Genomic DNA, 72,089 nt, shown 5'->3' with positions numbered 1-72,089 from the left:
AAATAAGAAAAAATTATTCTCTATTCCTCTACCTCTTTCTCTAATATTCAATCCTTATTATAGTGGTTTATTTTATTAATTTTACAACAAAAGGAGATTTATTGATAATATTTGAGACCTGTACAAACATTATTTTTAAGGTGTTTATTGCCCCTACTACACTTGGTAGTTTGCTTCTAGGTTAAGGCAATATACCTCTAGAATATAATAGGAATGAAGAACTTTTGATAGCAAAACCAATATGTCTTTTCTAACAAAGGATCCAAATGGCTAAGTTTTTTTTTTGTTTTTTACTAAAAACTTTTCATTTATGTAGAAAAGACAACCCAAAAGGCATCAAAACTAAAGGGTCGCAATTTTCTCACTTCAATGATCATTAAAAGACTGGTTTAGTCTCCTTTAATGGGCAAAAACATGCCAATACCATTTCCTCACTATAATGATCATCAAGAGATTGCAGTTAGTCTCCTTCAATGGACGAAAACATGCCAAAACTGATTCCTCACTATAATGATTATCAAGAGGCTACATTAAGCATTTTTCTTTTGTCCAGTATTTTGAATTTGCCAAACTTTATTTTTATTTCAATTCACAAACTATTCCAACACTTAAGCATTTGCAGAGAATTTCCACTAACCTCAAACCTTTAGATGTGGTCAAATCATGCAACCCAAAAGATGAACCAAAGATTCATCCAGCCTTGGTCCTTTTATTTCGTCGGTTCTTAATCTAACTATGCTATTTATGTAAGAAAGACTGGATTGACCAAATTTGGGCTGGACTAGACATCACATGATCAGTGAGACAATTTATATGTTTGTTGTGCACTCCAACTGTTCGTGAAAATGCCAGAACAGAAAACTAATAGGGAAAATGAGTCTATGCTTGTTATTTGACGTCTACTGTGTGATTAGAGGTGCCGATGGAAATGGTTGGTTCTGCGCTGCCTCTAGCAAAGATCCCTTTTCCGTTTATAAAGATTGTTTTCTTTTATATCTTTTTCTTGGTTTTTGTTAGGCCACTATGCTTGTATTATTTTTTGCGTTTGCTCGCATGTGAGAGAGAAGAGTTCCGACCAGTTGCGGGAATTGGGAATGAGCTAAAATGTAGAGGAAGGAGGAGGAAAACGTTGCAACTCGAGTTTTGTTTCTTAGGCAAAATTGTCAATTTCCATTATGATCCCCAATTTAAAAGAAAATTTATTTCTCTACACTCTCTAATAGAACTTTTTGTCTTTCTTTGTTTTAAAATAGGGATAATGTTAGAAACCTCCCTTGAGGTTTCAAATTTCTCTTAATATCATCCGGCACCCCTAAAGTTTTAAAATATCATTCACCTCCTTTACTTTTGTTATTTATGTAACAAAATTTTTAAAAATCCTAAATTACCCTTCTACTTACTAAATAAAAATGCTCCTAGAAAACTTTGTGAAAACCATCATTTGAAAATCAATCTCTAGTAGTATTACCACATCATAAAACTATAATCCATAAAATATATTTTGAAAAATAAAGAAGATATTTGCAAAGAAATACAATTGACAAATTTAACTCTATATGTTCAAAATCGATTTCTTATAAACTTTATCATTTTTTTTCCAACTTCTTCTCAACTTGTGCCCAAATTTTAAATTGTACTGATCATTATAAAAACGAACTCAAAATAAAAAATAAATTGTATCCCACTCTATCACAATTATAAAAATTAAAAGATAACAAAATTCAATACAAATAGAAAACTGCATAGTCATCTAAAAAATGAGTAAGAGACAACATTGGGAAAAAAAGGAAAGAGAAGAATGCGACTTTTGTTTCTTTTTTTTTAAAATTTGAGCTCCATTTACCAGAGGAGGTGAGTCATATTTTTGAAACCTTAGTGATGCCAAGTAATATAGGAGAAATCTCAAGGGAAGGATCTGATATTATCCCTTTAAAATAAGGTTGGCCTGTAGTTACAAAATTGCCTTTGATTAACTGGTAGTTTTTGTGCTAGAACTATTTTAATTGGCTGTGTCATTGCAAAAAGATCAAATTAGCTACAAAATTATAATTTAAGGACTAAATTAGTCAGAAAAAAATTGGGGGATTAAAATGACTCTAATGAACAATTGAAGGATTGAATTGGGCATTTTCCCCAATTGAGGACCTTAATGGAGTTTAGGGAATTAACTATTACAAAGAGGAAATAATAAGAAATAATAACCAATCTAATTTCTATGAGTTCAATGAAATTGCATGTGAGGAATTTGTAAAGAATAAACGGATGTAATAAGCGTTAGCGATTAAGTTTGGGGAATTAAATAAAGGGGGTTGCAAAATTTTCTCATTATTTTCAAGTAATGTTGAAGGGAGTAGAAATTATTATAAAAGAGGCAAGAATCCTAGGCAAATTGATAGAGTGTGAGAGGTCAGTAAAGAAAGATAGAGACCGAATGCTCCACTGATTTTGTTAGTACGTAAATTAAGTCCAAAACTCCACGGTGAGTACTCCTTAGAAAACATTTTTGAAATTCATGTGCTTTGAAATGAGTTTCATTACTATTATATTTGCCCACTATGTTTGAAAACTGAAACTAGATATTTGGTGAAGTTTTAGATCTTTTAATATGCGATAGAGATTTTGAAATTTTGAACTCACTCGTGGACTATTGTATCCGACTTGAATTTGAATGTGAACCGTATTAGTTTGAATTTTCAAAATTTTAAGAAAATATGTAAGTTTGTGATATTTTGGTTTCATAGCAAAATTAGTAAACTCAAATTATAAATCTAGAAATTATTCATGTAATTATTATGCTATTATTTCTTGCATATGTTTTTGTGAACTCAGAAATAAACTTTTGGGAAGGCTCTGAACTAGACTGCTAGGGAGGTCTTGGACCTTGCCATATGTTAGCTTACGACAGTCGGGAAACATTGGATTGATAATAAGTACTAAATTGGCCATGACCTTTCACTTGGTAAGATCTTCTTAAAGATATTCTGGGATTTCCCTAATGTTTCTGGCTGATGTGCAAACAAATTTTGGTGCAATATTTATCCAGTTCGCATTCTTGAATAGCGACTATGAATTTCCTTGTCAAAAAAAAAAATTTGGTGCAGTATAGTAGTATCAAGTCGCTTGTGCAATTTCTAGAATTGTGCGTATAATATTTGTTTGAATCCGTTGGACCGACCAAGTTTTGGACATCCTTCATACTTATATTGCATTTTACTATATATGTTCTATGGCTCTCGTATTGAAACTATGTTTAATTTTTTTTAAAATATGACTCAACTTTTTTGGTCAATCAAGAAGCTGTTTTGGGGCACCATCTTCTACTTTCGACTTCTTTTACAGCCTATTCTAAGTTGGAAAAAGATGATCACTCATGATACTCAGATTCTTTTGAGAATTATTGTAGCTTTTCCAGATAATGATAGAAAAGACTTGGTTTTTCTATAGTTAACTCATTGAAAAAAGAAGAAAAATACGCAGTAATCAAGAATAGCCAATAAAAGATTGGATACAACTGCTACCTTGTGCACTTTCTGGAATTTGGATCTAAAATGTGTAATTTAGGTTATTTGTGCCACTCACCTAAGACCTTGTTACCCCTTAATTTTCAGAAATCCCTACATTAAGGAAGTTTCTACAGAGTGATTCTTCTTGTATCTTATAAGATTTGGATTGAGATCCTATCCCTTTCTCTTTTTTCTCCATTTATCTATTCATTTTTTTTTATATTTATACAACTAAATTTTTTCACGATGATTTGTTTGTGTTAATAATTTTATTTCCACAAGTAGATCAACATACTAAAAAATAAGCTCATCTATAAATGTTTTATTATTCAATTTGCACACAAATTTTTGATAGTGTAAAATGGTTCAACATTATGGTGAAAGTTGTAAAGTTTGATCCAACAGTAAAATTTAATTTATTTAATTCAATCATTGCATATACTATAAACAACTAGAGAAATATAATGTGGATGGTTTGATTTTCAATAATAATATTATAATTATATTTATTTAGGTGTAATGTAGAGAAAATCTTCTCCAGTTAATGGAGATGAGCCTAATTCATGAGATGTAAGCTGATTCTTATCATTGCTATGGACATTTCTTTCTCTTTTAGAATTCATGCAATTGCTTCTATAGGTAATTTGAAATTAGATTAGATTTTGTGCTACTAATGTAAGGATCGAAAACAACCTAAGAGGGGGGTAAATTAGGTGATTTAAAAAATTGGTCAAGTTATGAGTCACTTTTTAAGAACTTGCCCTATTTTTCTAAAGGACTACATAATGGAGCAATTGATGAGAAAACACAAGTGCTTGGGAGTAGAAGAGATAAACAATTTAGATTACAAGATAGTAAGTAAAAGGATAGAATAGCAAACCAAGTTTCAAACTCCACTTGAGTTTGAAAATCACTTTATATAGCAAGTTTCTTCAAGTTGATCAACTTACAATCAATCTCTTGTGTACAACGGAAGGATCACTTCCTCCTCGCCTCAAGCCGCACTTGGTCAAGCAAAGAAGTTTTACTATCACTTGGATAACTTTTACAATGCTACACTATTGAAGAAATTGAAACACACTTAAAAAACTTATCGAAAATTATACAACTAAGAGTACAAATTTTCTTTAAAGAGTATTCTCACACTTGAATCACTCAAGATCTGATGTAGTCTCAATGTGCAAAAGTTATTTCAAGTGGTTGACTTTGATCTATTTAAAAGAGACCAAAAAATTCTTCAATAAATGCTACCAACAGATAGAAGGCAGTTGAAGAGTCAACTAGCCGTTGGTGGTGTTGGACGTCCGGTAGGCTAGTTTTCTGCGTCCAAACGCAGGCAGTGAGTTCAAGAAATTTTCTTGAAATGTTTAGGACGTCCGGTACCTCCAGAAAATGCGTCCGAAGGTATGATGTAAAACTGGGGAATTCTTCTTCAATTCTTTCGGACGTTAGGTGTCTCCAATGTTTTGCGTTCGAAGTATCGCAACGTCTGTCGGACGTCCGGTACTCAGGTGTTGTACGTCCGATCGAGGTCAGTGAGGTTAGAGGACTTGGCTTATCATCTTCGGACGTCCGAGGGTGGGTTCTTCATGCATCCAAAGTTACTCAATGGTTGTCAGACGGCCGATGCAGTCTTTTTGTGTGTCCGACAGCTATTTCAGCATATATTAGCCTTCGAACTTGTTTTGCTTCAATCCTGAAAAGGTCTCATCAGAAAATATTAGTAACATCCATTTATTTTGTAATCATCAAAAGTTACGAACTGAGATAAACAATCTCCCCCTTTTTGATGATGACAAAACAATGGATGGAGTAAAAAAGTTTTAGGTACAGCTTCCCCTTATTTAATGCATCCAAGGAGTATTCACAATTTCACCTCAGAATAATGTCCACTCATGATTATTCACAAGTACCCTCAGAATAATGTTCACTCCCCCTTAAAATGACTCCCCTTCACATATAGATTACATATCCATTTACATGTCCATATAATGTTCACTCCCCCTTAAAATGACTCCCCCTCACATATAGATTTCATATCCATTTACATATTCATATCTCCCCCTTTTTGTCATCATTGAATCAACCAGTAAAATTATCCACATTACCAGCAATGTGGTTATCATTTTACATCATTGGCTCACCAATATTATCACCAGATATTATCACGAAGATAAAAACACAGCAACACCCATCCAAATCGAATTTAGCAAAATAGTTAAATAAAACACAGTAGAACAGCAATATCATCTATCCAGAACCAGAACCAAAACAACATCAACTAGAAACTAATATTGGCAAATAAACTGAAATAAGTAACATCCATCCAAAACAAGGAAAAATTTCACAGAAGCAACATTCAACATAAAGGATAACTAAACAATTTTACAGACCAGTAGAGGAGTTAAATCCATAAGACAGAACACACCAATTGTCTTTAAGTGCAAAAAATTCAAAAACCTACTATGAACTATTATCCTAATCATGAAGTGCAGTAGCCTAATAGTGCCTATATGGTGATCTTGGATGATCCAGACCTTCTCTTAACCAGACAACATTGTTCAGGATGCACTTGATCTTCCTCATCAGTTTCTTCATCAACTTCTTCAGTTACCTTTTCAGTAATTGGAGCTTTTCTTTTATCTTTGGGTTGAGAACTGAAAGCATGTGCCTCTGGAGTAGTTTCAGTGCCAGGAGTATGCTCAGTTTGCTCGATTCTTGGCTCTTTTTGATGAACATTTTCATTGTCTACAGGAGTGGGAGGCATAAGTAGATTCATTTTCTCAATGAAGGTAGCCTGCTGGTCGGGTGACATGGTCATCATTAGACCATCTTCAATGAGTAGGATATGTTATTTGAGCTCCTCAAGCAAAGAGATGACCTCAGAGTTGGATGAGAGAGATTTGTTGGCTGACTTTTTAGGGTGAATGGTGAAAGGTGAGACATACATGGACTGATCACGAGGGGTCCTAGGAGTAACAGGAGTTTCATGAAAGTTCTTTCTCCTAGACTCTGAAACAGTTTCTTTGTAACACCAATGGCCCTCAAAAAATTTCAAATTTTTCCTTTCAAAATATGCCTTTGAGAAAACTGATGATGCACTATCTTTAGGTGACTTCCCAGTGAAGGAAATTTCAAAGTGAGCAAAGATAGGGGTTAGAAATTTTCTATAAGAAAGCTTCCTACGACTATTAGAACTGATTTTGAGCAAAAATTTGCACATCACAAAATCAAAATCAATTCTGATTTTTTCAACAAAACAGTAAAACAGATACAACTCCATTTTGTTTGCATCAGTTCTGTGACCATTTGTGGGCACCAATAGATTTGAAATAATGGTAAAAATGATCAAGTTTTGAGGACTGAGATCCTCCAATCTCGCCTCAGCAGGAGTGTTAAAATGAGTGTGAAAATAAGTCATCAGTTTAGCAAAGTGAAAGTGATGGTAAGCAGAAGCAAATTCTTCATATGATAAGAAATTTGTAATTTTTCCTTTATAACCATCTTCAATTCTGGTTTTCAAGACAGAATTGACAACATCAGAAGTTAATGTGATATCAACAGAGTTGACTCTAGAGATAAGCTCTGTGTGTGAATTACCCTTCCTAAAATTTGCAAAAAATTGATGAAACATATCAGGGTAAAAGTGTTGGGAATGGTCAGAAGATGAATCCATTTTTGGAATTCAAAAAGCTAAATAACTGGTTCGAGATCAAACTTACGAAATTTGTAAGGAATGATAGACATCTGAGTCATGAATCCTTTTTGTGAGATCAACTCAAACCTATCTCTGGCCTCGGCATCTATGAACTTTGGCAATGGTGTAGGTTCCTTGGCAGGTTGAGCCTCTGGTTCCTTTGAGGTACGTTTCCTCTTTGCACTTCGTTTAGCAGTTGACCCAGTATCCTGAACACTAGACCTTGTCCTTGGTGACTTTCTGGTAGAGGGTTGAGGAGTTTGCTGATCCTCAGCATTTTGTTCTTCAGTTTGATGCTCCTCCATCTGCTTAGAGGATGGATCAACAGTTGGAGCATCCTGTTTCTTCTTTCCAAGTTGCTTCACTTTTCCACCACGAGTTCCAATTCTCTTTTTGGATGCTCTGGTAGAGGGTTCTACAATTTCAACCTCCTCATCTCTAATTCTAAAAGTGCATCCGGCACCCGTAGAACCACCTCTAACTTTCACCATGATGTAATTCAGTTGATTTTTGTGGTAGAGTGTAGTGTAAATGCGTATAAGATTAACTATGAGTGCAATATGAACTACAATGGATGTTTGAATCGACCACAAGGAGTGAATTTTGAGAAATTAGGGTTTCAGGTGTGATTGGGATTTTTGGGGCAGTTGGGAGTTAGGAGACGTTGTGAGGGATAGTAAACTGGCAATAGGAATGTAATGATGTCAATTGGATCAATTTCTTGGAACTTGATTGGAAGAGAGAGTAATTTTGAATTTTGAATTTGAGAGACAAATGAAGAGTTACGTCCGAGACTAAGGATGTAAATGAACTGAATGAAATAGATGACTTCTTTATAAGACACAACATTTGTGTGTCAGATGGCCGAACGAATGAAGATCCAACACAACCGTCCGAACCAAAATTTTTCTGAAAAAATGATGAAGAACAATGTCGGAAGTCCGCTCTTACTCATCGGACGTCCGATAAAGAGTGACAAAAAAAATTTTTAGAATACTTTTTCTGAGACGCCCAGTTTTATTCTCAGATACACAAATTGATCCAGTGGTAGGGCTTTTGTGAGAACATCAGCAATTTGATCTTTAGAACAAACATATTGAACGAAAATTTCACCCTTATTGACAAGATCGCGAATGAAATGATGCTTTATGTCTATGTGCTTAGTCCTAAAATGTTGTATGGGATTTTTTGTCAAATTGATGGCATTAGTGTTATCACAATATATAGGCACACAATCATACACCGATCTAAAATCATTCAATGTGTTTTTCATTCATAATAATTGAACACAACAAGCTCCAGCGGCAACATATTCCGCTTCAGTTGTACATAATGAAATAGCATTTTGTTTCTTGCTAAACCAGGATACTAAGCAATTTTCAAAGAAGTTACATATACCTGTTGTACCTTTTCTATCAATTCTACAACCTCCAAAATCAGTATCAGAGAATCCACACAAAGGAAGTTCATGACACTTAGGATACCATAGGCTAAAATTCAAGGTTCCTTTTAGATATCTAAGAATTTTTTTACTGCATTTAAATGAGATTCCTTTGGACAAGACTGAAAACGAGCACATAAGCACACAACAAACATGATATCAGGTCTACTAGCAGTTAAGTAAAGCAAACTATCAATCATACCTCTATATTTCTTTTCATCAACTTTTGTACCTTCTTCATCCTTGTCAAGTTTGGTAGATGTGCACATAGATGTTCCGACCTGCTTTTAATCCTCCATTTCAAATCTTTTGAGCAGCTTCTTGGTGTATTTTGTTTGATTGATGAACATTCCTTCTCGGGTTTGAACCACTTGGAGTCCAAGAAAGAAATTTAATTCTCCCATTATGCTCATTTCAAACTCTTTTTGCATGATATTGAAAAAATCCTTGTACAAGCTCTCATTAGTAGCACCAAATATAATATCATTCACATATATTTGCACAATTAAAAAATCACGTGAACTTTGCTTAGTGAAAAGAGTAGTATCCACAATGCCTCTTTTAAATCATTTTCAATCAAAAAACTACTCAAACGTTTATATCATGCTCTTGGAGCTTGTTTTAATCCATACAAAGTTTTTGAGAGTTTAAATACGTGATTTGGATAGATTTCATTTTCAAAATCAGGAGGTTAATCAACATATATTTCTTGATCTATAAATCCATTTAAGAAAACACTTTTAACATCCATTTGAAATAATTTAAAGTTCTTGAAACATGCAAAGACAAAAAATATTCTAATTGATTCCAGCCTAACTACGGGTGCAAATGATTCATCAAAATCAATTCCTTCTTCTTGAGTATATCCCTTGACTACAAGTCTGGCCTTATTTCTTACTATCTCACCTTTGTCATTTATTTTGTTTTAAAAATCCATTTTGTGCCAATAATAGGATGATTTTGTAGTCTAGCAACTAATGTCCACACCTTGTTCCTTTCGAATTGATTTAACTCATCTTCCATAGCTAAAATTCAGTTCTCATCTTTCAATGCATCAATAATATTTTTGGGTTTAAAGTATGAAACTAACGCAAAATTATCCATCAGTTGTTTAGAAGAGAAACGAGTTCTAACTTTCTCGGATGGATCACCAATGATGACTCTTTAGGGTGATTTTGAATAAATTTTCAGGCTCTTGGAAGATCGTTAAGTGTACTAGTGTCTCTGTCATTGTTTTTCCTTGCTGGACTGTCTTGAGTTTCATTTTCCTTTGAATCATTTTCTGGTGAAGCAATGCCTTGGTCAGTGATTGTAAGTTTCTTTAGTTCTTCTTGAATACCTGCATTACCATCTTCACCACTACTTATGGAAATGTCACCATTAGATTCATCAAAAGTGATATGTATAGTTTCCTCTATAATCAAAGTCCTTCGATTATAGACTCTAAAGCCTCTCTTATTCTCATAATATCCCAAGAAAATTTTTTCATCAGATTTTTTATCAAACTTTGCGAGATGTTCCTTGATGTTTAAAATGAAGCGTTTGCAACCAAAAATTTTAAAGTAACCAACAACAGGCATTTTATCAAATATCAGCTCATAAGAAGTTTTGTTCAAGATTGGTCTTAAAAGAACTCTATTCATGGTATAGTAAGCTGTATTTATAGTTTCAGCCCAAAAGTATTTTGGTAATTTACACTCACTTAGCATGGTTTTAGTAGTCTCTTGAAGAGTTCTATTTTTTCTTTCAACAATCCCATTTTGTTGGGGAACTCTTGCAATTGAAAATTCATGTGTAATACCATTATTGTTACAAAATTCTGAAAAGCCACAAAAATGAAATTCTGAGCCATTGTCACTTCTGATTTTGATGATTTTCAATCCAATCAGATTCTGAACTTTTGTAAATAGTAAAACAAAGTTTTTGAAAGCATCATTTTTGTGTGCAAGAAATATCACCCAAGTGTATCTAAAATAATTATCAACAACAACAAAATAAAATCTTTTACCACCTAAGCTGGTTGTTTGTGTAGCACCAAATAAATCAAGATGTAAGAGTTCTAGAGGCTTTGTAGTAGAAACACATTTCTTGAGTTTAAAAGACACTTTGACTTGTTTTCCAAATTGGCAAGCATCACAAATTCTGTCCTTTTCAAATTTGATCTTTGGCAGCCCTCTAACAAGTTCCATTTTGAAAATTTCTTTTAGCAGATCCATATTGAAATGACAAAGCCTTCTATGCCACAACCAGGGGTCCTCATTTACTACTTTGAGACAACTAAGGCTAGAAGAATCAATTTTTTTAAGGATAACTACAAAAATGTCATTAACTCTTTTTCCTTTGAAAACAGTATTGAACTTTAAGTCAAGAACAAGGCATTCATGCTTTTTAAATAACACAAACAGATTCTTATCACACAATTGACTAACATTTAAAAAGTTATAGCTCAAATTGTCAACTAAAAGAATATTATGAACAAAGGTGTAACCATTCTTACCAACATCACCAATTCCAACAGTTTTGGCTTTGTTATCATTTCCAAATGTTACATTTCTATTTGCTTTTGGCTTGAGCTTGATGAACTGTGATGGATCACCAGTCATATGTCTTGAGCATCCACTATCTATGAACCACTTTGATTCCTTAACATTGATCACCAGGTTCACCTCTTCATCACCAATAGCCATGAAAGCCATTTGGGCAGATTTCTCTTCTTTTTCGACTTCACCTTTTAAATTGCAATCATTCCAGGTGATCTGAAAATTGTTAAATTTTAGTTTTCGTTCAACCTTGCTTTCATTCTTTTTCTTTATTGGACATTCATTAGCGTAGTGTCCAAGTTGGCCGCATTCAAAGCACTTATCAGTTTGTTTTTTATTGAGCTCTAGCTTCCCTTTGTTTCTCGAATTGTTGAACTGATTTGGGAATGAATTGTTGGGTCCACCTTTTCTAAATCTTCTTTTGTTGAGTATTCTTTTGAAACTTTTTGTGATGAGTGCAACGTCATTGTCATCATCTTCCATGTCATCTCTATCTAATGAGGCTGAATCATCTTCATCTTGTGAAACTTTTAGAGCAATATTCTTTCTCACATTTGTATCTTCTTCCTCCTGCACCTTGGATTTGAGTTTCAGCTCATAAGAAATTAGAGAATTAATAAGAGATTCAATGGGTAAGATATTTAGATCTTTAGCTTCCTCAATGTCAGTCGCTTTACTCTCCCAATCCTTGGATAAAATATTCAGAATTTTTCTGTTCTTCTCACCTAAAGAGTAATCCTTTTAAGTACTTCTAAGTCCTTAATAAGATCATTGAATCTATAATACATCTTATCAATGTTTTCATGAGATTCCATCTTAAAAGATTCATACTTAGTGACCAGAATGGACTTCTTTTGTTCTCTCACATTCTCACTTGCTTTATGAATTTTTTTGAGTTTATCCCAAATTTTTTTTACAGATCTACAACCTTTGACTCTAATAGACTTATTTGAATTTAAAGCACTATACAATACATTCATAGCCTTGGCATTTAAAATAAGATAAGTTCTATCATCATCAGTCAACTCACTCCTTATTTTTTTTTTCGGTCTATGAGTAACTTTATCAATAATAGAGACATCATATGGACCTTCATTGACAATAAATCACAACTCCATATCAATATCTTGTAAGAAAATAATTATCTTCTCCTTCCAACTCACATAATTTGATCAATTGAACATTGGGGGTCTAGTGACGGATTGTTCTTCAAAAAATATGGTATTGTTGGTTGTTATTTTTACTCCAAAGTCAATTGAGCTTAATTTCTACGAGACCAAGGTCTGATACCAATTGTAAGGATCGAAGACAACCTACCGGGGGGGGTGAATTAGGTGATTTAAAAAACTGGTCAAGTTATGAGTCAATTTTTGAGAACTTACCCTCTTTTTCTAAAGGACCACACAATGGAGCAATTGATGAGAAAGTACAAATACTTGGGAGTAGAAGAGATAAACAATTTATATTGCAAGACAGTAAGTAAAAGGATAGAATAGCAAACCAAGTTTCAAACTCCACTTGAGTTTGAAAATCACCTTATATAGCAAGACTCTTCAAGTTGATCAACTTACAATCAATCTCTTGTGTACAAAGGAAGGATCACTTCCTCCTCGCCCCAAGCCGCACTTGGTCAAGCAAAGAAGTTTTACTATCACTCAGATAACCCTCACAAAGCTACACTATTGAAGAAATTGAAACACACTTGAAAAACTTATCGAAAATTACACAACTAACAGTACAAATTTTCTTTAAAGAGTATTTTCATACTTGAATCACTCAAGATCTAATGTAGTCTCAATGTGCAAAAGTTATTTCAAGTGGTTGACTTTGTTCTATTTAAAAGAGACCAACATATTCTTCAATTAATGCTACCAACGGATAGAAAGCAGTTGAAAAGTCAACTAGCCGTTGGTAGTGTCGGACATCCGGTAGGCTAGTTTTTTGCGTCCGAACACAGGCAGTGAGTTCAAGAAGTTTTCTTGAAATATTTAGGACGTTTGGTACCTCCAGAAAATGCATCCGAAAGTATGATGTAAAACTGGGGAATTTTTCTTCAATTCTTTCGGACGTCCGGTGCCTCCAATGTTTTGCGTCCGAAGTATCGCAACGTTTGTCGGATGTCCGGTACTCAGGTGTTGTACGTCCGATCGAGATCAGTGAGCTTAGAAGACTTGGCTTATCATCTCCGGACATCCGAGGGTGGGTTCTTCATGCTTCCGAAGTTACTCAATGGTTGTCGGACGGCAGATGCAGTCTTTTTATGCGTCCGACAGCTATTTCAGCATATGTTAGCCTTTGAACCTGTTTTGCTTCAATCCTGAAAAGGTCTAATCAGAGAATATTAGTAATATCTATTTGTTTTGTAATCATCAAAAGTTACGGGTTGAGATAAACAACTAATAACTTGTCCTTACTAAATTCTTCATTTTTTAAATGAAAAAATTTGGACTCCGTAAGGGCATTAGCTTGTGTAGTAAATGTGCCAAATTCCTCCCTTATCAAGTGCGTACCCCAGAAAAAAAATACAAAAGCTAAGTTTTAACACCCTTAATAACAACCCCAAAAATAAAAGAAACTATAACAACCCTCAAAACACAACTGAATTTTACTTCCTTAACAGAGAAATTCTAGAATTTTAATTCTACTTTCCATATAAACTAATTGTTGCACCCCATTTTTCAAAAAAATAAAATATGATAAAAATGGTTTTCTATTTAAAAAGAAAATAAAGGAAAGAAGGCCTAAAATGGGACTTTGAAAAATGCGATGATTTTGGCTCAAAAAGATATTCTAAAAAGGGCTTTTAGTGAAAAAAGGAGTCGCCACTTGGTATTAAGTATAGGTGTATCAAGTCACTAAAAAAATGATTTTAATAGAAAATAAAAACAAAACGCTTTTTAAACGACTCCAGATTTTTGAAAACAAGAAAAATGGTCAAGAGTCACAGTTGAAGAAAAAGAAGGTAAGGATTTGATCAACTTAAATCTAAAACACCTTTTCAACCTAGTCAAAACTAATTGTAAGATTTAGTTAAAATTTTTCTAATCTAACTTTAAACTTATTGCATTCAAATGCTTCTATATAGATGCAAATCTAAACCAAGAGGATATCGGAAGGGGCAAAATGTCTTTTTAAAAGTTAATTGGTACCAATTGTATTAATTGTGAAGCCCAAAAATGTTTTTTTGAAAATGATACAAGATTGCAAAGGTGAGACTTGAAGAAAAGAAAATTATGATATATAGATATATATATATATATATATATATATATGCATGATCAAAGAGAGAGAAATGCAACATAATATAGAAGAACTAAAATTTGTGACACAAGTTTCCTTTTAATAGAGAGGTAAAAACATGTTAAGACCAAAAAGTCATACTCACCCATTTTTCATATTTGAAGGATGACTCTTCTAACCTAAACAAGCAAATAAACTAACTTATTTTCTAATTTTTTAAACAAAAAACAAGTTTAAGTAATATGAATTATGCATATAAGGATAAGAGAATAATATAAGAGGAAATATCATGCAAATGAGAATAATAACCTAAAATAGGAAAAATGCATAAAGATGCAATTAATGGCACACAAAGAATGAATCTAGCATGTAGATGACCTAAGGATCTAGCATTAAACTAATCGATTTCTACGAGTTCTCACTTACGTTGGACTAGTAAGGGGTCGAATGAAGAAGTTACAACTAGTATTGGACTAGTATGGTGACATCAAATGTCCACAATTTATAATTTAATAAGTAGAGTAAAAAATTAAAATCAAGCACATAGGAACACACAAAGCACATAAAACATGTATCATAAAAACGTGATATGTGAGGGGCCGAATGAAGAAGTTACAACTAGTATTGGACTAGTGACGGGCCCAATGAAGAAGTTACAACAATTATTGGATTAGTATGGTGACATCACATGTCCACAATTTATAATTTAATAAGTAGAGTAAAAAAATTAAAATCAAGCACATAGGAACACACAAAGCACATAAAACATGTATCATATAAATGTGATATGTAGATGTAAAATCCTAAGAAAACTCAAATAAACACATAAATACACAAGACCTAACTATTACATTGGAAACCCTAACTATAATCTAAAAGAGGGAATGTAAGAAAATAAACCTAGCTAATCTACTTATTACATTTGCCTTTCTAATTACATTTCTTGCATAAGAAGATATAACCAATCTATTACATCTTGAGCATTTAAGTACCCTCAAAATAATTATAAGACTTAATTAAATAAATAAACGTAGAAATGAATAAAGACTTAAAGAAAATAAATAAAAGAAAAAATATATAAAACATATAATCACATAGGAGCACATAGAATAATGTAATTGGAATTTAAGGAATAATAGGGATACCTCCTTTTTGAAGTAGTGGTTAAATGAAGGAAGGAAAAGTTATCTATTACTCAAAATCAACAAATGCGACAAGGTACCAATTTAATTAACAATTAATCATTAAATATAAGAAAACTTAATTCATAAAGAAAAAGCAAACTCACTAATGTCACGAACCAAATAACAAACTAACATTAAAAACATGAACAAAGATTCTTAAGGACTAAAGTGAGAAAAATAAAAGTTATTAGGGCAAAAGTATGAATTTTTAAAAGCTAGAGACAAAAATGTAAATTTTGAAGCACGATGCATATTTGAAAGCCTGATTTCTTTCCTAGATAATGAAGAGTAAAAATTCACTACTTTGTCATAATTCTTCTCTAAGAGTGCAAAGAACATAGAATATTCAACATAACAGATCGTTAGTTGACGATTGACTATGATGTCCTATTATGCCTTTTTCACTTGTAGTCCTGAGTAGATGTGATAATTCTGTGGTTAGATCGACATTGTATATGCATTAATAATTAATATCAGCATCCTATTCTTTTTTACTAGTAATAGTTTGAATAATTTTAAGCCATCAAACCAAAAACTATTTACATTAGTTTCTAAAATCATAAAATTAGAAGTCCAAAGTTTAATAAATTCACTTGAATTTTAATTAACTTGGGAAAGCTTGACTTAATGTACCACAATATTGCATGAACATCATAAAGGAAGGCCAAGAATTCAAAAAACAAAATTCTATCTATTTTCACAAATTTTTGGCCTTAGCATAATTATGTAAAGATTAGGTCAAATTGCAAATGTTTAATATTTTTACGAACTCCCATGCAAAATCAACAAAATAATTAGATGAGATACAAATTAACAATCGAGTAGAGGTTTGTAAAGTTGTACAGGATATTTCGGGGCAATTGTGTTAAAATGCTAGGACTCAGGCAATAGAAAAGGAAGTGTTTGCGGAGAATAAATCGATGCAATCAGGTGGTGGAAGTTAGAAGAAAGGTTCTTTGGTTTTTCATGTTGGGATGAAGAATAGACATTGAATTTAATGGTGTGCATTAATTCTCTAACGATTTGTTTTCTGAATGTAAAAGGCAAGTACTCCTCATTTGCTTTAAAAATTTGCATTAGGTAGGAGTGAGGGTATGCCCTGTACCAATGTAAATGCCTATGTTTTTATTAATAAAATAACAATTGTTGGAAAAAAATGTATAACAAGATTACGAGCATATGATAAACTTTTGTAAAACATGAAAAGCTCAAAAAAGAAGAAAAATAAGTTCACAAAATGTTAAATCCATAATCCCCAAAGAAATCGTAATAAATAAAGGATACCTGCAGTCTCTTTCAATTTAAAATAATGTTCTTGAGGACAATAGATTAAGAAGATGAAAAATATGAAAATATTAAATTATGATGTAACTAATACTATTTTGCAAAAATATTATATTTATATAAGAGATATTGTATGTTATAATACTATAATCACTGACCTATTATTAGTATACCAAAAGGGGCATTTAGTGTGGCAAAGTTATGTGGTAACAATAGCTGAATGACTTTTGTTGTCACACATGACACTTCTAAAGCAGCAAGAATTGTCCTAAAAAGATACATCCCGTAACCTGCCCACAAGATACCCAAGTATGTTTCTTGAAAAAGGTAGGTTATAAACAATACGGAGAAGGAAAATTGAAATTCCAATTCAATACTTCCTTAAAAGATTTGCATCCAAGGCACAATCTCGATAGGACCTGTACAATTGTGCTTATAGAGTGCAATCAGAAAATTCATACCATGTAAAAATTTTAGGCCTATATCTTCGAGAGAAGATCCTAAACTAAACTAAAAACATAAACAGACACAACAGATAATAGCATATAGAATTGTACACAGAAAAATTACGAGGTTTACAACTTGCTCAGCCTTCCCAAAAGTCAGAACAACATGGGCTAATGCATTGAATGGAAATTAGAATGTCCTAGATTATCTTCCCTTCTGCCAGCCGTAATGCTCCCACAATCCAATTCCTTCCATGTAAGTTCTTTCCCCTCTTCATCGATCTGAGACGCGGCCGATGGTGCTTTGTAAACTACCCAGCCTCTCTTGCTCTATCCGATTCCACCCTTTTTTGAGTAACTTCTCAGCCAAGCTTCTCTTTGAACTGTATCTTGCAGCACCACTACATGTCTGGCTTAAGATGCATTTAGCAAATTGTTGGAGTCGAGGACATCCATATCCATAATCTAAGCACCAACTATCGGCAACAAATTTTACAGATCAAAATAACTGATTTCGGTCCCAAATACAAATCACAATAGCTAAAGCAGCATGTGATATTACCTAGAGAAGATTGCAGATGAGCAATTCCAAGGCCAAAAGGACCCTTTGCTGCATGATATTCTTCAAGCTGCAAAGTTATTACCCCTTGAAGGCCAGGATCTTCATCCAAGCCCACGATACAGAACAGAAGGCCTCTCAAAACTTCTGAATCGGCATAGAAACCATTAGTATAAAAATATTTTTGGATTCAAAAAATATCCTATGGCATGGAGAGGGCTATGCAAAGATCCATTCCAGATGTCATCAATTGCCTTCCAAAATGGCATGTATAAAGATTCTTTATTGTCGAGTTCCTCCTTGATTGTTTCTTTGGCCTGATCCATTGTCTCATAGATAAAATCCAGTTGTGGCTCACTGCTCTTGGTTATCAATTCTATGACATGCACGAGAGGTGTGGTCGCCTTAACTACCATTTCCACTCCAATCCAAAATGAGCTATCAGCTAACAGCTCAGCCACTCTTTTCCCTTCCACCGAGGAAGCATATCTCGAGGCCTTCCAAGCAATTGAAAGCATGGTTAGCAATATCGGCCGATTCCGATATGAATCAATCGAGTCGTAACCGGAATTGAGGAAACCGGTACGATACCGATTCTCGAATCAAATATCTACGGCGACTTACTCTGACTCAACCGATATTGGCTGATTCGAATTCATGATTCATGGTATTGGCCGATATATCCAAATCAACTCGGAATCGATTCGTATATTTTTTCAGATTATGCTTTTTTTTGTATTTTCTAATTTTAGTAATTTTTTCATATTTTTTGGAAAGTTTTATGCATTATGATGTGTGTATCACTCGATATTTAACTGATATGCCGTGACAGATGTAGAACAATCGAGACCACGATGCAACCGTGACCCGCGACGACGAACCATGGTTGAAAGAAACATCTGCTGCAACTTCTCTTGTTCAAATAGCAAGTTCTCAAGAGCTAAGAAAGGCTTTGTAAACTTGATATTGGATGGCCTAACCAGGTACTTGACCGAAGCGTGATCTCTGAGAAGTTTCAGAACACTAACACGGCTGTGCACAAATCATGTAACTTTCTTTGCTTTATCCAGGGTCGCTTTAACTGCATCCATTTTTTCAATTTTCTTCAACATAAGTTCTAGATAACATGATGCACAAACTGTCCAAAAAAACGTCTTATATTTTTCCATCACCTGCTGGCCAACAGTCACCATCCAAGATGGAGTATGTGATGATCTGTACTACATTTTGAGCATCAACTTCCTTGAGAACATCATCAAGGAACCCTGACATGCAACCAATCTCCTGATCAAAATCGGAGATGTCTGCTGATCGAAGATAAACTGTGCTGCAACTTGTGCTTGACCATGAGCTTTTAATCTCTCTTACATATTGCTCCATCTCTTCCACTGATTCCCGAAGAATCCACCCATTTAAATCCTCACAGCTAGGAATTGGGTAAGCTCTATCTTAGAACCAAAGTGGGCATTCAGCAGCATCCAAAAGCTAGGGCATGTAACGCAATCCAAGTTAATTCCACTTTGTAAAAGAATCTACCAACCTTCTTCTGGAATTCCCTATTACAGGAAAGTAGGATACTCACAGCTGATTGAGAATCAAGCCTGGTCTTGGTAAGTGCAATTGACAGTGTTCCGTGGTTTCCCGAAGATGAACCAATCTTCAGCCTTTTTTCGCTTCGCATGCCAAATGCTCGAGTAAGACCTGGATCATAAGCCTCAGCAGAATCTGTGAGAAGCAATATATCTCTTCTTGAAGGAATATTAGGGGAACAATGTTCCACCACTTCCTGACTAAGATTCCCACTTTTCTTTTCAACTATTTGATTGTAGAATTCTTCCCTAATATGAGGAGGAACTTGCAAACAAGAAGATACATTAAGCTGGAATCCTGCAAAGTGGCATTTAAGGCGACTAAACCCGCTGATTTCATTTCCACAATGATTGCACCTAACTCGGTTCTTCTTTGAAGCCATTATCTTGGTTTATGTACAACAGTGGCACACACAAATTCTTCAACTAGCAAGGATCTCAAAACGAAAGCAGGTTTCAACTTACTACTCCACTTGCCCCCTAAAGTGTTAGTTTTATGAATCATATAATCCACTTGAAGTAGAATTCGAACTGACAAAACCTATCTTAGGAACAATCAAAAGAAGTTGTAAGTCCTAGGCCCAAATCTCTTCCAGCGTGCTGGTTGAATTTCTTAGCATGGTTTGCCTGCATATACAGCCAAGAGCAAGAGAAATATAGTCAAAGAATATCAACATATAAATTAGAAAAATGGCAATTCAAAACACAAAGATATGCTCATCTTGTTCAAGATAAAGTTAGTGGTGGGGTACAATGCAAAACAAAATAATGGTTGAGATGAAGAGGACAGGAGTCCTAAGAAATTATGCACAGATAAAGAAAGTAAAATACAAATAAAATGATTGCATTAATTTGAATCCTTGGTTGATGGACAATTGCACATGAAGTTTTGTCACTGGTAAAAAAATTCGTTCTCAAATTTTTAGTTTTAAAAGGTCCACTAACCATTTCCTGTATGAGAACACACTACAAGAAATTTGGTTATTAGTGACAATATTTTCTAGTGACAAAAAATTGTCATCACCAAATGGGACTCATTACCCACAACATAAAAAGTTGTCACAATTAACTGAAAGGAGCAAAGGCCCGGTGATGATCTCGAATTGTCGTCACAATTGGATTCCCGCCAGAACGCGCGCAAGTACGTCAGTGGCAACTTTTTAAATGTTGTCAGTAATAATTCCCCTTTCTTTGACAATGTGTCCATTGTTGTTAGTGATAATAATGGAAGCTATTAGTGACAATTTATTATTGTCACTAAATAAAATAAAATTTGTACCAGGTCTTGCAAATGAATACTCGTATAATAATTTAAAGCAAAAATAGCCATTAAAATTCATGCTTCTCAATATAAAATAACTAAAAAAAACTACTATACTATTAGGCTAAAAAAATGAAAAGAAACATAAATAAGTCGCAATAATTTAGTTTCACAATTTCGAGACAGTGGTATCAATATTAACACTGGATGAACTATTTGACATCATTAAAAAGTGAACTATTTGAAGTGAAAAAAATGAACATTTATCTTTTTTTTTCTCTTTTTAGAATAAATAAAATTCTAAAACTTTTGAAAATTAATATTAATAATCTTATATGGTTTTTTTTATAAATTTTCAATTTTATTCATAAGAAAAAACCCAAATACAAGAAAGGAAACATAATCTTCTAAGCACATGACAAATTTTGTCCTCTCATGGCCCTCTTCACTCACCTAATAACAGGAACTCCTCATTTGTCGAGTCAAATTTCTCCTCTCACCAACATAGGAGTTGGTTGAAAACTGTCATAGATTCGAAGCGAGTCCTGGATATGCGTGACCCCCACTTTGGCCAAGGCGTCCGCCACTTTGTTCGTCTCTCGAAGACAATATGAGAAACAGTGATCCCCCGCCGCCATTTGCCATATCTCTTCAACCTCCATCCGAACATACCAAGGACAATGAAACCGTCGTTGAAGGATGCCCACTAAAGTCGCAGAATCCGACTGAATAAAGAGTGCGGCCACCCCCCTTGCTTCGCACAACCGGAGGCCTACCAACAACGCTAAAACCTCTGCCTGTAAGCTAGTCTGTTTGCCTAGGAAAGCTAAGAACCCAACCACAAAATCACCGTTGGAGTTTGAAGCACTCCGCCTCCACCACTCAGTCCCGGGTTGCCTTTAGAGCACCCATCTGTGTTCAGCGTCAACCGGCCAGCTGCACTGGGCTTCCATCTCACAATGAGAAATCCATACCTCTAGGGGCCAGCATTGGCAATTGCATCATACATCTCAGGAAATGTGCGCACATCCATCAGCTGTTGAAACTGAATCTCGAATGTTGCTTAGACATCCTTAAAGATCGCTTGGCAGACATCTCAGCCCTGCATCCGAACTCCCTCGAAAACTGCTCTATTTCTTACCTTCTAGATATGCCAACATATCCAGTTGGGCAATCCGGCGAACAGGAACCGCCGCTGTGCTGATGTAGAGGCCAGCTACCACCAACTCAGCAAGCATGCTCTTATATTGGGGGGCTGGGGAGTTATACCACAAGTGCCATTGAAAAGACTCCATACCTCCACTGCTAGTCTTCCAGTGAAGAAGATGTGTTCAATAGTCTTCGCCGCAGCTGCTTCACAACAGAAACACTTGGATGGTAATTGGAACCCCATGTTACATAACACCTCATCCAGGGGTAACCTTCCCCTCAACAAACATAGCATTGAAAGGAAACTCTAAAGGGAAGATTCGGTTGCCATAGTTGAGAGAAAACAAAAGACTTATTTTGGGCTTGTTTCACCTCTTGATATGCTGAGGATAAGGTGAACTTCCCAGTTGATGTCAGCATCTAGACTACCTCTGCGACCCGGTCCCCACTTGGGGCCACCAGCTTCAAGATGGAGGAAGTGATTTCCGGGGTCAACAACTACCCCAACCGCTAGGCATCTTATTTTCCTTGCACTATGAAGTCCTCAAAGGACAAGTTTGGCAGTACAGTAGCTGTTAAATACAACGCCCCATTCCCTAACCAATTATCATACCAAATGTTGCACGGCCCCTTGTGAATCAACCATAGTATGGACAGTTCCATGTGTCTACTAACATTGACCATCCGTTTCCAAACTGCCGACGTAGTTGCCTTAATTTCAGTTTGACATGGTTGGAGCCCCTTGCAATAATTTGCATGCATAAACTTAGCCCAGAGGGACGACCCCGTATGGAAAGCCCACCACAGCTTACATGAAAATGCCATGTAGACGTCCCTAAACTTTCGAAAGCCAACTCCCCCTTCTTCGACTGGATAGCACAACTGAGACTAACTGATCCAATATCATTTGGGTTCCCCGCCACGCGCCCCCCATAAGAAATCTGAGTAGGTCTTCTCGATGACTTTGAAAATTGATTTTGGCATCACAGCGGCAGACAGGAGATGTATAGGGATCGATGCCAGCACGTGCTTGATGAGGACTATCCTCCCCCCAGAGGAGTGGAACTTCGACTTCCAGGAGATTACTCTTCCCAATATGGCTTGACACACTTCCCCGTAAGCATGGACTTGCTTCTACCAAAATACAAAGGAAACTCTAGAGACTTAACCGGGAAGTGTTGTCTCGAAAAGCCAGTCAAACGCTCCACCATCCTTCGGCGAGCTGGTGACGTGGATGGATGCATGAGGTAGCCACACTTCTGGGCATTGATAAGTTGCCCGGAAGCTCTCTGATATCTGTCTAGCATACGCATAATTTGCTTTAAAGCCGCCGAGGATCCATTGGCAAAAATTATCACAGCATCTGTGAACGCGAGGTGAGTAACCTGCTCACACCCCCCCAGTATTGTGTACCTCCGGAATCCAGGCTTCGCAACTAGGCTATTAAGGCCCCGTGACAGAACCTCAACCCCAATTACAAACAGCGCAAGAGAAAGGGGGTCTCCCTGACGCAGACCTCTACAGGATTTAAAGAAGCCATGGGACGAGCCATTGATAAGCATTGAAAACCAAACATTTGACACCAGTCGTCACACCATGTCAATAAACCGTTCCCCAAACCCAAATTTATGCAAGACATTGATCAGAAAAATCCAGCCAACCCGATCATAAGCTTTCAACATATCCAACTTTAGCACAACATTGCTCCCTCTAGCCTTTTTTTCCCATACTCGTGATAATCTCTTGAGCAAGCAGAAAATTCTCCGTGATACTCCTACCCTTGATAAAGCCTGTCTGTTGAGGGGACACTATTTTGGGCAAAAGATGTGCTACCCTATCCGTCAGGATGTGTGACAGCAGCGTATTAAAAAAATTGGATAAACTAATTGGGCAGAATTGAGAGAAATCTTGAGGGTGCGAAACCTTCGGGATGAGCACAATAGATGTAGAGGTCAAAAAATGAAGTGACTCAGCCCCACAGAAAAAGCTCAGTATCACATTATACACATCCTGAGCCAGAATATCCCACATAAAAGTAAAGAACTTACTAGCAAACTCATCCGTGCCCGCCGCGCTGTCCCTATCCATCCCGAAAACCTCCCATTTGACCTCCTCAATCGAAGGATACTCCTCCAAGGCCTTATTATCCTCCCTTTTAATGAGACTCAGAATCAGATGTAGCATCCCCAAATCCGCGTTATCTGACCCTGAAAACAAATTTGAGAAATAGCTGATGGCTGTGTTTGCAATTTCCTCGTCATCCTCTACCCAGTCCCCATTCAAGTCCCGCACGCGATGAATCACCCCTTGCATCCTCCGCTGCTGAACCGTTGCATGAAAGTACTTTGAGTTGCCGTCCCCATGCCATAACCACTTCACCCGAGCCTTTTGGCTCCAAAACTGCTCCTCAAGTAAGAGAGCATGCCGCAGCTCTGCTTGAGCTTTGTTCAACCCGATCTGGGCCTCCTCTGATTCATCATTCTCAACTCCTATCTCCGCACGAAGTACTTCCTTCTCCGCCGTGCGTACAGCCCCAAAAACATTCCCAAAGAAGTTCTTGTTCGATTCTCGTATCACTCTTCTGGTAGCCAATAGCTTGGAGCATAAGATTTGCAACAGGGATCCAGCAACATCCTGCTTCCACACGTCTCGAATCACCTCCAATAGGAACTGCTAGGAGGTCCACATATTTAAAAATCGAAATGGTCGTGGCTTGTCATCTAGACGAGACACAAAGGAAATCTTTAAGGGAGCATGATCCGAGAGATGCCTTGCCAGATGAGTTACTACAACAAACGATGTCAACGTTGAACATTCGCTATTAATCAATAGTCTATCCAATCTGTTCCAAATCCTTGCTCGTTCCTGTCGATTGTTACACTGTGTGAAGTTTGATCCCGTGAATCCCGCATCAAAAATCGCAGCCTCCTTCAAAAAAGACAATAGCTCACGACCCTCATTGTTGCAAAAAAACCGTCCTTCCCTCTTCTCCTGAGGCTCCATGATCACATTGAAGTCCTCGCATACGCACCAAGGTAGCGAAGTGGATTTATCATTCAACAGTGCCTGCCACAGTGTCTGTCTGTCCTCCGTTGAGTAGCTCGCATGAGCAAAAGAAACAACTAAAGGTTCGGGCAGCCAAGGATGTTGGACTTGAAGGGAGAGATGTTGGGAAGACCGTCCTATCACGGAGCACACAAAAGATGAACCATGGAAAACCCATATATCGCCCGATGCATTAGCCTTGACTGTGTCAAACGACAATCGTAGCTTAATGGACTCAATTTGGGAAATCCCTGCCTTGGGTTCACATATTGCAACAAGTTTGATATCATGCATTCGTAATAGTTTCTTTAACCTCCTGAAATTGAGGGGGTCTTGTAATCCTCCTAATGTTCCAAAAAAAGACTACTAATCATGGGATAACGGTTGATAAGAATTTTCAGAACATGTTGAAGATGACCAGAGTTGTCTATCTGATGGGAAATTCGCCCTTATTCCTTTCGCTGTCCCTTGCTTGAGTTCAAATCCATTACCCCTGGACTGATCAAGGTTTAAAGCTTCCAAAGAAGATTCAGTCTGGCCTGTTTGAAGGCTCCTTGCCCTCGAGGATAGATTCCCAGCAGTAGAAACTAGCTCAGTCGCATCTCTTTCAAAGCCGGCAGCATCCCTCTCTTCATCCATTCGCAAGCAATCTGCTATTGGGTACGTGGCCAACTCCTTCCCCAGACTTCCCACCAAGTTCTTACACCTCTGGCCTTGAGATACCTCCCCAGCCCGTGTCTCCTCGCCCCTATTTGGAATCTCCACCCTGAGCTCCGTTATTTCCTCCTCTCGCGGAAGCACCACTAGTGGCTCGCTAACCTCTCCCATCGCGACAAAGTGTCTGGCCACCTCAACTGCAGTCGAAACTGCCTCAGGCTGCCTCTGCTGGTCACTCATAGAGTCGAGTTGGATGAGTGCAGCACACGGCTTGGCGCCACGCTGGTCACTTGAACCCTGTTGCGGCAATTCCGACGTTCTAAAAGCTGCGCTCTTCGTTGTGCGGTCCTCCTCCAAACAGCCCAGCTTTGGTTCGTGACGATCATGGTCTATAGTAGGGGCTGGCGGTCGCACGATAAACTGAGAGGGGTGCCCCTGGGTTTGCGTCTTAGTTGTGCCATTGTCGGTGGCATTCTTCCTACACTCCTCCTTTGAGTGACCCAAACTCCAGTAATTCGAACAGTATTTCGGTACATCCTCCATCACCACCTTCTCCCTCCACTGCCACCTACACCCTTGAACAGATTGCCTTCAACAAGTCTATTTCTACACACGCCTTGGCCACACTTGGCCTCGTTCTCGCCGCAGTTGCTGCATCCACAAAGAGAGGCTTCCCAATGGGAGATAGGATTGAGAACAAAAAGTTCTTGTCATGAAAGTGTATCAGTAAAGCTGGCAAAGAGACCCACACCAGGACCAAGGAGAACTCCTTGTGAACATGAAAATCTCTGGTCCATCGAAACACACACATGGGGTACTTGCCGATCTGCCACACGCCCCTTGTCCAGATACGATTGAAATCAGCCTCTGCTGAGCATCTCAGTAAAACATGCCTGTAGTCCAGCAATCCGACAGAGAGTTGGTCACGTGGATTCAGAGTGGCGAAGAATTTCCTAATCTCCTCCAATGGCGGCCGACCATGAGAGAACTTCCCGACGAGGGCTAGGCGAAAGGGGGCCACTAATCTGTCTGCATCCTCATTTGAAAAAACCACAGCTGCCTCTCCTTTGTATGTAGATGTTGGCCGAACCTAAATCTGAGGATTTGTTGGCTGCGTGCAAAGTTGAGCGAATGATTTCTTGCCAGTCGGAGAACCAGCAAGCCCCTCAACCAACGGCTGAAGGGCTGCCATTGTAGCCATGACAAGTTGGAAAACCCTAGCGAGCGCCTCTGCTTTCTTAAAGTGGAAACCCTACCGTGAAGAGAAAAGTACCAGCGCAGTTGCTTATATGGTTAAATTTAAGGGTATATTGTATTTACTATTTTAAAGATTATTGCAACATGTATCGCTGGTAATAATGCAACAAATTTTCTCACCCTTTATGAATAGTTTCACAAAAACATAAAACAAATAGCAATTAATAATGTATTACTAAAATTATACTTCAACTAAAAAATAAAACTGAAAGCTTTGTTTGAAATTTTGCAACCAAACAAGAAAAGGGGGGAAGTTAAGGAATTGAAATTTCATTAAAAGCGACTAAACAAAGAAAAGGTGCAGTTCCTAGTACTCTTTCACTATACACTAAACTACCAACATTTAGAACCAAAATAGAACTTCTCCTTCTTCATCTCTTCTTCTCTACCAAACGAAATAGAAGAACTTCTCCTCCTCATTTCAGTCGATCGATCTGCAGAGCTGAACCGAAGACTTCCTCCATCACCAACCCTCTACAATAGAAGGTACGCCCTATTTTTTTTCCTCATGAAATTTTCCCCAAATTTTTTTCCCTAATTAATTTTTTGCTAAAAATTCCTCTCCAATTTTTTTTTGGGTTTCTTTTGATTTATGGATGGAGTCATCTCTTGATAGTGGAATTTGTTTAGTTGTGGGTTTCTACCCTAATTATTTTTTGCCAACTTTTTCTTGTACAAGACAAGGGGATTTAGAGGGATTCGATTATGGGTACAAGGTTTGGTGAAAATTTTGTTGCTATCAAAGATATCTTTTGTTTTGTTGAATTTGGTTAACTGTAATGGGAATTTCACGAATGAACCATTTACGTAGTTGGAGTGTGCTTTGTCCTTCATATTACCAGAGTGTGTATGGCCCTGTTTCGTGTTTGTTTTGTTTGGAGTGGTAATTTTTTCCTATTTCCCAAAAAGGGATCTCATTAAGAAAAAAAGAAAAAAAAATAGATTTTCTAAGATGGATTTGATGTTGGGCTTTGTGATTCTACCTTCAACCATTACCAAACCAATCCTTTGTGTTCCTACTACTGTTCTGAGAATAATTACGTATGATGCCTGACCTCTGCATAATCAGTTAATCCACCAGCTTCTTGTATAGATTGGATCACTGAGTTAAGTAATTCTTTGCAATTAACTTATCCATTTTCTGCTGCAACTTTACCTTCAGTCAGTGAACGACCTATGGACAAGGCCTGCAAAATACCATGAAGAGCAAAGAGTATGGATACAAGGACATGCCATGATTTTGGTAGATTAAACTAAGTACAAATAAGAAGTACTAGACAAAAGCCACTTTAGGAAACATTCCTAATAAAAAAACAGGTTCAAGAACACAAGCAACTGAAACTGAAAGTAGAAAGAGCCATAACCACAAACATATAGTTAATATAGTTCAATACTATCTATTTTAAAATGCATCAAATTATTAACAAAACAATATCACTGTAAGCTCTAGAGGCAAATGTATGCACTTGATAATATTTGGTAACTTTTTGCTCTTAAATTCTAAAAAATGTTGTGCAATCTATCCAGCAACTTGTTTGGTCTATTTTGTCTCATTTAATCCTCTTAATGTTCTGTTTTTGCTTGTTAAAATGACATCTCTGGTGCATAGATTACTTTTGAATAGCTGAAACAATCTCTAAAGCATTGTTATCCCTAGTTGTTAAAAATCATTTATGACTGGTTAGGTGAATATAGATTATGCTTGACTATATTTGATTGTAATGACTATGCTTGACTATCAGGTTAGATCTAACCAATATGATAAATAGTCTTATTTAAATCACGTTTCATTCCCTATTACTGATTGTGTCTTGTATAAATTGCTAGAATGTATAGGCTCCTAAGGCATCTATTGTTCAACACAATGCTACAAGATCATCAAGAGAAGAAGAGGCATCTTTTTATTCTGCTGAGACTCTGACTTCAGCACGGGTTGGATCTAACTAGTCCATTGGTGGAAGTAACACATCTAAAGAGAGCGAGCAGCAGACTGAGAATGGAACTGGTGTGTGAGATTTTTGCTTCTAATTGCATTACTACTTAATATATATCATGTCATGTTTTATTATTTATATTAATAAAGTTCTTAATGTGTTTGCATTAGATCATGTGAACTTAAATAAGAAAAGAGGGCATACTCGTAACATTGCATTGTCTAAGGAAAAAAGGCTGGAAAGAAAGTAAAAGTCAACGTCACAGAATTGAGTGGAAGAATAATTGGAGAAGGTGCTCAAAAATTTATCTCAGGAGCAAGTTGTGTCATTCGAAAATATGAGAAATGGACAACACCTAAATAGTCTAAGCTTGAAGAAATTGACAGAGAAGGAATGCTGAAACTTGCCAATGTAAGTTAACTTCATTTGAGAGGCACATTTTTCCACTTAACTTGTCAAGTTGTATCATTTTTACTGATTGTAATAGGGTTGAACTTGAGATTTCAAAATAGTTTCACTCATGATGAATATCCACACGTTAAGTCAAATTTGCTTAAGCAACAAAATTCACAATACTGAAGTTGACGTTATACATTTCACAAGATCTTCAAGAAATTTAGGACAGTGGAGGAAGCACTAGCACATCACCCCAAATATGTGTCAGAGTCTGATTGGAGTTACCTTTGTAACTACTTTTGTGGTCCAGAATTTAAGGTATCTAGGCTGACTATTGTTCAATTACTTTTTTGTAGCATTACACATGCTATATTTTATGGACGTTGATCAATCCTACAACTTCTTTAATGTAGGTGGTGAGCGAGAGGAAAAAGAGTAATAGAGCAAAGCAACAAACTGCTCATACAGCTGGAACAAAATCATTTCTGTGACATAAATATGAACGGGTAATTAACCATTATGACAATTTGCTTCATGGTGTATGATCAAGTATTTTAACTTGCTATGCCAACAGGAAGCATAAGAGAGAATGGAAATTGGTCCGATTGAACTTTATGACATTATGCATTTCAATACAAAGAAGAATGGTATGGTTGACGAGATATCGATTGCCAATTTAGTGAGATAATCTGAACTTGTTATCAAATAGTGTGTATGTATAACTCTTATGCACACGTAACTATCAAAAACTTGTCTGCAGCATAAGATGAAGGAAAAGAAGTTGGAATCTAAGGCTAGTGATGCAAATAGAACTGAAGAAGACATATGTGTTGAAGTAATCGGACGTGTCACTGGATATATGCATGGTCGCAGCCCCTCCAAGGCTAACATAGTTGCACAAAAACTTGTTGAGATTGAAGAATTCAAGAAAAGAGCTAAACAAACTGAAAAATGCTCAGCTGAATTGGAAATGACCGTCCAATCCCTGCAACAACTGATGAAAATACTTGTGAGCCAATAGACTGAGATGCAGAACCAGCAGAATGAAATGCAGAGCCTGCTTAAATCTCTAAAAGCACAACTGGAAGTTAGGCAGTAGGGCAGAGCGGATATGCTCGTAATGCATGGTAAAGCTTTTTCTAATCAGACTTTTAATAAACTGGATTTGTAATAGTACAAATCAATTGCAATATGAGTTGTGGACATAATTTTCTGCCCAATTGACTTAATGAGGGCCTTTGGATAGATGGTTTAATTTTGGATAGTAAGCTAATTTAAAATAACCTTTTAGGGGATGAAAAATGAACTTAATCAAGTTATTGCAGCACAGAAATTTGCAGTGAATCCTTGTTTTATGTTATCCATGGCTGATTTTTATAATTAACAATTTTTTATCGCATGGCAGTTTTTGTGTAGTAAATCTAAGATTTTGTTTCCTTCCCAAAATGCTTGTTACTTACTTTTGTTATACTACTTTATGTAGACAAATGCTACTGTGTTAGGTTTTGTGCAAGATTCATAGTTACTAAGTGGATTCAAGAAAGATGAAAACAAAGCTGCTTTTTTGGCTCGTGAAGTGTTTTGGAAGTTTTTATGACTTTCAGCCCTCGAATGCTTTTTGTAAACCTAATTGACTTTGCATAAACAATTTGGGCTACACAGTAGCACTTCTATTGTAGTATTTGTGTGATGACATTGAACTTAAACATTATATTTTGGCATTTTGTAGCATAATGGATGCTTTTAACTATAAATTAGTAGGCCTTTTATGGTTCTTTTGATTTGATGAATTGTTGGATTCCTTTTGTAGTATAATGGATGCTTTTAGATATTAATTAGTAGGCCTTTTATGATTCTGATTTGATGAATTGTTGGATTGGCTGCTTTTAGGACAATCGTTTGTATCAGGTTTCATAATGACAACATATTGTCACTAATCGGATTTCTCAACTGACAGCAAACAGTCGTCACTAAATAGGGTGTATAACCCAAAAAAGCATATAGTGATGACAAATGTTATCAGTAATGAGCCATTTTTAGTGACAACTCCAAACACTTGTGAGCAACCAATCATTACCAACGGCAATTATAAAAAGGGTTTTACTAACGACATTGCTATGAGCATCATTGGCCAGGTGAAATGTCGTCACTATATGTGTATTTATTATTGATGAAAAATGTTGTCACTAACGAATAACATTTACTAACGACATTTAAGGTTGTAACTGTGTATCTTTATCGACAGAGATTCATTGACGACTTAAATATTGTCAGTAAAACACATTTATGATGACTTTTACATTTTCTATGACAACAATTTGTTGTCAATGATGACCAAATTTCTTGTAGTGACATGAAGAAAATGTGATGAGTGTGAGAAGCAACAAGGATTGCAGAAACCAAACTTCTGAAGGATCTTTGTTACATGAATGAACATTGATCAACTAGAACACTTAAACAACAAAATCTATTCTGGCCATTTGTAGACTCATTTGGCAAGGAAAAAAAAGGCTTAATATGGCACATCAACAAGAGAACTCTACTCCAATTTAGCTCTATCAAGCTTTATGACTTTGTGTTTAGTCAAAAACAATCATATGGCCAATCATTACTCAGTGTCAGATTAATTTTTGGTCTTTTTCTACCTCACTAGTAATAGTTCACGAGTTTTACACATGATTAAAATATTCTAAAATATATTATTCTTTAGACACTAAAAATTTTTGGTGAAATTTTGATTATCAACATCATAATATAGTATTTTTATATTATTTATTTTCTTTAGCCTGTTAGTTTTAGAAATATTATTCAGTGGAAAGAGATAGAAAATACTCAAATGTAGTTAACATGTCCCTTAGGATTAAATTTGGAATTATGAATCAAACATTTTTGAATTTTTAGCTTGAAGTCTAACATATCAAATATTGATAATATCATGTATTACCAAAATTATTGCATATTCATTATTTTGTTACATATAGCTACATTCATTACAATTTTTGATAAATAAAGAATATAATTAAGTTAGAAAAATAAACATACATGCAATTTGAATTCTCAAGTCACTTAAGGCTACTTAGTCCTTTCCCAACATCCCAAGGGACGGTGAATAAGAAGCATAAAGGCAAACATGTATTGAATTCTAAATTACTAAGAAAATGATTGATGCCACTAGGATTTTAGTGGGAATGTCCTACACATCAATAAAACTTTTATATAGGTCTCACTGCATCCTCTATACTATACTAGAGCAAAAATCTTCAAATGCAGATGTGCAAAGGAAGGAAGGAGAGGAAATGAAGACAAGAATGAATAAAAGTAGACAAAAATTAATCCCACCAATATGGTATCACCACGTCATGAGAGCAAAACTATAGATAAATCCCTCTCTCTCTCTCTAACCATAACTCATGACAGGATAAGTACTCTCTCTATCTCTCTTCCCTTCCTCTCTCCCTCCAACTCTCTCTCTTCCTCTCTCTCTCTCTCTCTAGCAGATAGAATTGAAAATAAAAAATCATGCCAAACAAAAGAAATCAACATACAAAATCAACAAGATTCGCATCAAATGGAAACAAATCTACACCAAAAGGAACAATGAAATCTAAGGTAAACAAGGAAAATAGATGGAACAATCAAATCATTTAGAGAAAAAAATGAGAAACCACAAAAGGGTAGTCTTTATCTCATGAACTAATGCGAGAGACAAAAGAGTCTTGAGAGAAGGAGATATGTAAGTGATTGAAAGAGGGAGGACTCTTAGTTATTCAATTTTAAGGCCACTCTAAAAGTCTTCCACCCTAACATGAAAAAATTTTAGCTTGCTCCCCTAGAAAGCTCTAGTCCTATGGTTAAGGACAGTTATGAAATAATATTGACAAATAAAACACGGTGAACAAGATACGTGTCATACTATATCCTTGTGATCCAAACAACCAACGCAACAAGAAAAACTTTAACTTGGTCCCCTAGGAAGCACTAGTGAAAGGGTTAAGAGTGGTTACAAAATAATGATGACAATTGACAATAGTGAGTAAGATACAGGTCATACTGTATTCTCGTAATCCAAACAAGCAACAGACTAACAGTAAGATAATGTGTGATTTTCACGAATTTGGCACGAAAAAGAAAATGACAACTCAATGGTAGGTTAAACAATTCTTTTGTTAAAAATTCAAGCAATGTTTATGAAGCAAGTGCTCTTATTACCAAAGAGCAAATTCAACAGAAAAAAATATGGAGAGTAATGGCTAGGTGAATTCAACACTCAAGTTAGCAGAGTGTCAAGTTTTTTCTTGTTGTGTTGGCTGTTTGAATCACAAGGATATAGTATGGCATGTGTCTTATTCACCATGTTTTATTTGTTACTATTATTTCGTAACTATCCTTAACCATATGACTATTCTAGGGGAGCAAGCTAAAGTATTTTCATGTTAAGGTGGAAGACTTTTAGAGTGGCCTTGGAAGGAAAACAGCTAAATAACTAAGAGTCCTCCCTCTTTCAATCGCTTACATATCTCCTTCTCTCAAGACTTTTTCGTCTCTTGCATCAGTTCATGAGGTAAAGACAACCCTTTTGTTGTTTCTCTTTTTTTGCCCCTAAATGATTTGATTGTTCTATCTGTTTTCCTTGTTTACCTTAGATTTTGTTGTTCCTTTTGGTGTAGATTTGTTACCATTTGATGCGAATCTTGTTGATTTTGTATGTTGATTTCTTTTTTTGGCGTGATTTTTTATTTTCAATTCTATTCGTCGGATAGAGACAGAAGGAAGGAGGAAGGGGAGAGAGGTAGAGAGAGTACTTATCCTACCATGAGTCTTCGTCTTAGAGAGAGAGAGGGGGGGATATATCTACAGTTTTGCTCTCATGACGTGGTGATACCACATTGGTAGGATTAATTTTTGTCTACTTTTACTCATTCTTGTCTTGATTTCCTTTATTTGCTTCCTTTGCACATCTGCATTTGAAGATTTTTGCTCCAATATAGTACAAAGGACACAGTGTGATCTATATAAAAGTTTTATTGATATGCAGGACATTCTGCTGAAATCCCAGTGGCATCAACCATTTTCTTAGTAATTTAGAACTCAATACCTGTTTGCATTAATGCTTCTCATTCACCCTTCCTTGGGATGTTAGGGAAGGACTAAGTAGCCTTAAGTGAGTTGAGAATTCAAATTGCATGTATGTTTATTTTTCTAACTTAATTATATTCTTCGTTTATCAAAAATTGTAATGAATGTGGTTTGTATGTAACAAAATAATGAATATGCAATAATTTTGGTAATACATGATATTATCAATATTTGATATGTTAGACTTCAAGTTATAAATCAAAAAAATGTTTGATTCATAATTCCAAATTTAATCCTAAAGGACATGTTAACTACATTTGAGTGTTTTCTGTCTCTTTCCATTAATCAAAATTTTAAAACTAACTGGCTAAAGAAAATAAATAATATAAAAATATTATATTATGATGTTGATGATCAAAATTTCACCAAAAATTTTTAGTGTTTAAAGAATAATATATTTTAGAATATTATAATCACGTGCAAAACACGTGAACTATAACTAGTGAGGTAGAAAAAGACCGAAAATTACTCTGACACTCAGTAATGATTGGACATATGATTGTTTTTGACTTGACAGAAAGCCATAAAGCTTGGTAGAGCTAAATTGGAGTAGAGTGCCCTTGTTGATGTGCCATATTAAGCTTTTTTTTCCTTGCCAACTAAGTCTATAAATGGCTAGGATAGATTTTGTTGTTTAAGTGTTCTAGTTGATCAATGTTCATTCATGTAACAAAGATCTTTTAGAAGTTTGCCTTTTGCAATCCTTGTTGCATCTCACACTCATCACATTTGCTTCATGTTCTCATATAGGAAATGGTTAGCAGACTTTTTAAAACTAAATATTTGGGAACGAATTTTTTTACCTGTACCAAAACTTCATATGCAATTGTCCGTCAACCAAGGATTCAAATTAATGTAAACATTTTATTTGTGGTTTACTTTCTTTATCTGTGCATAATTTCTTAGGACTCCTATCTTTTTCATCTCAACCATTTGTTGTTTTGCATTATACCTCGCCACTAACTTTATCTTGAACAAGATGAGCATATCTTTGTGTTCTGAATTGCCATTTTCTAATTATATGTTGATATTCTTTGACTATATTTCTCTTGCTCTTGGCTACATATGCAATGAAACCATGCTAAGAAACTCAACTAGCACACTGGAAGAGATTTGGGCCTAGGACTTACAGCTTCTATTGATTGTTCCTAAGAAAGGTTTTGTCAGTTTGAATTCTACTTCAAGTGGATTATACACTTCATAAAACCAACACTTTAGGGGACAAGAGGAGTTGTAAGTTGAAACCTACTTTCATTTGAGATCCTTGCTAGTTGAAGAATTTGTGTATGTCACTGTTGTACATAAACCAAGCTAATGGCTTCAATTGACTTTTGCATTAACGTTCAAGACCATGGCACTGCACTTACAGAGAAGAAGAACCGAGTTAGGTGCAATCATTGTGGAAAAGAAATCATCGGGTTTGAGTTAGGTGCAATCATTGTGGAAAAGAAATTAGCGGGTTTAGTCGCCTGAAATGCCACTTAGTAGGATTCCAGTTTAATGTATCTTCTTGTTTGCAAGTTCCTCCTCATATTAGGGAAGCATTCTATAGTCAAATAGTTGAAAGAAAAAAAGGGAATCTTAGGAAGTGGTGGAACATTGTTCCCCTAATATTCCTTCAAGAAGAGATATGTTGCTTCTTACGGATTCTATTGAGGCTTATGATCCAGGGCTTAACTACATTTGAGTGTTTTCTATCTCTTTCCATTTAATAAAAATTTTGAAACTAACTGGCTAAAAAGAATAAGTAATATAAAAACACTATATTATGATGTTGATGATAAAAAATTTATCAAAAATTTTTGGTGTCTAAGCAATAATATATTTTAGAATATTATAATCACGTGCAAAACGCGTGAACTATTACGAGTGAGGTAGAAAAAAGCCAAAAATTACTCTGACACTGAGTAATGATTGGACATATGATGGTTTTTGACTTGACACAAAGCCATAAAGCTTGGTAGAGCTAAATTGGAGTAGAGTCCCCTTGTTGATGTGCCATATTAAGCCTTTTTTTCCTTGCCAATTAAGTCTATAAATGGCCATAATAGATTTTGTCGTTTAAGTGTTCTAGTTAATCAATGTTCATTCCGGTAACAAAGATCTTTCAGAAGTTTGCTTTCTGCAATCCTTGTTGCTTGTCAAACTCATCACATTTTCTTCATGTTCTTTAAAGATCTTTGAATCTCTTCCAAGTTTCATATAATGACTCACTTTCATGTTGACTAAAACTTGTGATATCCATATAAAATTTAGCCCTTTTTTGGGGAGGAAAATATTTATTCAAGAACGCTTTTGTCAACTCACCCCAAGAAATGAAAGTATTAGGTGAATAAAAATTAAATCATACCTTCACTTTATCACAAAGTGAAAAAGGAAACAACCTTAGTTTAATTGTATTATCGCTTACTCCATTTATTTTAATTGTACCACATAAATCTATGAAATTAGTTAGATGAGTGTTAGGATCCTTCGTTGCATTTCCCCCAACTTGACTTTGTTGAACCATTTGGATGAGTAAGTATTTAATTTCAAAGTTATTTGCATTAATTGTTGGTCTTGTAATGTTTGTGTGTACTCCTGATTCATTTGGCAAGGCATAATCCCTCAAAGGTCTTGGTTTTTGCTTCTCCATTTCGACGGAAGTTTCACCTTTACTTTTTAACTCAATTTCCTCTTATTGGGTGCATCTTCTTCCTCTTCTCACCATGTTTAATTTTTGAAGGCAAATTATGTTTTTGATGAAGAATTTAGTACCTACAAATAACCAAAATTACAACTAAAATATAGAAATGATAAAATTAGCAAAATAAACAGAAAGTAATGAAGTCTAGATTAAAGAGAAAGTAATGAAATCTAGATTAATAAAACTTATTTTAACTCTAGTGTTGCACCTAAATCCTTGACAACGACGCCAAAAACTTGATAGAGCCTTTTCATTCACTACAAATTTTAAAACCTTATTACCCTATTTTCATAAGTGCACAGTCCGTTTATTGAGTATAGAGATAATAGGTGTCGATCCCATAGGGATTTAAAATATGGCAATCATTTGAATTTAATCACTTGCTTTATTATCTAAACAATCAAAATTTAAGGAAGTAATAACTAATACAATTAGTTAGGCGATAAAATCGGTCATGTAAGATGTTAGTTTAGACGGTACAATCAGTCATAAAAAATGTTAGTTTAGACGGTACAATTGGCCATAGTATATAAGTAATAAATATAAAACTAGCCATTAAGTGGTAAAACCAACCATTTATGTGGTATGTTGTAAAAAAAAAATAAAAGTAAAAATAAATTAGATTAAAATTGTTTAAAAATTAAGTGAGAGAGTCCTAGGGATTAGAATCTTTTGTTATGTCATGATTGAAAGTTAATTAAGGTGATTACGCTTATACTTCCATGAATTGTCAAGGAATAACTTCCAAATAGATGTCCTTGGGTTTACCAATGGACAATCTTAAGAGAAACTGTCTTGACTAATTCCTGTAGAAATTGTTTTTGCCAATTTTTTTAACTTCTTAAATCATCTTTCACCTATGTTCATAGAGAAAAGATAAGAAACAAGTTAAATAAGTTCAATGAAGTTATTGTGCGAATCCAACCAACCATTATTCACTACTTTCGTGAGAATAAGGTTAGTATTTAAGAACTTAGATCTATTGAAGGCAACTTTCATTGCTCAATAATTATCAAATCATTCATAGTTGATGGTCAAACAACTATAAAGCATAAACACAAGTTCTCAAAATAACAAATCATGAAAAAATATAATCATCCCCTAACTACTTCAAATCAAAACTATAACAAATTCATCTTCACTTTAAGATATGAAAAAACTTAGCTAGACATCATATTAAGAACATATAAGTATAAAACAAACTTGTAACAAAGTATGGCAAATAAGAACAAGAGACAAAGTTTAGGAAGAAGAATTCTTATTCAATAGCTTAAATCTTGATTCCTTGATTTGCTTCACAAGTTGATCTCTCAAATAAGATTGATACAAGAGTGTTTTCACCCTCCTCTCAAAACTCTTTAAACTAAGAAAGAAACTCTCAATATAAAACTAGAGTTAAACTACTTCTATCTCTACTTCTACTCTATTCTATAAGGTGCTACAAGATGCTAAAAGATGGCAAAAGATTGTTCAAATGAATGAGATACAAGGGTTATATATAGATATTTTTGGATGAGAAAATTGTTCATAATGTGGTCATAAAGTTATTCTTCACTTTTTCAACTTAAGATTAGCTGGTCTAGCTGGATTCTATCAAAAAAATTGGTCTACAAAGCAATGTGAAATGAATGCAAGTTTCAGAATCAAGTTTCTCGACTGTATTTTGGATGTTTCACCAAGAAAATTAAAGAACTAGATTTCAATGTCTCATAAAAATTGTATAGCTATGTCTTTGTTTCAAAATGGCTCAAGAATCATTTCGATTCGATACTTGTAACTCAAGATATAACAAAAATACCAAGGTGTTTCAAAACTGTCAATCTGTTCTTGTTTTGAATCAATTACCAAAACAACACAAATGTGTATATTAACCCACATTTTTGCATGCGTTGGTTAAACAACACTACTTGCATAAAAAGTAACATATAAAAGAATTTAATTCTTTTGATTTAATTTAAAACACATAAAAAAACTTACCCTAAAGCCCAATTATGAATAGGTAAAATAAATGCTAATCAAACTCCCCCACATTTGAACTATTGTTTGTTCTCAAGCAATTTAAGAATTACAAACTATCATAATAGTTCAAATATATCCCTTTATGTTCATGTATTTTTCAAATTCATTACCTCAATAACAAAGTAAACCACCATTATATAATCATTTATTCCACCACAAATACTTATTATACCAAGTAAAGAAGAAATAACTATATCAAGAATTTAGACTTGTCCAACTCATTTTCTTCCCTCAACTCAATTTCATTTTTAAGTAACTCATAGGGTCAAGTCAAGGCATATAACTTCCATGATCATTTTTATTATTTAAAAGAAGGATTTATTGAATACACAATAAATAACTTTCTCAAGTAATGAAGATGTCTTTTGATGTGAAGATCGACATTGGTAGATGAAAACTTCTGATTACTCAACCTTATCACTAACTAGAGCTGCTTTGCATACTCATAATTCAAGAGCCGTTTTACGCAAAAATCGACATTTGTAAATGAAAACTCCCGATTACTAAATTTCAAGAATCATTGGAGTAAACATTTATTTAATTTTTTCTTTTTTTCTCACTTTTTCTTTATTTTTTGTCTTGGAACTTCCCTCATATATAATGATTATAGAAAAAGTAATGCAATTATTGACCATATTCATCATTCAAATTGTGAAATTCAATCAAAATAGGAAACTTATTAAACATGCAAAATTCAAAATATAATTACGTCCACTTTACAAGATATACTTTCTTTATAGCAAAATTCTAGTCATATACGAGCTATTTCCAAGTTAAATAAGGAATGCGATTCTTAAGACACATCAATTTTCAAAGGGAGAATTTGACTACTAATGGTCATGGAACTTCTTTGAAAATTTGATAAAATTTTGAAAAATTTTTAACCATTTTCTCTCAAAGCACCACAATTAAGAAAGTAATAAACCTTTTTCCCACACTTAAAATGCACATTGTTCTCAATATATGAAAAGAAAAAATAAGAGTAAAAGAAATACTCCCTCTATAGTGAATTGGCCTCTTGTTTCCAATCTTTTGTGACTTCATATTTCTTCAATTCGAACCATTCCCTACATAAATGAAAGTCAAAGAGTGCAAAAGTTCCATATAATAACTATTAGTAATAGAGATTTATAATGCAAAATGGCAAACAAATTAGTTAAGGTTTAAATTATGCAAAAGTTACAAACTTGGAGTGTGTGGTTAAGAAAGGCAATGAGAAAGGAGGAACAAGCATTTTTTTTTTAGCAGAAAATGGGTTGATCCACGAGATGCAGGGATACCTCGTGGATCGCCTCGCAGATCTCTAAATTTTTCTACTAAATTGTAGATTTTTGTATTTTTTTTTCACTGTTCACTCCAATTCCAACTTTCGCAGAAACATGAATTTGATCATTTTTTTCACAATATGTAAAGTCTCAAACAAGTTTAAAATGATCTAAACATCCAATCTAACCCTTCATAATGAATCAAAAATCTCTAAAATGTAAAATGAGAGGTTGAGTTCTTCATGTTTTGTGTTTCTTGCCAACCTTCAAAAAGTCGCTTTTGCATCAACTTTTTGGAATTTACAAAATAAGTATAACAAACACTACTTAATACATCTAATAAACATGAAAACACACTAAACAAAAGAAATGATTTAAATATTGGATTGCCTCCGTACTATATTGCCACCTCAATAAAACTTTTATATAGATCTCATTGCATCCTTCGTAATATACTGGATAAAAAATATTCAAATGCAGATATAGAAAGAAAGGAAATGAAGACAAGAATGAGTAAAAGTGGACAAAAATTGATCCCACCAATGTGGTATCACCAAGTCATGAGAGCAAAACTGTAGAGGAATCCCTCTCTCTCTCTGTAAGACTGCGACTCATATGAGGATAAGTACTCTCTCTGTCTCTCTCCCTCCCTCTCTCTCTCCCCCAAATAGAATTGAAAATAAAAATCACACTAGAAAAAGAAATCAACATATATCATCAACAAGATTCGCATCAAATGGAAACAAATCTACACCAAAAGGAGCAACGAAATCTAAGGTAAGCAAGAAAAACAGATAGAACAATCAAATCATTTAGGGGAAAAGTGAGAAACAGCAAAAGAGTAGTTTGCATCTCATGAACTGATGCGAGAGACAAAAGAGTCTTGAGAGAAGGAGATATGTAAGCGATTGAAAGAGGGAGGACTCTTAGTTATTCAGTCGTTTTCCTTCTAGGGCCACTCTAAAAGTCTTCCACCTCAACATGAAAAACTTTAGCTTGCTCCCCTACAAAGCACTAGTCATATGGTCAAGGATAGTTAGGAAATAATAGTGACAAATAAAACAAGATGAATAAGATAGTGTTATAATATATCCTTGTGATCCAAACAACCAACGCAAGAAGAAAAAACTTTAACTTGTTCCCCTAGCAAGCACTAGTGAAGGGGTTAAGAGGGTTACAAAATAATGATGACAATTGACAACAATGAGTAAGATACAGGTCACACTATATCCTCGTAATCCAAACAAGCAACGGACCCAGCAGTAAGATAATGTGTGGTTTTCATGAATTCAGCATGGAAAAGGAAATGACAACTCAATGGTAGGTTAAACAATTCTTTTGTAAAAAATTCGGGTAACGTTTATAAAGCAAGTGCTTTTGTTACCAAAGAGCAAATTCAGCAGACAAAAACATGGAGAGTAATGGCTAGGTTACTATACAATTTTGCTCTAGCATAGAGTCTTTGGATGATAGATGGTGAATTCTATGCATCAGCAAAGAGAAGTTGTCCATCAAAAAGCTCGATGAGACAAGGATCTAATGTGTCCAACCATAAGGCTTTAAAGGTAACTGCCCAAGTATCCCTTGTCTGTGATTGCTTAGTAACTTCCATGCAAGGGCGGAGCCAAAAAGAAATCTTAGTGGGGGCAAAAATAATACTAAATTTTTTTTATTTACTCTTTTTCTAGTTTTTTCAGCAAAAAAATAAGTAAATTCACCAACAAGTACAAATGATACCTATAATCCATGAAAAACGTAAAAAAATAAACTCAAAATTATTAATGTAATAATAATTTTATTTCAAAAGCAAACTAAACTATTTACAATTGCTCACGACGAGTTTTCATATTTTGATAACGGTTTACAACTTTTTCATTTTGAGCTTCACGAAGTATATTTTTCTCAATATAAGTAACTAAACAATCATTCATCCAAGTGTCTCTCATTCTATTTCGTAACTGATTCTTCACTATATTCATAGCTGAAAAAGCCCTTTCTACTATAGCTGTAACAACAGGCAAAATCAAAGCTAACTTTAAGAGCATATAAACCAATGGATACACACAGGGGTGGAGTCAGAAAGAAATCTTAGTGGGGGCAAAAATAATACTAAATTTTTTTTATTTACTCTTTTTCTAGTTTTTTCAGCAAAAAAATAAATAAATTCACCAACAAGTACAAATGATACCTATAATCCATGAAAAACGTAAAAAAATAAACTCAAAATTATTAATGTAATAATAATTTTATTTCTAAAGCAAACTAAACTATTTACAATTGCTCACGACGAGTTTTCATATTTTGATAACGGTTTACAACTTTCTCATTTTGAACTTCACGAAGTATATTTTTCTCAATATAAGTAACTAAACAATCATTCATCCAAGTGTCTCCCATTCTATTTCGTAACCGATTCTTCACTATATTCATAATTGAAAAAGCCCTTTCTACTGTAACTGTAGCAACAGGCAAAATCAAAGCTAACTTTAAGAGCATATAAACCAATGGATACACAATATCTCTCTTAGTCTCTACCAACCTTTGAGCTAGATCAGAGATATTTCTTAAATCGAGAAATTCCTTAGCTGATTTCAAGTCATTAATATAAGTATCCAATTCAATGTCAAGTGCAAGAATATTCAACTTAGAAAATTCACAAGGATAATGTTCTGCAAGACGAATCTACTTTTTCTTATCAAATGCTGCAAAGGAATCACTTGGGTTCAAGCATGCCATACAAGAATAATTTAAAAGTTAAAATATATGTCAAATGGCCCTCTATTCATCATTACATTAACTCCAATTTAAGAAACTAATCAAGGAAAATAAAAATAAATTATATATCCATAATCCATAAAAGCACCATTTCACAAGTTAAAATATTTATCAAATAACCCATTTATTAGTTGTTACATTAACTAATCAGTTTTCAAATTTATTTAAAACAGTAATAGTCTCATGCTCTAGAAATATATTTGCCAACAAATTTAAAATAATAATAAGAAGAAGTAATTGTTTAGAAGTTAGAACCTGATTTTGATGGTCAGATGGTCTTCTAAAATTGGTGGAAAGAATTGCAAATCAGTGGCAGAGTTGTAGATGGTCTCCCGATTATGGCTCCGTTGGAGTCTTGAGGGGAAAATATGAAACCAGAAATTAGAGGACTAAATTGGGAATAAGAAACCAGAGGACTAAATTGGGAAGGAAAATTGGGAATAAGAAACCAGAGGACTAAATGACGGAGAAAGGAAAATGGACTAAATGACGGAGGAAGAAAATTGGGAATAAGAAACCAGAAGACGAAATGACGGAAGAAGGAAAATAGGAACCAAGAAAGAGACGTCGGGTGTGGAATAAGAAAGGTGGGAAGTGACCAAGTGGGGACAAAAAAAGTGGGACCAATAAATTGTGTATTAAGAAAGAGAACTGTCGGTGGTTGTGGCCTGTGGGGGGACAAATTGGAACAGAGTAGAAAATAAAATTTGGGAAGTGGCCAAATGGGGACATAGTCAAAACTAAATTAAATATGTATATATATTATAAGGATTTAAGGGGGGCAGTGGGGGCCCGTGCCTCCAGTGCCCGCACCTTAGCCCCTGCTTCCATGTGTAGTACTTTCATCCAGTTGTCTGAAAAATTTGAGTGTATATTAAAGCATCCTGCCCATTTGGCTGCTATTAAGGAATAGCAATGACAATCACTATGGTAGAACCCCTAAAGGGAAAAGAGTCCCAATGGCCCTCCAACTCTTACTCAGGTAAAGTTTTGGCCCTCCAACAATTAAAGATAAATTTTTGACCCTCGATCTAACAAAGTAGCATATTAGTGGCCCTTCTGTCAAATCTAGCAGTTAACTATGACGGGAAACTTCATCTCGCGAGACGCGCCACCAAATATGAAGGGCACTATAGTCTATTTGCCAAGACAGAGACTAGGGTTTTACATCAGAATTGTTCAAACCAACAGCGACGTGGCGTCCATCGGGAGCCCACTTAACACTCGTCACGGGGCCATTTTCTTCATCAACCGTGACGAGCTCTGAGGTAGCTCCGTCAGTTGCATCCCACAAATACACTGTGCTTCCAAGGGCAATTGAAAGAACATTGCTGCTGCCCCAGTCTAGCAGATTCAAGTAGTAATCATCCAAAATATCAAGCGCATCCAGAGTTCTTTCTGAAGTCTGTAAAAAAAAAAGAATATAGACCACAGCAGGAGAAGAGAACAATTAATTATTCGAGGAATTAAAAAAGAAATACTCCTCAACAGCTGAAATCTGAAATCAATTCACAAAGTTACAGGTGAAATACCAACCTGGGGGATGTAACGACGGGATTTGGTGGGCTTGGAGTTGTTGGCAGCTGTCGAGAAGTCAGCAGGGATAGGGTCGACAGGGGTAGGTGGCTTGTTCTTGAAATCAAGGATCCTGGTCCTGTTCATGTTGAAGGTCTCCGCAAGCTGCTTCCGATAAGCCTCCCGAGAAGGCGAGCTCAGGGTTGGGTTTTCCTTACCTTTCCTACCTTCTGTGAGCATGTAATGAGCATAGTCGAAATCCATTGCAGATCAATTGGGTACAAACCTATCCAACTGTCACGGAAACAAAAGCTTTTAAGATGGCCCTAGGGTTTTACAGCAAAGGGGGTGAAAATTGTTGGAGAAAAAATTGTTGGTGAAACTGTTTTTATTCTGTCTTGGCAAAGAGACTATAGTGCCCTTCATATTTGGTGGCGCATCTCGCGAGATGAAGCTTCCTGTCATAGTTAACGGCTGGATTTGACAGAAGGGCCACTAATATGCTACTTTGTTAGATCGAGGGCCAAAAATTTATCTTTAATTGTTGGAGGGTCAAAACTTTACTTGAGTAAGAGTTGGAGGGCCATTGGGACTCTTTCCCCACCCCTAAATGATAATGAATTTGTGAAGATTCTTTTGATGAAATCTTGTGTTTGGTAACCACTACAATGGGAATGACTTTTTGAATTAAAAAAATATAAAATTATTATCCTTTTCCTTCTTTCTCTTTATCTCTAGGGTCCAGCAATGGTTTAACGGCCACCAACCACTACCACCATTTATTTTTGGTTTTTGCTTCCTTCCTCATGATTTCTTGCCATGCTGCCAATTAATTTCCCAATCTTTTTTGTTTGCTTTCCCATAGTTGTTCCTTTTCCTTCTTCTTCTTTATTTTTATTTTTATTTTTTGGTTTTGTTGGTCCTCTTCACCGATAGTGCCGTTGCCATGGCCACCATTACCGCTATCACTACTGCCAATGCCTTCACCACAATCAGACCCGACGATCTCTGGTATCACCGACACCAATTCAACAAATTTTAACTTAAAAATTATTACTAAAAATAAATACAAAAAGTCTTATCACACCATAACCTCTTATGAGAGAGAAAAGGGGACAAATTTCATGGGAGAGAGAGAGGAAGAAAGAATATAGGAGAGAGAGATTGGGATGAAGAGAGGTGGGGGGAAAGTGGGAGAGGTGGAGCTAGAAGGGAGAAATTGCAGATTAGATGCTGCAGTCGCCGTTTTCCTTTCCTATTTTTTGTTTGTTTTTGTTTTATTTGTTTATCTTGATCGGTAATGGGAGGGACAGTGCCGAAATTAGTGGGTAATGGATTTTGGATAATGGAAGACCCAAAAGTTGATAATGAAATAGCCATAGTTGTGTACCAAACACCATCAATGATAATCATTATTCGCTCATTCCCATTGAGGGGTGCAAAACCACCCAACCAAACGGGCTGTAATTTACATTGAACGGTTTAACACATTTTTTTCTTTTTGCCCGGTAGCTTGAAAAGACAAAGTCGTCAAACAGGCAATTTGTCAGTACGAGTTTCACAAAGAAGAGGAGACAATACCACAGTTTAAAGAGCATATTCTAATATATTAGACAAGTTAATAAGTGTAGCTTTCAAATAATGTCCTCTACACTTTTTTGGTAAATGTCAAGAAATTAATATTATATTATAGATACCTTTAAGGAAACAAATTCCTAGATCCTGGTAGCATGGTGGATATTATCATTTATCATGCAAAGAGTACTTATTGGCATTCAACTTGCTATAGATTCATATACTTATGGCAGGTTCATATTCTACTATTATGCATGGCTTTTGTGTTAAATTATCCTGCCTATGTAAATGTCGCAGCACTTAGGATACCATTTTCATTTTATTTTTCATGTTTTGACTCTTTCTTCTTTCTCTTATTCTCCATTGCAATGTCCCTCTTGCTCTCTGTATCTAGGTTCTTATATTCCTCTCCTCACAAGTACTACCTTCCTCCGTAAAAGAAAGTTAAGGAAAATTCATTCAAAAATTCAAGTTATTTCTGTTCAAATTGGATATGGCTGGCACCTAGGATCTATAAGGGAAAGAAACCAATCAACAAGTGAAGCTGCAATTATCTCTGCTTATTTTGTTCTAAATTATTACTGAAAGTTGCTTTTTTTTTCCCTCGTGTTGGTTCAATTTCATTCTATGCGTTAGATATTCTGAGGATTTCCTTGGTTGATAGTTCTTGAATATTTCCTTTTCCTATATCATGTAATAGTTCTTGAACTTTTAAAAAAATTTCTTTTTTTTTTTTTACTTTGCTTTGATCAGATTTGGTTTTATGCCAATTTTTTTTGGGAATTTTACATGATTTTCTTTAAATTAGGATTCATAAAATCTTCATGGATTTGGTATTAGGGAAGACCAAAGTGCTTGCTACAGTTTACGTGCCAAAGATTGGGAGAACGAAAATGAATACCTGGAAAAGGCTGGCTTTGGGGTCATTTGGAAGCCAAAAATAAGGCAAATAGGCAAGGATTCCTCTATCTTTTTTTTCACTTAGTTTCTGTTGATTAATGAAGATACACACACTTAGTTGTATAAATTTGATCAATGATCGAGGAAATAGGAAAAAGAATGTGAGATGACATTGAAGCAGACTTTGCGAGGTTTCTGCCTTTCGAATGTTCGTCCAAATATTGTCAAGTGATAATGTGAATTAGGCAAGTCAGTAGTCACTATGAATGACATGGTTGATTTTTACATTGGATGCATTTGATACTACTATTTGGAAATGATTTCGATGTTGTAATAGGGCCTTTGGACAATGACAATGGGCAGACACTAATGAAGTTGCCATAAGTGATAAGCAAAGTGAAATTTCATATTCTTGAGTTAGCCGAAATGATAGAATTGATGTCCTGTCTCTCTGCTAACTCAGTTCAAACCTCTCCTAGGGATCTGGCTGTCGCACGGGTTGCATCGGACGGGATAATGGACTTCATCTATTTAAACAAATTTAGTGAATTTTATCGAGCATAATATTTGTTGGCTAGAAACGTTTTGAGCATATTAACATCTGGTGGGCAAGCATGGGTAAGAGGCACCCGAAATTACAGAATTGTACCTTTGAGTGTTCATTTGGTATGATACCTTCTTATTCTCACAAAACTTCTTAAAAGCTGAATAACCTTCTTCCTCTTTCTGATATTTTGACCCAAAAAAAATGTCTACCTTTTCTGGTTGTTTAGTGTCTTCATGTTTTTTAAACATTCTACAAATTCAGTGAATTGGTAAGTTACAGCTATGGATTCAAACTCGGTAGCTTTATGGAAGTAGTACGGTGATCATTGTTTGGCTTCTTTACCTTGATTGTAATAGCTTCTTGTCTCCTTCAGGTTTTAAGTGTCATTAATATCTTTTGAGTGTTAATATTTTTTCTATATCGTTTTGATTCTTAGCATAATTGACATCTAGAGCATGGATTTTAATTATATTTTCTCTATACTTATGATTTCATTGGTGGATGAGTTCAGGAAAAAGAAAATGGCTGCTGAAGAAGAACTTCCTTTGAAGCTTTGATACAATTATATATGGAAGAGAAGAATGACAGTGGAATGTCTTCATCATTTCATGCATCCATCGAGAGGGTTTTGTGGTGGTACTAAAAAGCATGTACAGTCATTTATGAAGTCGGATTCATTCAATTAATTTCCAACTATGTAAAGTCTGTTCGTGTACTTTAGCATAAGCTCATTCTATTTTAGTATCATCCCCAATTTGTCCCTCATAAGTAAGTTACACTCTCAACAAATCAGAGCACCCATGTAGGCAAGTTCACACATTGTGCTACCCAAAAAACTAGTGTATATATATATGTATGAAGTGCTAACTTGGTACTTCTTGTGAGCAGACCTACAATTATTGTGAACATGAATACATGAAACCAATTAATTGATGAACTGATTAAATTATGCGATAATATCATAAACCTTTCCTGAGGTTTCTCATCACTTATTTTCCTTACTTTTGTTGTTTGTGTAACAAAATTTTTAAAAATTCTAAACTACACTTTTGCTAATTTTAGTAAATGAAAAATACTCCTAAACCACGTTGTTTACTTCAATAAAAACCGCAACCTAAAATACAATCTCTTGTAGTAATACCACATCACAAAACTATATTCTATATAAATATAAATTTGAAAAATAAAAAAGATATTTGAAACGAAATACACTAGTACAAATTAAACTCTATATGCTCAAAATTGATTTTGTTATAAATCTTATTTTTTTTCCCAACCTCTTCTCAACTCATGATATAAACCTTTAAGTTGCACATATCACAATAAAAACTTATTCAAAATAAACAAAAAAATCATACCCCACTTATTATAATCATAAAAAGAAAAGGGCAAAAAAATCTAATTTACAAATAAAAAATTACATAGTCATCAAAAAAATGAGTAAGAGAAGAAGGTGAATTTTTTCTTTTCTTTAATTTTTTGAGCTCTATTTATTTGATATGTAAATTACGTATCCAGTGAGGGTTCTTAATATAGTCATTTGCAATTATGAGGGAAGGTAAGTGATATTTTTACAACTTCGAGCCTGTTACGTGATATTAGGAGAAACCTTGGAGCAGTTTCTGATATTTTCACTTAAACTATACTAATAATAATCAGGAAAAAAAGGGAAAAAAAAACCGCAACATAAGGGAGTACTCTACGCAGGACCAAGGTCAAATCTTATAATTTGATTAATGGTTGGATGATTCGATTTTTCGTAGTCATAGACCACGAACCTATTGAGAATTTTATTCTAGTAGGCGGAAAGATCAAGTTCCACTTCTGTCATATATCAAATCTTCATTAATTGTACTACATTTTTTATATATGATCATATAATTACCATGTTAAATTTTCTTTAACCTTTTACTTTCTTCTTTTGCTCTATAGCATGAGATGAACTTCCTTTTTGGATGAATAGATCTATTACGTGTGTGAAATCAACACCAATATTGGTAAATGAGCAACAAAATCAAAGATCATAACTAACTACTCTCTAAGGCTGCAATTCAGCATAACTTGAGCTCAAAATGCAATTTCATTCTTTGTATTTCTCTAAGCTGGGAGATACTTGACCAAAATAATTATCGAATAATTTTGGAAACCTCCCTTAACGTTTCTCATAATATCACCTAGCACCTCTGAAGTTTTCAAAATCATAATTACTTACCTTCCTTGTGGGTTTGATAAGACTGTATGTTCCCTTTAAAGGTTACAAATTGATAATATTACCCTTACAATTTGAATAACTTTTTACTCATAAAGCTAAATATGTTTAAATCAACAAATCTATTGTTAAAAAAAAAGTCAAATTGATCACTCTTACCATACTATAAAAACTGTAGATTGATACATTTAGACACTCTTATCATATTTTAAAAATTATAGATTAATATATTTTAACACTCTTTTTCTATAGCGACCAATTTCAAAAACTTTTTTGAAGGAAGTATATTATAATAGATGATGTTATTTAAGTTGTATTCAAAATTTTTAAAAAAAAATTCGTACATGTAGTTTGATATAACCTACACTTATACCAAAAAAATTATAACTGCCCAAACTTTTTTTTCTTTTTAGTTCAAAATAGCATCTATTATGATGGGTAATGGCTAATGTGTTGTTGCAACTTTATCCTTTGTTACTTGTACTTCCTAGCGTTTTTTATCTTTACTTGTTAACTTTATTGACTTTTATTTTTGCTACAAATTTCATAAATATGATAGGTGTAGTAATGGAACTAAAATATTTCTCTCATATTATATGTATTGTGTAATGATTTTTCCCCCTAAGGGTCCGTTTGGTTCATGGGATGACACAGGGTTGGATTAATTATCCAGTATCATCCCATGTTTGGTTGTGTTTCATACATGAGATGACACATCATACCTAACAAATAGGATGATAAAATTTTAGACTAATTTATCCTTACAAAAAAAAATACAAATTTGTACTCTTACAATTATTTTATTAATATTTTATAAAATATTAAATTATTTTGTTAAAAAGAATCTTCAAATTAAGGGGTGCTTTGGTCATTAAAATAATAATTTTATCTCATCTAATTTTCAACAAAATACAAGATATAATTATTTCCCAACATATATTATACAATCTAGAACCAACCAAACACCAGATAATTTGAATTATTTTATTTGAGAATAACTCAGCCCAGGATTAATAATTTAATGATGTGTCATCCCATCTCATCCGATCCGTGAACCAAACGAACTCTAAAGGGGCTAAAATGTTACACAAAGCATCAATTTAAATATTTAAGCGAGGTAAATGAGATTTTAGAAACTTCAAGTGTGTTAAGTGATATTAAGAGAAACCTCAAGAGAGGTCCCTAAGGTTTCTGAAATTATCCCAATTATTCTCAAGTTTTAGTTTTCGGATTTCCAAATTGTCACCATGCAAATAAGAATTCGAAATTCATAGGAATTACGTTTGACACTACAAAATACCATGACATTAAACCAAGTGGACATTTTATGTTTTTGGCCATGTGTATATATTGCCTAAATTTATTTGGCTAGGTTTAAATTATTTTATTTTTGTTAATAACAACTAATCTTAAACTTTTTGACATTTTAAGTGTATTTTTTTGTTAATAACGATCAATCACCCATATTATTATGCTTAATTTACCTTCTTACTGTGATTAATTTTGGTCATAGTTTAGAATATTTACTAAGCTCGTTAATGACAATCAGTTACCACTTTGTTATCCTTAATTTTTGTATTTATATAAAGTATGAAAATTATATATGTTTACTTATATTCACAATCAATCACTTTTCCCACTCTGAATACTTCCACTATGCACCTGCCGAATAACAAAACCATATAAATTACTTAACCCATGTCCATGGCATGTCCTTGATTCAGTCCTGAGGAAACGAAGAAAAACAGAGCCACTTTGGATGTTCAAGCATCAGAGGCTCATAAAATTCCATAGTTAATAGTTTTGTTTTTGCACTTTAACTTTTCATTTTATGAAAAATAAGATACAACCTTTTCTCTCTCTTTCTTTTAATCTTTACTTTATTTTCTTTTCATGGGATGATACTGAAATATTATTGAACACATTATGATACTTTTTCCCTTTCTACCAATAATATTGCTCTAGAATATGCACGAGCCTAACTAACAGACAACATTGATTTCTAAATTAATTTTAAATTGAAGTTTTGTTACAATTTGCTCACTGTTAATTTGATTAATAACCTTAACTTTAAAAAAAATTACCTTAATTTTATATTGATTGTTTACAATATTTTTTTTAGTGCTCTTGCCTAACTCTCATTTTGTTTGGTATATTGCAAATTCTTTTCAAAATTTGGCTAATTTTAGGTTTTACACGTAGGGTATGTTTGTTTGGACTGAAAATATTTTCCCGAAAAGGTTTTCCAGAATTTCTGGTGTTTGGAAGCAAAAGAGGTTGGAAAATTATTTCAGCTGGAAAATGTTTTCACGCCACCGGGTGGAAAATGACTTCCACAACAATTTTCCTGAAGTTAATTTCCGACGGCTTCAGGACTCATGAAAAAGGAGCTGGTGAGAGTTGCAGAAGTTTTTTAACTTCTCTGTCTTTGAATGCTTTGTCAAGTGTCCTCCGTAAGACTATCAAATCTCGCTTCCACTTCCAGATCCGTACTTTGCCACAGCCAAGTTATCTCTTCTATTTGAATAAATCAACTTACAAGATTCCGCTGAACAAAGTGGACTTTTTTCATTTTCTCCACGAAAAACAAGAAGGCCAGCCATGAAGATGATGAAGGCCGTGAAGAAGCTCAAGTTCTGGTCAAGAAAGCAGAAGAAGAAGAAGAAGAAGGCATTGTTCATTGATAACCCACCACCACCACCATGCCATTGTCAGTACCAATATTACTGTCCGCCGTATGAGCCCTCTGCTCCACCATTACCAACATCATCATCTTCATCATCATGGGTTGAGTACGATCACGAGGCTCAAGACACCGTCTATGCAAACTCTAAGTTTATCTCATTCACCTCATCAAACCCAGCTCAAGTTCAAGATCCCACATTTGGTCCGCAAGACTTCGGTTCGGTTCCACAACCCAGACCGCAAGATCCTACAATGCCAGCTGCTGCCAGCATTACTTCCTATCAGCAGTACATGGTGCCAAATCCTGCTTACGGTGTTCCACTTCTACCTCAAGTTCGAAGAGAAAGGAGGGGTGGAACCTTTGGGTGCATGTTTGCCTTCAGAGCTCATTTGTTTCGTTGCTTCTTTCCATGCTTCCACATTCGGGAAGCCAAAAGGTGATCAGTTTGCTCCTCTGCATCAATGCCATCATCAGCAAGAAGCATCATGTAACGACAAAGGATTTTCCTTTGGCACAAGTCTATTGATATTTCTGGAGTATGAATCGTATAATGCCTTGCATGAATGGTGAACCGCCAGGAATTTAAGTAATAATGGTTGGCGACCTTCCCCTCTTTTTTATCTTTTGCTATCTTATTCCTTTTCTCTATACTCTTACACAAAAACATCTATGAAGATACAGAAAAATCTAGATATACAGTGAGTCTTGCCTTTTAGAAGTTTTTTCGGAGAAAAATTGATTCTTTTGCTATTTTTGGGACCGTTTTCCATTTGGAGATGGATTTTCGTTTTTGTTGAGCAATATTTTATATTTTGGCATATATTTGCTTTGTATACATTGAATTGTTCCAGCTTATTACCAATTCGAGTTGGAAAATTCAAGAATTCATGGTGTAATATGAATAAATATTTTATAAAAATGATAATATGATTATAATGGATAGAAACTAAAATTAACTTGGAATGAAATGAATGTTTTAAGAGTAGAAAAATATTTGCAATATATCAACAAACATATCAAAAAATATTTTCATTGACAAACCAAACACCGAAAAATTATGAAAAAAGGAATTCGAAAAATATTTTCACTTAATAACCAAACACTGGAAAATTATGGGGAAGGAAGTAATTTTCCAGGAAAATGACTTCGATGGAAAATATTTTCCCTAGAAAAATATTTTCAGTCCAACCAAACGGACCCGTAGTATATCCTTTTTTCCATTCTCAAACTATATTTGAATAGTTGATCAAAAAATATTTAGTTTTCAAAACTTATACTGCAATATTTAATCGTGTTGTTGAATATAAAATGACCCATGCAAATGCACGGAAAAGAGACTAGCTTCAGATAAATTGAAAACCATAACAAACTAAAACTGTATAAAAATCTAGCATTAGAACTTCTCCAAAATATACAATCATACGTTGCAATATTTTGCAAACGAACATTTTAAATTTTAAATTCTATTTATTTTGGTAACTAAAACAAAGAAAAGAAAACGAAAATTCTACTACGCCATTAGATTTTTTTTCCTTCCTTGTCTTGAGAAAATTGTGGCTACAACTAAAAGTCATAGTACAAACTCTAAGTTTATAATCTTCCACATGTCCATCAACGGGTGGTCCATATAAAACCATGCTGTTGCACTAGCAAAGATACGATAAGGTACAAATGCAAAATTTTGCAAATTCCTTCCAAAATTGTGGCAAAAATGGCCATTCCCAATTCTCCAGAATGGTCATTAGCTTCAATCAATCATATGAAATCATCCCGCAATCCCATTCCAATTTCCATATTCTCAGAACCCTTTAAAAGCCATCCCATTTTTTCCCTCCTGTGTTTGAATTCCAGAGCTTTAATCGCAAAGTCTTCAAGTTGTTCATCAGTACCAGTCTTGGAAGATGCTTCGTCCACCACTTCACCAGTAATTCAGTTGGACCTGAAGCTACAAGATCTTGATGATCAAGTTTCCAGCTTACCTGAAACAGAGGATTTGAATGGTCTTATCTGTGCTTTGTTTGAGGATTCCAGAACTGAGGAATTAGCTTATGATTACTATGAAAGAGCTAAGGACAAGCCAGATTTTAGACCAAAGAAATTGACCCTCAAGCTTGTTATCAGGTACTTAATTAATTCAAGAAACTGGGGTCTGTTATATTCATTGTGTGAAGATTTTAAAAGTTTCCAAGTCTTGCCTGATGGTTCTACATGTTATAGATTAATTAGTAGCTGCAGTAGAGCTAGAAAATTCAAACTGGTAAATACTTTGCTTGGAATTTTCTCAGCTGATGAAAGTATTGCTTTTTTGGCTTTTGATGCTGCCATGAAAGGCTACAATAAGTTGCATATGTATAGCAGTTCGATTTCATTGTACGAGCGTATGAAATCGAATGGCATTGTTTTAGATTCAGGCTGTTATTACCATATAATGGAAGCCTACATGAAAATTGGAAGATATGAGAACGCTGTTTCACTGTTTGAAGAGTTTGAAACAAAAGACTTTGGTTCTACCCCATTTACTCCGAAGATTTACTGGATTTTGTGTGAATCACTGGGGAAACTAAGACGGCCTTTTGAGGCTCTTGACTATTTTAGAGAAATGACAAAAAGAGGTATTCTGGAGAATCATTTGTTTTACTCCTCTCTGATTTCTTCATTTCTTAGCATGCGAGAAGTGAAAATGGCTGAAGAGCTTTTAGAGGAAGCTGAGAGTAAGAAAATGCTGAGGGATCCAGCTTTGTTCTTGAAACTTGTATTGATGTACATTGAAGAAGGATTGGTAGAAAGAACTCTTGATGTTGTTAAGATGATGAATCGCGTTAGCATCAGAGTTTCTGATTGCATCCTCTGTGCAATAGTTAATGGCTTCTCTAAAAGAAGAGGGCTCAATGCTGCAGTTAAGGTATATGAAGATCTTATATTGCAGGGCTGTGAACCTGGTCAAGTGACCTATGCTTCAATCCAGAATATCTATTTCCGGCTTGGACAATATTTCAAAGCTGAGATGATATTCTCTGAGATGGAGGAAAAGGGATTTGATAAATGTGTTGTGGCCTATGCTAGCATGGTTGCTATGTATGGGAAAACTGGCAGGGTGGGAGATGCAATGAGGCTTGTGGCCAAAATGAAGGAAAGAGGCTGTGAGCCTAATGTTTGGATCTACAATTCTCTCCTAGACATGCATGGAAGGGGCTTGAACTTGAGGCAAGTCGAGAAAATTTGGAAGGAGATGAACAGAAGAAAGGTATTGCCTGATAGGGTTAGTTACACTAGTGTTATAAGTGCATATAGCAGGGCAAGGGAGTTTGAAACATGTATGAGATATTACCAAGAGTTCAGGCTTAATGGGGGAGCAATTGATAGAGCAATGGCTGCTATCATGGTTGCAGTCTTCTCTAAGTTGAATAGAGCTGATGAATTGGTTAAGCTTTTGCAGGATATGAAGACAGAAGGCACCAAATTAGATGTCAGACTATATAGGTCAGCTTTGAATGCTTTAAGGGATGCTGGGCTGCATGTCCAAGCAAAATGGTTGCAGGAAAGTTTTGGCAAAACTTAGGTTTCAGGCTAGAAAACCAGAAGCCACAGAATTTCTACAAGGTAAAAATGGACATAAGATTCAACTTTCCAAGAGGAGTACTGGCCAAGGTGCAGTAATACTGTACAAGTTGATTCTGTAATTAACTGATTCCTTCTGAATATCATCTGATACTGATTGTCATCAGAAAAGCAATTCAAGTTGAAGGATGACAATGATCCCATGATTTCTACTCCTCCAGACTATGGAGGAGTCTTCCTCATTTCATTCCACTGATACAGAAGCAAACAAAGGAGTTGAGTGCCCGAGCAAAGCAAACAAGTTTTAGTGCATTTATCAGAATACCACAAAAGCAAACAAACTTTGGTGCATTTACTTAGATATTTGATTGCCTGAACGTGAAGCAAATGACAAAACAAAGAAGTCGACCGAGTAGCCATATAATTTGTCCTACTTACATAGAACTATGCATGTAGATGTTTCATAAATGTATCTAATACAGATTATCCGCTCATTACTCTCTCTCTCAAACACGCACACACCAACTGTATGGATATATATATGTGCTTCTGCTCTTTTGAGGTGGGTCATTCCACTACATACAAAACAAAAGCAGAATTTAGACCTCACATACTTAGATTAAAGCTAAGAGACCAAATCTTTGCATTCAGTAAACTGATAAGTTCTTGATATATATATTGTTCTTAGAGCATCAATACATGCTAAAAAATGATTTTCAGCCACTTGTACAGAATATCTGCATAATCTTCAACTGGCCAATCAGCTCACTACGTGTCTGATTATTCATGTGTTCTATAATAGTAGCTTTTGATTCGTCTTTGGGACTTGATAACCAAATGCTTCAGATTGTTACATTTCTGTTCCTCCTTTTCTTTTTTTTAAGCGGCATGATCTCAGCTTGGAACCATTAGCAGGGATAATTAACAGCATTTTTTTTAGGCCTTGCAACCGGGGACATTATTTCTTCTGATGATGAGAGTTTCACTTAAGAATTCCCTATGTTTTTCTGACTTCTGTTTTCCTTGTACTGTCTGCTGGGGTTTAATTGGCTCCAGACCATCGGTACCCCCACCTGAACTCTCCCCATAGGGAAAGATGTGGCATTCCATGGATGTAATGAGAAAACCAATATTCCTGGGATGCCTCTGATGATTCTATTTGTCCTCTTGATGTGAAATGTTTCCTGGTTTAGTGTAAAAAAGGTTCAAGAATTCCACTGACGACTGTAGTGAGACAATTTGGCCTCATCAGTTTTGAGTAAATGCATCCCTGCAGATTCATAGGGATCATATCAGTCATTAACATAATTGTTATAATTGTTATAATTAGTACTGTCCTTCTAAGCTTCCTCTCGGTAGTGTGGGGATAAATTTTGCACGGAAACACATTATGTTTCTGCAGACTTTCAATTTTTTCTCTGTAAGCTAACATCTCTCGCTTTGTCTACCACAGTCAAAACTTTTGCAAGGATGAGATCCCTCATGTTGATCTGACTTTTACGTGGTCTTCCAATCTCTGCCCTGAGTCCAAGCCTCTTCACTGCTAAGGTTGTGAGACAATGTTCTACAAGAGTGATAAACTGACTCTCTTATCCATGGCATAGAATCACAGAGTTTCCCAGTTCGTCTCTTTCAACCCCCCTCATTGTTCTCCTTTTGTTTTTGACTGATATATAAGATAGACAGTGTCTACGGGAAAGCCAATTTTTGTGATTTTTAAATGGATGTTTTACTTAAATAGTAGTTAAAAGATTTAAAGCTTTCTTGGCAACTATTCTTGATGCTGAGAATGCCGTCTTTGAAGGGAAAGAACACGCTCTTGTCTCAATTGAATCTGAAGGACTCGTTCTCATGCCTTGCACAGCCAAAAGTGAGTTCAGTTTCCCTAGCCTGAAAGGTTAACTTCACTAGCTCAAAATCTCTGCACCGATCATTCTATAGAGGATGAAACAGTAGCAGCACATAATAGGGGCTGTTCGTCAAAACATTTGACGGATTAGCGCTGAGCTGTGGCAGTTGACCCCTTATGATGTATGCCCCTTCCTGTGGCAGGTTTCACCGAGCCACTTCGAGGTCAAGTTGGCCTTCTTTCATAAACTGAACGCATGAAACAAAGAAGTGCATAGTCTTCTTGTTCAACAAGCTTTTCTTAGTTTTTTTTCCCCCTTCTCCTTTTTGGCTTCTAATGCTTTTTGACCTTACCTTAGTTTGGTTTCTTATGCAAATCTGACTCCATATCTGGAGTTGTTCTTGGTGAACGCCTCATATGTCGTTCCATAATACTGAACTTCTTCCTAGCTGTTAATTCGAAGTAGTTCAAGATTGAAATGGGACATTGTCCCCTATAATATTTGGTTTGCCTTGTTTTTATATCCAAATAATGCTTGCAGGAGTACTAAAATTATCCATAAGAATACCGAACTTCTGTTACTTTCTCACTAAAAATTTCCCATTTCCTCTTGCTTTCCATGACTTTCCTGGCTGAAATCCAATAGAGTGACTGTAACAATAGTGCAACTTAAACCTCTGCAGTGCCTGTATAGCCCCTAAACAAGAAGGAATCTCCTCAACTAGGTTCCAAGAATTCAAAACTAGGGGAAAGATGATCTTCTATAAGTATTCCACTTTACAAAGTCTGATGGCTCTAACTTCAAGAACTTTAGTCGACAAAACTCTCCTCCTAATATGTCCCATGTTTTACCTACGAATGCACCACTTGATAAATTGAGAACTTGAAGATTAGGCAGTTTCTTCCCAAAGGTCTATATTTCGCTCCATGGAAGGCAAAATTTGGACGGGGTTAACTTCTTAAGAATTGTGGGAAAGTTGAACTCACAAGAATGTTTCCCCGTGCGTCTATATTCCACTTTCAGTGATTCAAGCCCAATATTGGAAATCCATTGCAATTAGAAGAATCATCCCATGAATCAAAGACATGCACAACTTAGCTCTCGAAGACTTGGTAAGGCATCCTGATCTGTTCAGCATATTCTCGATAACACAAAAATGGTGTGGAAAGGGATTGTAAAGTATCAAACTTCGACGATTTCTTGAGAGTGTATTGTGGCAAAGTACAAAAGTATGAGCAACTTTGTATTTTGAAATGCCTGAGTCTTCCCAAGTTCCCGATAGTTGTTGGTAATTCAACAATTCTATAGGTTCTCAGTAGCAACGTTTGCAAGTTCTTGAGATTGCCTGTTTATAGTGGTATCCTTCGTATGTAAAGTTTCTAGAGATGAGAATCCAATGGGAACTAAGTGAAATATGCCAAGACAATACCATTGATCCTACAAAGATCTAACACTCCGAGAAGTTTAAAGTGGTTAGAGATAAATGAAGCATCCTCGTATGATTCATGCATTCCTGCAGAGTAAGACTGTATTAGAGAGCAGACACACCAGTAGGAAGGTTCTGATTTAGCTGCAAGATCTTTCAATCCAGAGTGGACACATGGTATCCGCGTGGCTTAAATTCAGTATGGGCACCTGAAGATGAATTTAAAGGTTTATCATGACCATTTAGTTAATGCAGGAAGAACTCTTCTGTAGCTTTTGAACGGGCAAAACCATAAAAGAGATCATGAGCACGGCTTGCTTTGACACCTCCATTAGATCGTCTTTTGGAAACTAGTACGAGGCTAGCTTCTAGCAATTAGATCGTTCAAATACGTTTCAGCTGCATTCTCTAACCTTCCGTTCTCGTCATTTTGCATTTCAATGAATCCTTCTGCAATCCATGCACTCTTCAGCCTATATGTCAGGATTTCTTTGCCGACCAGAAAGGCCGCAAAATAGAGAAAACAAGGCTTCACATGATTTGGCAATTTTTGATGACTGAGTTCTAGTATATCCATGCAGTGTCCCGGTTTACAATAAGAGTAAGGTGTAAAAGAGTCTGATCAAGTCAAGCACTCTAATGTTCAAGATTACTTGATTATTTTAGCAAATTTAAAATTGTACTCAAATTTGATTTACTTATTTATCGAACTAAATTCAAACAAGCTTTTATCAAACCAATTTCAAGTTGAATTTGAGCAGTTTGAATTTTTTACTTTTAAATTTTAATTTTATGTTAATCAAGTCAAACTTGAGCTGAGTTTAAAAGTTTGTCGAATAAAAAATGTTGTTTAAGTTTGATTTGATAAGTTAGCGAATCAAACTTGAACGAACTCTTATTAAACCGAACTCGATTCGAATATCGGATAATTTAATTCGTCTTTCAACCCTAAACAAGAGGAAGAAATAGCCCTAAATAGGACAAAGCAATAGAGAGTTGATATTTCCAAAATAGAATTGAAAGAGAAAAATAACACGGATTGATAAGATTGTGAGAACAAATTAATTCTCATAGACGAATTTTTATTTCAAAAGTTGAACATGGAAATATAAAGAAATGGGAAAGATACAGTTTTGATCTCTAAGGTTTGGTCCTGTGTGTCAAATTAATCTTTGATATTTTGACCAAATTAAACAAATCAACTCCACATGAGGCATGTTTAATAATCCTCTAATAAACCTTTCCTTTTTTCAATCTTTTCCATAACTGTTCCCATGATTTAGTTTTTCTAGCGAAAGCATTCAAGTTAGACCTTGTATACTGAAGAACCGGTGGATAAAAAGACCATTAAGCATTCTCTTTCTTTTTTCAATAACTTTATTTTATATGAACTCGTTAAGTAATTTTATACACACACACTCATGATCTCTCTCTCTCTTAAGTTGCATGCCTAATTAAATAGAATTGATGGGTCATTTATATACTTGGGTTTGACCCATATCCATATCCAACTCTTCTGTATTCAAAATTTCAAATTGTCTCATAATTTTTCTTGTTTCTAACCACTTAATCCATTTTAATAAATTTGAATAAATTTTTTATTATGGCTATTTTCCCTCTTCTAACAAAAATATCTTTATTTATAAATCCATTTAATTTATTTTATTCATATGTATTAATTTTTTAATTCATTCTTATTTTGATTGTTACTTGGTAATGTTGATAGAAACTTAATATTTATTCATGAAGAAAATATATTTTTGCACATTTGGTATTTAGTTTAATACAGATCTGTATATGTATTTTTAGGTTTTTAATCATATAACAATTTAATAATTAATTAAAAAATATATGTCAATATTTTTGTATACCTTGCATATCTTATGAATAATATTATATATATCAAAAGAAAAAATATATAAAAGTTTTCAAAAATTGATATGGTACCTAAACACTTAGATACATTCATTTTCTAAAATAAATACTCATAAACATGTAAGAATATTATTTTTTCTTGAATTATTCATGCTTTCATAAATTCATAATTAATACTAATAAATAAAATAAAAAAAACTGTGCAAATGCACGGGTTAAAATACTTGTTTCAAGACTTGTTAATTTAATCTTTGACAAATACAAAGAAGATGAAGTACTATTCTACATCAGATTGACAATATATTGAACTCCTATATAAAGATCTACACGTGAATTTTTTGTTTCTTTTAAAACCACGTCAATTAACAAATTGGAAATATAAAGTAAAACTTGTTTCCTTTTTTGACTCGATCTGCATACTAATATAAAAGTAAATTACAGGGTTAGTGACTAATTTTAAATTGAATTTGAAATTTTGAAGTCCATAAATTAGAATTTGGTGGGTAATTTTTGGTAATTTTGAAAATTCAAACTACAAATAGTCAAATTTGGTTCAAATGTTGTTTTGAGATTTCTAAATTCAGAAATGCAAAACTATAAATCATATTTATTATAGCATACAATACATATATTGGGAAAACTTTGGACATGGAAGCTGGAAATTCCATAATTCAGAATAGGGATGTAAGTTTGGGCTAATTCATAGATGGGGAATTGGGAACTATTCACACTAATAAAGAAATTTTTAAATGCCAATTGCAATTCAACATTTTTTTTTTGCTATAGTAATTTGTATAGCGAAGTTCAGTTTGAAGCATGATGTCTTCCTCAAGGTTAGCATGCTCTACAAAAGACTTTTTTTTTTTTTTTAACAATATGAGTCATCGAAACTCTTTCTTCAATTATACAATTACTATTGTAGATAAATTATTTACAAAGTGTAATCCATGGATCCAAATGTTACCACTTTGTTGTAAAAAATGTACTTACATGAAGAAATAGAAAAAATAATTGACCATGTAACTGTATTTTCTGTGTGCTTCTTTATTTCCTATTTTATCATAAAAACACATTTTTGACAAGTTTTTTTTTGTCTTCCTATATCACCATATAAGTACATTTTTACATCAAAGTCTTAATATTTGATACATAAATTAGTACCTTATTTACATACAGTGTATAAGTAACTTATTTACAAAAGCACCTATCCAAAAAACTTACTTATAAGAGTACTTGGATGATTCAAAAAAGAGTTCCGGTGACTTCTGCGGCTAAAAAAGAGTAGTATTTTGTGGAGCGTGCGAATTTTGAGAAAGACACGATACTTCAAACTTAACTTCACCACACAAATAGTATAGCAAACATAGTTTTGTTATAATTGGGATATCATGGCTCATTTTGATCATTAAATTATCATTGATTTGTACCTCAATACTGCTAATTTTGCTAATGTTATCATCGTTGAACTTAAATAGAGCAAACTTGAGAGTTTAGGGTGCAAAATATTCAAAATTGAGAATTCAATATGCAAAATATCTAAAATTGAAGTTTAAGGTGCAAAGCGAAAAAATGGTATAAGTTTGAGGGTGCAAAGTGGAATTAGTCCTTTTTTGTTTATAAGCACCGCTCTCTCAAATGGGCTTGTATACATTAATCACAAGTTAGCTACAGTTTTTGAATTTGGATTGAGGAGGTGATAAACCTACGTAATAGCTATTATGGGTCGATTGAGTTAGATGGAAAAAAAAATAAGTTAGTCCCTAATAGTAGACTTGAAGTAGAAAACGTACACAAGCAGGGAGAGAATGTGAATGTTCACATCATAAATATATGATTTCGCGAGAAGCAACTAGAAAGCTAGCAATAGGAGGTCTTGTGACAAGAAAGTCTTATTGGTTATTTCCTTTCTTTTATCTCACTTAATCTTTGCTGTCTAATACTAATAATAACAACAATAATAACAAGATTTGGCCTATCTCTCCTAGTAGTAATCTATAACCGCACATCCAATAAGGCTTGTGATTGGAGATTTGGAACTCAATTAAACAATATCAATTGATTAATGGACTCTCTCTCCTTATTTTTTTTTTTGTTAAAGATAATACAAATTTGGGTTAATCACAAGTTGAGCCTAACAACGTATGAGATAATCACATGTTAGCTTTTACCATTCAAAACATCCAAAATAACATCATCCCATAAATTTAAAAGTAGAACTTTTTGTATTAATGGCACGTATAACAAAAACTCAAATTTGGTATTTCTAGAATAGATTTTATATTTTATAAAATAAAATATATAATTTTATTATTGTATCCTATATTATGAATTCAAGAAAGAGATAAATACATTTGAATGATTAAGAAGTACATATTATCCAACACAATAATCACTTATCAAAGTATGGGTCGAAACAACATATTTAAGTATTTAATAACTGCTTTTATAAAGAACTCTATAGGTGAAGTACTTTTTAATAAACCATCACAACCTCAAACGGGCGCTAAAAGGATTATCACATCATTTGCTAACAAGTGATTAATGTTTATTTCATCAATACGAAGCCAGATTTGGGATACGGGTGTAGCTCTCCTGCTGGATAACTATGTTGTTGATTATGAGCTTTCGTTTCTTTGCTGCAAACCCAAAATAATCCCCAAAGAATTCCTACCAGCGGACCTCCATGTATTGAAATTCACTCTCCAAGTCCTATGCATCCCTGGTTGAGTGAAAAAGCAGTTATGATATCTATTATTATTACTTTGATTGTTAAACCAAGAATATTAACTATCTTTCAAGACTAGGTCATGGACCATACTTATCTTATTGATTTTAACACTATTCTACTATCATAATAAGGACAACAAATAGGTATGAAACCTTAACTTGAATTGTTAACGGCATCCTCTCTACTTAGAGGAGAAAAGTCTAATTTATGTTAGATGTAGCAACTCTTCTTGTTCAACTTATGTCCACTTTTAGGAATGAGGACAGAGTATCCATGCCAAAGTGCAGGATTTCACTTTATTGTATGATAATAGAAAGTCTTTGGTGCAACTCTTCTTTCCTATGTTCACCTCTCTACCAATGAAGGCAAGGCAAGTTCCACTTCGACTGCTAAGCATAGAAAGCTCTTACACGTGCAATAGACTCTATTAGGCTATGAATCTCTTACCTTGCTCTAGCCCAATTTTTTTTAAGTTGTAATGGAATAAACACTTTAGAATCGAGGTCTACGTAGAGTCAATGATTTTGGATTTTTCCTTGCGATAATGGTGCATGTGGTAATTAGGACTGTTAACCGAAAGTCCAGTTATGAGCTTTTATCAATCCCTTGAACAATCTTTCTTCCCTTGTGTTTGAATTAAGGGGATCATGTCATGGGCGATATGTCTGTACAAATGCATAAGGTCGGACGTAGTAATAAGATTACTTGGAGTAATACAGGGCTCAAACACACAAGGATGAGTTAATTTTCTACTTTAATTATTCTAACATATATTTAAAGTTAAATTCAAAAGAGTTAAATTACTAATTGAGAAGTAAATAAGTAATCAAATCAAGTAAAATAGTGGTTGAGAAGACAATAGACAATAGACTAGAACTTAGATTTTAATCTAGAATTTGACTTAATTTACATAGTTATTTTCTTAACATGCCATGAATGCATCAAATGATTGTATTTTAGATTATCTCTCGATATATTTAAAATATGCTTAATTAAATCCCACGGTCTCTCTGAAGATCGTGAATGTTCAATTAAATGCTTTAAGAACTTAAGTGATATAATTGCATCATACAAACCCTAACCAACTCTCGCGGTTAGGTTAAGTATGTTTATCTATTTAGTGCACAATTGTATATCATTTCTTAGCTCAATACAAACCTTAAAAGCATGTCTATGTTGATCAAGTATAAACATGTAATTAAATTAAGATAGATAAATTACAGCGACAATCAAGAATTGACCTGGGAGAATTAATCAAAATTCCTTCATAAAACCCTAACTGTAGAAATGAATTAGTTCAACATGTTTGGAAAATTAAAACCCATGAATTCAAAGAGTAAATACAAAGATAAAGAAAAAAGTAAGAAAAACTTCTCAGTTCACCTGCTTCAATCTCTTCCTTACTTGCTCCTTGATTCGCTTGCATTTTATCTTGATTTTTCTAGAAAAAGCTATAAAAAGTAGATGAACTAAACTTGCCTAATGTTTTCTAACCTAAAAATGACTTAAAATACCCCTATTTATAGTTTGTTGAAAATGTATCCCAAATAGGATAGGATTAGGCTTTATTGGAGCTGACAATTATGTTTTCGGGCATTTATTTGATGAAGACCAGCCCAAAGTCCTGCCCGGACATTAGCAAAGTTGAGATCAAACAAAATTGGCCTGATGTTCCGCAGAACAACCGGCGTTGGTTATAAGGGATTCGCATGTGGATCCTTATGGATCCGTTTGTGGATCCTTTATAATTCAATACCCTCATTTTTATTTATTTATTTATTTACTTTTTGGTTCTTCTTCCTTCATTGCACCTTTGTGCGATTCATTTTGTTCTAGAACTCTCGAAACCAATCCATTTTCTCTCCAACTCAACTGTCTACCAATAAAAATAACATAAGAATAAAATTGAACAGTTTTCATTAAAATTAAAGCTCAAATAGCATAGATGACTAGCAACTTATGCAAATAAATATACTACAAAACTATGCCTTGTCAAACTCCCCCACACTTAACCCATGCTTGTTTCCAAGTACGAGAACGAGAATAAATTAAACTCAAACAATGGTATATTCAAGGCTATTATTTCCAAGGTAACTATTCTGAGCAAGTGTCAAGTGCCAATAGTGAAAATTAAAGAGACACTTCTCCAATTAAGTTTTAATACCGTCAACCCTTTCAACTCCAGCTAACTTAACTAAGTGTATACAAGTTTTTATCGAATATTTTCTCACAAATGGACCAACCATTAATCAAAATCTTAAACACATAACCACATGGATCCACAAGTTAGTATTATAATCAACATATTTTTCTTTTTTTTTTTCCATTTTTTTCTTTGATGAAATCCTCCATGCTTAATCTTTTTCACATTTTAACAAGTGGAATATATTTAATTCTCAACTGTTCAAGTTTTTTAGCACGAATTTCAACATCTCCCAAATAAAGATGCCTGATTACTTAGCTTTTCATGGCTCAAGAATCACATATTTAGTAGCTATCATCACTATTTAACGCAAAAGTTCACATTTCCTCAATGCAGACCCGGCTACCAGGTAATGATAACCAATGGAGTAAAGTCAAATTAATAAACACCTAAGCACAAATTCCATCATATCCTACTAATATGGAGAATTAAGACTAATAATTAGGCCAAATTCACAAGAAAAATGCTAAAAAAATATTTATAATACCTAGAAAAGTTAGTCAAAACTTTAAAAAGTTTCAAAATACTAAATATTCACCAAAGAAATGCTCTAAAGCAACACCATTCAACATACATATTTGACACATTCATATGTATATAGCCTTAACAATAATAAAACTTGAAATATAAACTATTGCATATTAGGGATGAATAATAAGAACAAAAATTTTGAAAAATTTTAGCAAAAAATTTTTCATTTCACCCATTTACCTCTCCCCCACACTAAAGACAACATTATCCTTAATGTTGGGGGAAAAAATAAAGGAAAGCTAGCATGAAAAGGGGTGAAGATGAAATTCCCTTGACAACAAATGAATACCAATAATCAAGCGAGGTGAGAGAAATGTCACTAATAGCCATAGTTAGGCCCGCGGTGAAATCCTCATATGAACACTATAAATAGGGATTAAACACCATCAAATAACCCAAACTAGAAAGCAATAAACTCCTAAAATGAATAAATACCACCACTAATTCCAAAAAAGAAAATCAAGGAAGAGTAAATAATTGAAAAGAACGTTGGATTGCCTCTTGAAAAGCATTAAATATAATGTTTCAACTAGACAGGGCCATATATGGTTATTTAAAGAATGTATATAAAGTGGGAATGGAGATTGCCAAAACATGGTCGTCCTCCCATGTGCAGTGCACATGCATATTGTGTAAGAATTTGTTTTTAGGTAGAATTCTTTTGTGGTAAATTCTGTAGTGTATTCACATATTCCAAAGACAGGTGTGGAAAGTAAATTATATGGCAAAGAAGCCGGCACGTAGCAACCTGACATGTACGGAGATGAAGGGAATGTTTCTAAAAAAGTAAGTGGTGACCTATAACCGCGGTTTAGAAATGTGAATGTAGCGTACGGCAAAAGTTAGAAATGTATTGGGGTGAAACGGAATTAACATAAATATAATGGACTAAGGAGTGAAAATAAACCTGTTAACTTTATTAAAACAACCCCAATTTTCAACTCTTTCGTCCATAATAACAATGGAGTACCCATTTTCCTTGAATACAAATGTTAGTGATCGCACAATATCATATTCGAATGCATTTTTGAATAAAGAGCCAACTCTTTATGGCTTTCCTGCACTACAACTAAAGATTAAATCCATTTTGAGGACCATTCTTATATTCAAACGGGTGTCTCAGTTTAAAAGTTTCAACTCCCCTTGGCTTTCTTCCATTACAACAACATAATACCGAAGGTGGCATAAAGACAGACTGATTTATCGGATAAAAAGAAATTAAACCCGTTGGTGAGTAAAAGACTAGCTCTTTGTGCCTTCCAACCATTACAGTGACAGAGTACCCAACGTGCCTTAAATACAAATGTTGGGTTATGGGATAAAATTTAGTTAAAACGGTTGTCTTATAAACGACCAGCTCTTTACGGCTTTCGTCCATCAGACGTTCAGGAGAACCCAATTTCGTAGAATACAAAATTATTTATCGGAAAGCATAAAAATTAACAGCCAGTGTCGGTTCTATTGTATAAAACATCGAAGAAAAAGAGAAAGCAGTACTAAACAAAGCCATGCTGGGGCAACCGAAGAGGAAGCGTATTAGGTACTAAACACACAGCCATGTTGGGGCCCGCAGTGATGCGTGTGTTTGAAGACAGGTGGTGAGGTCGGAATCGAAGGCAAAAATTTGGTAAAGAAGAAGTCAAGGCGGAATAGACAGAGGTGGTGTCTACTGGCGTAAATTCAGGCGCAGGCGGTGACGGTAGATATATCTGAGGAAGGCCCTTCCGAAGCTGTGGTGACAGAATGCAGCGGCGTGGAACAGAAGCAGAAAAATCAAAGGTGAGTACTTTTGTCCATAACTTTGAAAAATGGAGTAAAATAACGAGTAAAACACCTGTACGTCTACTAGGGTGATTTCTACAGTTCTTGTAAGAGGCAATGATAGAGGAATAAGGAATACGAAATACGGGGTGTAAGACCCTGCGTCTTCGAACAAAGATGAAACGAAACCGGGAAATTATCGCAGTTTATTTGTGCACCGAGCTTTGTGTACGTACGTAGGAAATGTTGGTCCTCTAATTTGTATTAAATAGTGTAAAGGAAATTAAGCAGAAATGAGTGAAGACGTGAAGAAGACGTTGTAACAGGACTAAAGTCTTAAAACATAGTGATTTGGATGGCCGTGTGGACATCGATAATGGCCCCCATACTGCATTGCGAATGGTTATGTGAAAAGAATTAAAGAAACACACAGTAGAGGTTGAGTTTGTGGGTGTTAATGAAAATACATGTCGATAGTGGTATTTTGTGCTAAAGGTTGATATAATTGCATCAGCCACACTTATAAAAACTGTGTATATGAATGTTAGAGTAATGTTTATCGTCTGCATTTTGTGAAAGTTGTGAGGTAAAGTATGGTTTGTTAACTGAAATGATCGTGTATATATATTTTGTTCCATTAGTAGACGATCAGTATTTATGTTACAAACGAAAGCATATGGGGAGGCTGAAAAAAAAATGTTAAGCGACCATGGTTAGAAAAAGCATTGAACAACCACACAGGGGTTGTAACTATGGGGCAGGATGGGGTGCTTAAAACTCATGACATGGTGCAGGAAACAGAGAACGGAAAAATGGGGATGGATGGTTGCGGCAAGTTAATGTCATTTGACCTTAACCAAGAACCTGAGTGTGACCGAGACACATGCAGTGAAGAAAGCGGTGGTTCAATAGGAGGACACGAAGATGAGGAGGCAGATGAATTGGTGGGCGCAATAGGCGTGGATGACGTAATGAAATTAACATTTGACACGGAAGAAGAAGCTGGGGAATTCTATAATTTGTATGCGAAACTAAGCGGATTTGGGATTCGTAAAAGTAATGCCAAACGAGATGCAGATAGCATTTCAAGATTTAGAAAATGGGTATGTTGTTGTGAAGGTTATAGGAATGAAAAGTGGTTTAATTATGAAGACTGGAAAAGAGAAGCAAAAGCAATCACAAGGACCGGGTGTGGGGCTTGCTTTCGCGTGAAATATGACATAGAATCGGTAAAATATGTGGTGACACGTTTTATTATAGAGCACAATCACCCGCTGCCATCAGAGGCAAGTGTGCAACATATTAGGTCGCATAGAAAAGTGAGCGATGCAGAATATGCGCAGGCAAAAAGTCTAAAGTTGGTTGGGGCCAGAATATGCCAGATAATGAAACATTTTGTTATCAAAGCCGGAGGGTATAGTAACGTGGGATTTTGCATTAAGGATCTGTATAACCGAATGGATGAGGAACGTAGAAAAGATATTTTTAATGGCGATGCAGAAGGGGCACTTGGGTTCTTGGCAGCGAAGAAGGATGCCGATGACATGTTCTTTTATAAATATCATGTAGATAACGAAGGAATATTGACAAGGTTGTTTTGGGCAGATTCTAAATCTCGTGTGGACTTCAGTGTATTTGGAGATGTATTGGTGTTTGATACAACATACAAAACAAATAAATACCGCAAGCCACTAGTTGTACTTGCAGGGGTAAACAACCATTTGAACAGTACTGTTTTTGGCTGTGCACTGCTATCAGATGAGAGGATTGAAACATATGAATGGGTGCTAAGTACATTTGTAGAGGCTATGAAAGGTAGAAAGCCAGTAGCAGTGATGACAGATGGGGATAGTGCAATGCGAAGAGCGATAAAGAATCTTCTCCCGGATGCTTGTCACAGACTATGTTCGTGGCACTTGCATAGAAATGCACGGAGTAATATTCGCTGCGAGGAGTTTAATAACAGGTTGTATGACCTGATGGCGAGAAAGTTTAGCACTCTTGAGTTTGAGGATCGGTGGGCTAGGTTAGTTAATGAATGTGGGGTGGTAGAGAATGAGTGGGTGAAGAAGTTGTACCGTAGGAGAAGGTTATGGGCAGAGGCCTATTTACGCGGTCATTTTTTTACAGGTATGAGAAGTACTCAAAGGTGTGAGAAAATGAATGCTTTTTTGAATGAGTACTTGAATGAAAAAATGCGACTATATGAATTCGTTAGAAGTTTTGATTTGGCAATAGCATGGCTTCGACATACTGAGAGCAAAGCAGTTCACACAAGCGAAAACACAAAACCAGTCTTAACCACAATCCTGCCCGAATTAGAGGGGTGCGCAGCGGAGGTGTTTACAAGGAATGTGTTCTTCATGGTGAGGAAGCATTTGAACAGGCAAGGATTTCTAATTTCTGAGGGCTGGAGCGAGGATGGAGGGAGTCGTACATATTATTACTCGAAATATGGTGGACACGAAATAAGTTGGAGGGTGGATTATGATAGGTCAATGGAGAAGCTAATCTGCTCTTGCATGAAATTCGAGTCAAAGGGGATTCCTTGTGCTCACATGTTTCGCGTGATGGTGGTAGAAGGAATGAACAGGATCCCAGAAGCATGCATTTCGAAGCGGTGGACAAAAGGAGTTTACAGTACTAATAATGGAATGAAAGCATTTGTTGCAGACGAACAGCTGACACAAATGGCCAGATATGACACTTTAAAGTCCAGCTGTAATACTATGTGTTACTATGCGTCATACATGGATGATGTGTTTAATGACCTGCAGCAGATGTTTGACAAGCATTCTGTGGACCTAAAGGAGAAGTGGATTGAAAGGGGATATGGGGGAGACGGATTTGCAATGGATTCAAGAGTGATGAACGATAGAAGTAGAAGAACATTCGGGCTATTAGATCCCAGGATGTCCCGGTCTAAATGTGATCACAAGCATGCAGAAGTAAAGAAGAAAAGAAAGTGTGGTCATTGCAGGTACAATCGGAAATGCATACGTAGTTATACAGTAGTTAATTGATAAAATACATGAAGTGGACAGTGAAGGTAATAATGAAGAAGTGGGTATTTTTCAACAGTAGCAAATAAACACATAATTGAAAGTGCATACAAAGTATACAAAGTTATTGGCAGTGCAAGAAAGTTGAAGTGGTGTAATGTTAGCATTGTACTTAGTTGACGTGGTTACTTGCAGTCACAAATGATTTGACATGTGATATATGGGATGAAGATTGCAGGCAGACCACAACCAACGAACATGCCCATACAAAAAGAATTCGCACAATACAGCAGTTCATGATGATCATATGGAAAATTGTTTGGATGACTCGCTGAAAAAATCATTTGAAATTGGTACGGGGTGGAGCGACTCAGGCGAATGGAGAGGACAAGCATTTGTAGCACAACCATGCGGTAGCGGTGGAAGGGACACAGGTGACCAACAAAGAAGTCCAGGAGAAAGATGAGGCACAACTGTTGTGATGCTTCGGTTTGCAGTTACGCAATAAATAAGGCAGATTTTGGTGAGTAGAGGTGCAAGAGTATTGAAGGTTGCTAGGTCTAGATGGTTAAGTCACTGTAGTTCCACCGAAGGGGTCATGCACAGAAGGATGACAAGATGCATAACTGTCATGGTTGCGTCGTCAGCACTGTTGTAGCA

The 72,089-nt window shown here is 35.0% G+C and overlaps 5 protein-coding genes across 5 annotated transcripts; 3 read left to right on the top strand and 2 right to left on the bottom strand.

The window, feature by feature from the left end:
- Positions 1 to 22,975: 22,975 nt before the first annotated feature.
- LOC140021315 (uncharacterized) lies at positions 22,976 to 25,232 on the bottom strand. The gene is made up of 3 exons (XM_072072079.1): positions 24,669 to 25,232; positions 23,817 to 24,563; positions 22,976 to 23,398 (listed from the first exon to the last, which is right to left on the bottom strand). Exons 1-3 carry the CDS (start codon positions 25,230 to 25,232, stop codon positions 22,976 to 22,978), a joined length of 1,734 nt encoding a protein of 577 aa, XP_071928180.1.
- A 13,013-nt stretch (positions 25,233 to 38,245) lies between these two features.
- Positions 38,246 to 45,004, bottom strand: LOC140003856 (cell division cycle 20.1, cofactor of APC complex-like). The gene is made up of 3 exons (XM_072071681.1): positions 44,600 to 45,004; positions 43,319 to 44,468; positions 38,246 to 40,090 (listed from the first exon to the last, which is right to left on the bottom strand). Exons 1-2 carry the CDS (start codon positions 44,840 to 44,842, stop codon positions 44,220 to 44,222), a joined length of 492 nt encoding a protein of 163 aa, XP_071927782.1. The 5' UTR covers positions 44,843 to 45,004; the 3' UTR covers positions 38,246 to 40,090; positions 43,319 to 44,219.
- Positions 45,005 to 52,410: 7,406 nt separating this feature from the next.
- Positions 52,411 to 52,935, top strand: LOC113718326 (uncharacterized). The gene has a single exon (XM_027243238.1). The coding sequence runs from the start codon at positions 52,411 to 52,413 to the stop codon at positions 52,933 to 52,935; it is 525 nt and encodes a 174-aa protein (XP_027099039.1).
- A 1,194-nt stretch (positions 52,936 to 54,129) lies between these two features.
- On the top strand, positions 54,130 to 56,547 carry LOC113717571 (pentatricopeptide repeat-containing protein At5g13770, chloroplastic-like). Its single transcript, XM_027242318.2, has one exon. It carries the CDS (start codon positions 54,207 to 54,209, stop codon positions 56,052 to 56,054), a length of 1,848 nt encoding a protein of 615 aa, XP_027098119.1. The 5' UTR covers positions 54,130 to 54,206; the 3' UTR covers positions 56,055 to 56,547.
- A 12,632-nt stretch (positions 56,548 to 69,179) lies between these two features.
- On the top strand, positions 69,180 to 71,450 carry LOC113718325 (protein FAR1-RELATED SEQUENCE 5-like). Its single transcript, XM_027243236.1, has one exon. It carries the CDS (start codon positions 69,180 to 69,182, stop codon positions 71,448 to 71,450), a length of 2,271 nt encoding a protein of 756 aa, XP_027099037.1.
- Positions 71,451 to 72,089: the final 639 nt, after the last annotated feature.

The sequence above is a fragment of the Coffea arabica genome, chromosome 11e (genome assembly GCF_036785885.1).
Source record: "Coffea arabica cultivar ET-39 chromosome 11e, Coffea Arabica ET-39 HiFi, whole genome shotgun sequence".
NCBI lineage: Eukaryota > Viridiplantae > Streptophyta > Magnoliopsida > Gentianales > Rubiaceae > Coffea > Coffea arabica.
Note: the sequence above shows the minus strand (reverse complement) of the source record. Positions and strands in the feature narration are given on the sequence as shown.

Coding starts and splice junctions, on each gene's coding strand:
- LOC113718326 (XM_027243238.1), top strand. CDS start 52,411: ATGAAGATGATGAAGGCCGTGAAGAAGCTCAAGTTCTGGTCAAGAAAG.
- LOC113718325 (XM_027243236.1), top strand. CDS start 69,180: ATGGGGCAGGATGGGGTGCTTAAAACTCATGACATGGTGCAGGAAACA.
- LOC140003856 (XM_072071681.1), bottom strand. CDS start 44,842: ATGGATTTCGACTATGCTCATTACATGCTCACAGAAGGTAGGAAAGGT. Junction 44,469..44,599: donor CCCGTCGTTACATCCCCCAG/GTTGGTATTTCA, acceptor TTTTTTTTACAG/ACTTCAGAAAGAACTCTGGA.
- LOC140021315 (XM_072072079.1), bottom strand. CDS start 25,232: ATGCATGATATCAAACTTGTTGCAATATGTGAACCCAAGGCAGGGATT. Junction 24,564..24,668: donor TTGTTGTAGTAACTCATCTG/GCAAGGCATCTC, acceptor ACCTCCTAGCAG/TTCCTATTGGAGGTGATTCG. Junction 23,399..23,816: donor CTATTGTGCTCATCCCGAAG/GTTTCGCACCCT, acceptor GGTCTGCGTCAG/GGAGACCCCCTTTCTCTTGC.
- LOC113717571 (XM_027242318.2), top strand. CDS start 54,207: ATGGCCATTCCCAATTCTCCAGAATGGTCATTAGCTTCAATCAATCAT.